Genomic DNA, 71,585 nt, shown 5'->3' with positions numbered 1-71,585 from the left:
ATTTTCTAAATAAACAAGCCCTTTGGAGCCCACTGAACATCCTACTGTTATAAATGATATTTAATTCTGATTCAGCAACATGCTTACAGACAAATGCCTGCCTTAGAGCACATTAGTAGTCCTGTTGACTAGAATGTGACTACTCATCTGCTTAGACATTTGCTACTATCACAGTGCACTCCAGGAAAATTACAATTAACTTTTCAAACTAAGGTTATTCTGGCCAGAAAACTTGTTGTCACTCCTAGTACTAAACTGAATACAGGTTTTTTTGTTTCTCAAATAAAAAATGTATTGCCAAATACAGAACTGAAAGAGCAATGAGTATTCAACTTACAGGGCAGATACATAGTTTCAGCAGCACTTTAATCAAGAAAGGAAGAAACTACTTAATGAGAAAAAAATAACCCCACAACCCAGCTATAAAAGCCAAATAATTTGTGATAAATTCAGCATGACATCTCTAAGACCATGGGTTTTTCTAGTATCCATGGGAGTTAGTTATGCAAATAAATATTAATTAAACTCTAGCAAAGGCAATAACATCTTGTTTTATAGGATTAGTAATTCCAACTCTGAAAAATTCACAAAAGTCTTAGTAAAGCAAAGATTTGAGAAATAGGTTACATTGTTAAAAACTTGGAGACTCGTGCTTAGTATGGGTTCCTTTGTACTAAGTTAGTCAACCAAAAAACTGAATTAAGGATGTAGAAATTAATGAACTTTTATTAAGTACGCAGGACAAAGTAGCAATGTTTCTGTTGATACCATATCACATTCTTCATTCTTAATTCATTTTTTCAGAAGCATTAGTATTGCTGAATTGGGAACAAGTAGTTATGTGAGCGCTGAAACTTAGGAAGACAACTGGGTCCTACACACTTGTGCTTCAGGGCCGCTATCTCGTGTTGCAAGAGGTCCGTGCTGTGGCCAAGGCCCTGCACTGAGAGCACTTAGAGCTTCTCTCCCTCCCATCCCAGCATTTACACACTCTCCTTCTCATACCTGTTTGCGTATTTTCATAAAGTGGGTAGAGAAAATAACTGGGAGGCCTCTGTCTCTCTGTACAGCCCTGTACAAGCGAAACTGGCCAACGAAGTGTTGGGGAGAGGGAAACCAAAGGCAGACACACAGGCATATTACTAGAGCTTAGTTTCCATAGGAAACAGTCTAAAATCTTTGAATTTTTTTATTTCTGCTTTTGTTCACTTTCTGTGAGCTGCTTCTAATGATGTAACAGGAAATATGGCTGAGTTCCTCTGTATTGCACAGAGTAAGACTCACAGCACTCACATCAAAGCAAATAAGAATTTGGGCCAGTCACAAATGCAGAGAGGCTCTGCACTTAAAAACAAATGAGAAGGAATAGATCAAAGAGGTCAGGAACCTCCTTTGCTGGTGACAGTGGGCAAACGTGTCAGGAAGTGACACTGACCTGAAAAACCTCCTGAGTTCTGTTTCATGTGCTGGCTTGTATGTGAACTTATTTTTGCTTTTCACTTCCTCTTTTGCTTCAGGTACTTACGATGGCTCCATAGACAGTTGCAAAGGTGATTCAGGAGGACCCTTGGTCTGTTTTGATGCAGAAAACGTGGCGTATGTCTGGGGTGTTGTGAGTTGGGGTGAGAACTGCGGGGAAGCCGGTCACCCTGGCGTGTATACAAAAGTCGCCAGCTATTATGATTGGATTAGCCATCATGTGACAAGGAATCTCATTTCACGGTTTAATATCTGAAACTCAGAAAATTAAATACTGCCTTCTTATCACCACCCATGCAGAAATGAACACTAGCTGTTCCTTACAATCAGCAGCCATGTAACTCAGCAACAATTAGTACAAATCTTTAAAGAATGTATTTTGAAATATGTTAACCCTCTATAAATACCATAATTTTACAGAAGCCTGTAGGAAGAGAATTTTAGACACATGCATCTGCAGCTAAAGTCTATAAATAAAAGCAAGAAAAATAAAATATCTTCTTGTTGTTACTTTGGGTTTTCTCCACATTTCACCTGGGATTTAATTTGTGGTGGATTATTTATTTGAAAGCAGCGGCTGGGAAAAATGACTGCTCTGGCCACATGTGAATTTCACAGAAAGGACAGCAACCAGAGTACTTTAAAGAACTTTCATCATCTCAAGGTTGAGGTCACTAGAAACCCTCAGGATGGTGCCTTGGTTTAGCAGGTGATTCCTTACACTTACTGTGAAAGCAGACTTCAGACCGTCTATTAACTGATGGATTGATTATGCTCATGAAATTTATTGTGATGCAACAATTACACAAATAACAACTCTGCTTTGTCATAGTTCTTTCAGCTACAGACTCAGACAATTTTTATCTGGTTAATATACATCATCTAGATTGGGGCAATTTTTATTGGTCTAAGTTTTATTAATTTAATCGCAGCTGGTCACAAACAACAAAGGAATTTTAAAACTTGACTCTTTAGCTTAAATTAAAAAAGCATTTTTACTATCTTAAGTTCTCTGTGTATGTATGTATTTCTGTTATCCAACAAATTCTTAACATCAAGTAGGGGTTTTGCCGTGTGTGTATATATATGTATACACACATAAAATTAATATAACAATATAAATATATATATAATAAAAAGTCTGTATATAATACATACAGGCTTCATTCTATAAAACCAAGTTACAGATCTAAAGCTAAAAAATTAATACCCTCAGCCACAACACCCTCCCTGCCGCAAGTTCTCAAGTTAACACAACTTCCTCCTTCCTACACCACAGAAAGTAATTCCAAGAACAGCCAGGGCCTGATCCCGCAATGCGCAGTCAGGGGGAGCTTTGCCACTGCCTTAACTGACCCAGACCTGGACCAACACAAGGGACCATCACTTCAGCAGAGGATCCTTCTGCTTTCACCAGTCCTGAGAAAGTTTCACCAGCATGATGCTCAGGAAGCAGAGCCCAGGGGACCATGCTGTTAACTACACCCTTCTAGACAGCAGTAATGGTGCCTGCTATAATAAAAACATCAGTCTATACATAATAGTCTCACATTTGGACAGGGATATGCACAGAAGATGTGCACAATTTTTTTTTAAAGTAGTAGAATTTGGTTTATGGATTGGTACCCTTGACACAAAACTGTCAAATAGGTTCAGGACCACCTCAGTCAAATTTCAACTGCAGAAACTATTTCACTGCTCTGATACACAAATATTTTAATATCTATTTTACTTCATTCCTCTCAATTATCCTGTACAATAAATGGCATATATTCACCCAACACAGTTCTTGCAGTGGTGTTTTTTCTATAATTCACCATAGTCTGCTTCAGACTACATTTTTCAGTGACTTTTCTTCATCCTTTTATCCTCTAAAACCACATGAGCATGAATTTGTCATGCAAAGACACTGTCAATCACCAGTAGATAAATTAAGGATATGAATTGCTTCGCCTACCCACCCACCTCCACTCCCCCAACAATACTTGCTATTGAGGAAGGCATGTAAGTATATTCCCATGCAGGAATTACTTTGCTGAATCCGGGTCTTTGCAAAGTAATAAAATGGAACAGCTGGCCAGATGTAGGGAGAGCTCCCTCTTTTGTTTGACTTAATTAACTTCTGGAAAGAACTTCCACCTTTTTTTTTTGTTAACTACAAATAATATAAATTGATGAGGGCAAAAAGGAAAAAAACAAAGCCACAGTAGTATATTTACCACGTACCTTTCTGTTCTGCCTGTTGACCTGGAATTCTCTCAGCTTTCCATTTCATGTTCTTTACAGTTAACTTTGTCCAGAAGCCCAGTATTACTGTTCCAAGGGATTCCACACATCTTAAAACAACAGAGCTTTCATTACAAAAGTGAAAATTTGGTTCCACATGGATCCCCTTTAGCTCATCCATGAAGCATCTACAATATAAATATAAAATTCATAAACATTTTATAATTAAAAAACCACCAACCCATACAAACAAAAGAACTAAATAGGCTGCTTAGAAGCAAGCTTGGTCTGATTTCCCTTCTCAGCAAATCGAGACCGGGCTCTTAATGTGCAATATATTCTTTCATTTTGCCCTCTTTTACAACCCTGTCTTGCGTGTTTGATGATGTCACCTGGAACTGAATCACTCACACGTGTAAAGGTCACTGGATCAGTTTCCTTCACATTGACCATCATCACGAAATAAGGTTAGGAATTTTAACGCACTCCCTGCTGCATTGTATTTTTTTGCTTCCAAATAAGCGTGCTAATTCCCTAAAAGGCCGTGTTTTCTGGCTGTGTTAATACCAGCTCTCCTCCTGACGGCACAGTGTGAGCTTGGGCACGCACCTACCGCGGGCAGCCCCTGCCGAGCCACCAGGCACTACACCTGCCCGCCCCTCCCTGCAGCCCCAATCGCCCAGCAGCTGCCTGGAAAACCAGCCTGCCTTTCTCCAGAAACGCCACTGCTGCCTCGTTCGCAGGGAGCAACGCCGAGATTACCACTCGTAACACTGGCCGAATAACAAAAGGCCTGGTGTTTCGCATTATCGGACAGCACCGGTACCTCCAGGGCCCTGCTCAGGCAGCAGCACCCTGCCAGGCAAGCGGACAGCCCACCGCTCGCCCAGTAGGCGTCTGGACAGATTTGGAGATGGCCCCACGGCACGAGTGGCACAGCGACCCAACAGCCCGCACTACGCCAGGACCACGCTTGGCAACGCCTCCTCGGGACGCTTGTGGGCGGGAGCCCTGCCCCGCCTTCCCGCTCAGAGCCACCACGGTTTTTCCCCCGCTACCCCACCCCAGTCCCTCTGGCCGGCGGCTGCCGCAGCAGCACAGGGACAGGTGTCCTGCCCCTGCGGAAGTGACTGGCGGGCCGTTCCAGCCGTACTTTCGCGCAAGCCTGTCCCCTCCTCCGGCTGAGGCCCCCGGAGACGGCCAGGCTCCAGGCAGCGGTCAGTCTGTACCCCTGCCTCCCGGGGTCGCTGGGAGGCGGTGCCTGGAGGCGCGGCGGCAGAAGGCCCCTCCCCTCCGGGCGGGCAGGGGCGGTGCCCGCGGCGACGATGGCGGAGGCGGGTAGGGTTGGTCCGGTGGGCCGCTGCGAGAGCGGGCAGGCGGCGGGGGCTTAGGGGGCGCCCGGTGGGGCGCCGCTCGGCATGGCCCGCGCCTTGCTGCTGCTGCTACTGCTGGCGGCCTGCGCCTGGCTGGGCCCGCGGCCGGCGCGGTGCCAGGAGGCGCCGCAGACCCCCGACTGGCGGATGACGCTGAAGACCATCCGCAACGGCGTGCACAAGATCGACGTGTACCTCAACGCGGCCCTCGACCTCCTGGGCGGCGAGGACGGCCTCTGCCGGTACAAGTGCAGCGACGGTGAGGCGGGTGGCGGGGCGGGGGTCCGGCAGCGGGGCCGAGACCCCGCCGGCCCGCGGCGACCCTTGCCCTCCCGCCGGCCGGCTCGCTTCAGGCGGCCCAGCCCGGTCAGACCGGCCGGGGCTGCGAGGGCGGGCGGCTGGCAGCAGCGCTCCTGCCGGCCCCGGGGTCCGCACCCAGGGAAGCGGGGCGCGGCCGCAGCGAAGACCTCAGTACCTACGTGGGGATGGCTCCCCTGTCGCCCCCGGCTGCCGCAGAGGGGTGCCGGGCCGGCGGTACCCCAGAAAAGGGGCTTCTTGTCCGGCTTCCCAGCGGCGCTCAGCAGCGCCCCGAGCCGGGAGGTTCACGTAGGTCCTCCTGGTCTCTCGGCTGAATCCTTACCCGGGTGACTGGGCTGGGTTATTTGTTCAGCCGGGGAACGAGCTGCTGGTGGCACCCGCCCGGCTCTGCCAGAGCGGCCAGGACACCGTGACATTTCGGCTCTGTGCTAGCATACGCACTTTCCAGAGGCGTTTGTTCTTTTCCATTACTTTCGTGGCCTCAGTTTGTTTCCGATACCGAAACAAGGTGAAGGGTCAGTTTTCAAATGAACTCCGCGGCCTTCCTTGACTCGGGATGCAGAATGCCCTGTCACTGTGTCAGCCAGCGTTCAGGGACACGTGGCTTCAGCAGTCTCTACTGATTTAAATCTTACTAATGTTACAGCTGTAGGAATAAAAAAAGAGATTTTAAAGTTTGGGCTAAAATAATTACAGCATTACTGTTGCTTGCATATTGAGTATGGAAGTATTAATGATCTTCAAGTACTCTGTTCTTTAATCCTACGTATTGCATGTTTAGCTGATGCACCCGTTTCAGCAACGCAAGCTCTTTTTTTCTTTAACTTGGAAAGCTACCATTAACACTTAAGCAGGCATCTCGCCCCCCTTTTAAAAAATGTTTAGTACCCCTAAGTTGTAATTTGGAAGGACGTGTTGATAGTCAGGTGTCTGAATGTATGTTTAGGTTAAAAATCTAAGTGATACTGTCTTACGCCCTAGTGAGTTTTGACAGTACTGAAATTCTGTGCAGAAAAAATATTTGAAGCATTATAATCACAGAATGGTCTGGGTTGGAAGGAACCCCAAGGATCACAGAGTTCTACCCTCCTGCCACAGGCAGGGCCACCAGCCTCCAGGCCTGCATCTAGGCAAGGCTGCCCAGGGCCCCATCCAGCCTGGCCTTGAACACCTCCAGGGATGGGGCATGCACCACCTCTCTGGGTAGCCCGTTCCAGCACCTTACTGCTCACTCTGTAAAGAACTTCCCCCTAACATCTAATCTAAACCTTCCCTCCTTTAGTTTCAATTAGAAATTATCTTTTTCAGGATCAACGCCACTCCCTCGCTATGGATATAAGCCTTCACCACCAAATGGCTGTGGATCTCCTTTATTTGGAGTTCAGGTAAGTATGTCTGTTTTGGGGCTTCTTTGCATGGCTTTAATACTTAAGCTTTCCTTGATGTGGGTGGTTTTTTCCCTACCCCATTCTAAGGATGACACAGCATCCATGTACAACATCCCTGCTTTTATCAGGTCCAGCACATGGAAAATGGTGGTATTACAAGTGAACATAGCATAAACATTTTCATCGTTGACATCAAACAGAACTATGATGGGTTTCTATTTCTTTAACCATGTTTAATTCTGACAACCTTGAAAGCATTCAGTAGCCCCAGTTTGTAGCCATGTGAGAGTGGGGGGTTTGGCTCTGCCTCTTGCTGTCCGCACTGACACTAACCCATTTTCCTTAATGCTAGAAGGAAAATATGGGCTAGCTCATCTACTGGCTGTGGCTGTGGTGGGACTGAGCTTTCCCATAGTGGGCTGCATGGCGCTGTGTTTGGGATTTTGGGATGAAACTATTGACCATTTTGGCTATTGCTGAACAGCGATCACAAACTTTGGGACTTCTGCTTTCTTCCCCACTCTGTCCATACGCCACCCCAGAACGTAGGTTGGGGCAGGGCCAGAGGCTGAGAGGGGACACAGCCAGGGACAGCTGATGTGAATTGGCCAGAGGGATGCTCTGTACTACAGAGAGTCATGCTCAGCAATAAACATGGGAGTAGTGGAAGAAGGGAGGGGCGTGGTAGTGGTGGGGTGTGTGTTTGGCTTCTAAGCTAGCTGTTACTGGGCATCTGCTTTATTGGTTGTGGTGAACGATAGCTTTAGCACTGCTTGTTTTGGGGCATTTTTTCCCTTTCATTTATCTATTAAACTGTCCTTGTCTTGACCCACGAGTTTACTGCGGCTTCTCCTGTTCTCCATTCCCTGGAGGGGAGCAGGGGGTAAGCAAGCAACTGGGTGGGTGCTTGGCTTCTGGCTGGGAGTCAAACCACCACATCTTATTAGAGGTGAACAGCAAAATACAGAGATAAGTGAATGACAGCTGGACTGACTGCATTAGCATTTAATTCCTAACTGTTACAGTCTATTCATAGTCTACATCTTTCTTAACTGGAATACCAATGGAGTGTGTGTGTGGGTTCTTCACAGTTTGACATCGGTATCCCTTCGATGACAAAGTGCTGCAATCACCATGACAGATGCTATGATACTTGTGGCAATAAAAAAAATGATTGTGATGAGCAGTTTCAGTCCTGCCTCTCCAAAATTTGCAGAGATGTGCAGAAAACACTGGGAATCTCAGAGAGTGTCCAGGGTAAGTATGAAAATACCTTTCTTTTTTTCAAGCTTAACAGGTTAGTTGGCAAAGAATCTCTGTGCAGCACAGCAATGACATGTTTTCCTAAGCTGATGCTGTTGCTGAAAGATTCCTTGTTCTGTCCTTTTGTTGTGCAGCCCAGACACTTGTACAGCAGAGAAATGACACAGCATAAGAAAATGGTCAGGGTTAAAACTAACCTTGCAGGGAAAAAGGAATGCTTCCTCTTTAGGAGTATGAATATGGGAATACAACTTGATCAAAACGCATGTATAATTCTTGCATTTACTGTAGTACAGCTGCACATTGACAGTTCTGCTGGGTGAGTTCTAAGAGTCTACTATACATGATTGTAGGAAAATACTGAATTGTTTCCTTTTATGAAGTAAGATATTAGAATAATACCTTGTTACCATGGGAGCAATTAATGCTGCCCCTTAGTGAATAAATTGTAGGTTTTTCAGTAACAGGACATATGATACTCCTCCTGGTTGTTGGCCTTCATCTGATCAGTACATGACATAACCACACTTTTTAACTTAAGACAATGTCACTTTTATAGTCTGTAGTTCCACTGAGAGCAGACAGGTTTTAGAATAAGCCACTATTCGCCCAAATTCTTTTAATTGCAAAGAAGTCATCGTGTTAGTGTTAAATCTAATCAATATTTGCTCAATTTTGTTGAGCTGCTGCTAAAGAGAACAACCCCTGAATAAATCAGGATGCAAAAAGTGGGGGGGTAAAACAGCTCTTTCATCTTTCCAAGACTTAAGTGATGTTTTTAACACGGATAAAATTCCACATGCAATGAATTTTCTCTGCTTTTGGTTGGCATATGAAAAGTCTTTCCTCACAACTTAAATCATTCTGTATTGGTTCAGTTTTTCATTTGACAATGTATTTGCTATGCCCAAAGAAGATTGCTTGTTTCTTAAAATCATTCTCAGTTTGCCAAAGTAATTTGTTAGTTTCATATTCCATTCACTTTTAACTGAACTCTTTTTTACTTGCAGCTTGTGAATCAACTGTTCAGCTGTTGTTTGATGCAGTTATACATTTAGGATGTAAACCATACCTGGATAGCCAGAGAGCTGCATGTATGTGTCGTTACGAGGATAAGACGGATCTCTGAAAGAAGATACTGAGAAGTCACAGTGTGGAATGAATGAGACAATAATACATTAAACACTGACATGAATACACTGGTTTAAGTCACTATGATACTTTTCCTAATGTAAAAAGGAAACAAGTCTTCCTTCTGTTCCCCCTTAAGCTCAGAAAATGAAATTAGTTTCCTTTGGTGTATGTCAGCTCAGGGTATGCTAACACTAATGCCATTTTAAAGTTTTGAAGAAAACTCCATAATGGGGAAATCAGGCACAGAAGAGTTATGTTAAATTATCAGATGATTTTTTTTTTTTTAATACAGGTCAAATTTTATGTTTACTAGCAGTCAATACATCTGATAGATTCAAAAGGAAGGAGTGTTTTGTGTGTGTTAATATGGCATCTTAAATTGCCTGTACTTCTATCCTTTTGGTACAGTTGCCTTTAGTTCTGTCTCATGCATGCTCTCTCGTGGGTTCCATTTTAAAAGAAACAAGACAAAAACCCCCAAACCCTTAGCAAGGGTATACATCTGCATTATGTATTTCTACCACTATCAACCTTACTTCTGCAGCACTTTCCAGATCAAATTATGTCAATCCTGTTAAGGCTTGTCCACTAAAATGAACAGCTTGCGAAGGACAGGCTTTTGATTTGACAAAAGGGTGGAATGTAGTTGCTATGTTATTTTAAACATTAATCAAATGTTTATTTTTCAAATAAAACTGTTTTTGTTGTGTATTATATGCATAGAAATTATATATTGTTCTACAAACTTGATTTATATTTGTCCTGTGGTGTGACTTGGTTTCTGCATTCATTTTTGCTTTCATTTAGTCTGTCCTGATGAAAAGTAAAAGTAAGTTCCCAGACAGGGTCAGTATGCCCAACAAACCTCCCTTGAAAATACTGTTTCTGGGGCTGCCTGATATTTGAGGCTGTATTGCCTTCATTTGTTTCCTCTGTCACGTCTCTAGCTGAAGTCACCTGATGTCTGAATTACTTGGGATTTGTTCTCTGTACTGATCTTTCCTTACTGAGCTACAGCTGCCAGACCTTAGTTAGCTTTTGCATTAGGTCCTCCGTTGGAAATTCTGATCTCTTCTGGTGACCTGATTCTGCCTTACAAATCCACAGGAGGAGAGAACTGAAAATTAAAATACTGTATCACAGAGAGTGGAAACAATGCTAAAAGCCTAGAATTTACCAGACTCACGGACTAAAATGTGATTTCTCCCCTGAAAGTACTTTTATATGTTTTTTCTTTACTGGTTGTTTGTGGTGGTTTTGTTTTTCAATAGAGCTTAACTGTACATGACACTGAACATAAGTGCCTCATAGAATAAAGTTCCTGCTGAAGGTCTTTGGCCATGCTTCTTTTAGCCCCAAAGCAGGGAACGGTAAGGGAACTGCTTGTTTAGGAAGTACCACAATGAGTCCAGACCACTATAATTCAACAGGCTGGCTGTCAGATTGCATAAAAACAAGCTTAAAATAGATGTTTAAATAAACACAGAAAACATTTAACTGTTGGAAAGAGCTGGGTTTTATTCCCTTCTGTATTGACCTGTAATTATGCCATGAAAGCCTTTGAGAGTTTCCTTCCAACTATTCATACACTACAAAGAACTTTAACACTGCTGGAGAGCGTGACTGACACATTGATAGTTCTGCTTGCCAACCACAGGAAGAATTTGACTTCTTCCAGGGAGCCTTTACTTTGTGCAAGCTTTTCCTGTAGCAGAAATCCTTTATTACAGTTAGCTGCAAACTACAAAATACATTTTTGAAGACACAGCTCCAAAATAAAGGCTAGCAGTCATCCCAGGATTAATCATACCATTTAACAACTTAGATATTTGTATATAAATATGTAAAAAATTTAATACTATGGATAGGAGCTTGGGGTGTTTAACTCACTACTACATGCTATTATGTAATCAGTAATACTCTCTAAATATTGCAGTGAATTTTTTTTTTTTACAGGTTAATTCTAAATGCTCCCTCAGGCTATTTTGCTCTTCTGGATGACCTGCGTAACAGCAGTGTGTCCATAATCAAACTCCCTTCTTCAAACACCCATGTTTTTTCAAAAAAAATCCCACTTAGGGTGGAGCTACTGCAACAGCCCGAAACTTCCAAAGCATGTACATGCATGTGTAACAAAAACTTCCATTTATTACAGTAGGTTGAAATGCAGACAAGTCAAATAAGCATTAGACTTTGTATAATCAAGTTACTGGTGACTCATCTGTTGACTGAGTGTGCTCTTAGCTTCCAGCAAAACAAAGTGGAAAAGTGTCTGTCCTAAGATCTAAGCTAACTGTAGGTCTGAGAGACATAGGATCCAAGTTCAAACTGCTGTTGGCAGAGCAGAAAGCTGTTACAGAGCTCTGGGTTTAGGTTCTACAGCTGCTGCTTCACACAGGATTCTTGCAGCCAGCGAGTTTAGCTGCAGCTCTAGCGTGAGGTGAGAGATCTGGGATGTGCAGTTTGCAAAAAACAAACCTCCTGGGTAAGAGCCTAAATGTTTCATAGTGGAAGATGCTAAACTCTTACAACAGTATCATGTTCTAACTAAAGACAATTCAAAGAACAGTTTTACCTTGATGTAGCTGCCTACTCGCAGCCTGAGCATGAGTGTAAATAAGGGGAAAACAAGCGAAAGAGATTAGAAATATCCATAGGTCGTTTAACCAAAATCTAAAAGATTTCATTGCACAAGAAGCCTGTATAAAAACAGGCCAAGCAAATTGGGTAAGAATACCCAAAATCCCACTGTTAATTCACCTCCTTTTGTACTGGTAGCAATGCATTTGCATTTGAGTTTATCCTAAGGCCTACCTAGAAATAGACAGGACAGGACATTCAGATCCATCCACAGTACAAATCTGCCAGTCTTACACAGAAGGATTTTTTTTCATCACTGGCTTTGGTTTAGAAACTTCTTTCTTGTGCAATCAATCAGCGAACAGTAAGTGCTCTATAATGGAAAGTTTGAGGGTTACCAATGCCATGTACTGTACCATGCCACTCTCTTCAACACCTTGGTGCTTGCCTCACAGTTCCAAGACCATCAAAGACAGCTGATGCAAGAACAGGGCAAAGCTGTGGAACTGTTTACATCCAAACCTCCCGAGGGTTTATACATGTGTGCCCAGGCAGGAAAGCATTTTGCTAACAGTCTTGCGGCAAAGGAAACAGAGTATATATGCCTTTAAGGGGACTTCAACAAAGTTTTGCAAGATCTCTAGCGAGCGCACCAGCTTCTCACCGCGTTTCAGGGCCGATGCCTGTGAACGTGAGAGTGCAGCTCCTGAAGCACGGTGGGTGAAGCACCCTTCACGGGAATACGGGCACTGCATGATGAACTTAGAAAAGTAACAGAAGACACTGTAACGCATCACCCTTCTGTTCTCCCGGCTGAGTTTGGACCTACGGCAACCGGCCCTGGCAAACTCCAGCGGACGGCTCGCCTCGCCTCGCCTCGCCGCGCCGCGGGCATTACAGGTTTACCTTCGGAGCGCGGCCGCCTGCCCGCAGCCCCGGGAGGGCCGGTCCCCAGCCGGAGGCGGCTGCTTCTCCGCTGAGGAGTAGTAGTGCTGCCGCTGCCACCACCGCCCCGCCTTCCGCCCGAGGCACTTTCCCCTTCTCCCGCCCAGTTTCTTTCGAGAGGAGGCGGCCGCTGACGGGTGGGTGGGATGCCCTACCCCCGAGGGCAGGCCCAGAAGGCGGGCCGTCTTCGTTAAAGGGAGGGCGCTCACAGCACCGCGCGGGAGTACCTTTGCAGTCATGTCGGGCTCGGAGCTGTCGCCGGCAGGTAGGTGGGCGCGGGTGAAACCCGAGGTGGGTAACGGCGGCTGCGCCCGCCGCTGTGGGGAGAGACGGCGGCGGTTGTTCGGTGTGTGCCGGAGCTAACGGCGCGGCACCCGCCTCCCGTTAAACTGTCCCGGCGGGTCCCGGGCCGCACTCGAGCCCTGGCGCCAGAGCGGAGAGCGGGAGCGGGGCCTCTTTGCGAGGACGGTGCGGGGCAAGGGGCTGCCCCCAGGGGACACAGCCGGAGCGCTGCCGGCGTTCGGGGGGAGCGTGGCCTTTGGTTCCTTCGGAGAAGGAAGGGGAGCGGCGAAAAGTGCCGGGACGAGGGCACGGCAGTGGGGGCAACCAACAAGGAAGTAGATTTGCGCTGAAGACAAAGTCTCTCGTCCTCCTCCCGCCACAGCTACGGGAAATGGGGGGGGATGATAAGGTCGGGTAGCCAATCGCCGTGCCCCCGCCGTCCCAGAGAGGTGAGAGGGGAAGAAAACCAGCTAGCGTTATAAAAAGAGGGGGAAACGCCGTGGATAGCCGGGGCTCAGGTGCCCAGAAGGCAGGTGATGGACTAACAGGAGGGTAAGAGAAGCAGCAATCCTGCTTGGATTTGGTTGCCAAAGTCGCTGCTTGGCATTTTCTAAATACTGTGCTGTGGTGGGGTGACCCTGGCTGGAGGCCAGGTGCCCACCAGAGCTGCTCTGTCACTGCCCTCCTCAGCTGGGCAGGTAACAAAAGGTCACGCACCGATTACCGTCACAGGTCAACCTGACTTGATTCGGGGAAATTAGTTTATTACCAGTCAAATCAGTGTTGGATAATGAGCAATAAAACCAAATCTTAAAAGCACCTTCTGCCTTGGCTTCTTCCCAGGCTTGATTTCACTCCCAATTTCTCTCCTTCCTCCTGAGCTGCACAAGAGGATGGGGAATTGGGGTTGTGGTCAGTTCATCACGTGTTGTCTTGGCCGATGCTTCCTCCTCATGGGGAGGACTCCTCACACTCTCCCCCTGCTGCAGCGTGGGATCCCCTCCCACAGGAGACAATCCTTCACAAACTTTTCCAACGGGAGTCCTTCCCACCGGCTGCAGTTCTTCGTAAACTGCTGCTGCATGGGTCCCTTCCATGGAGTGAAGACCTTCAGGAACAGACTCCTCCAGCATAGGTCCCCTGCAGAGTCACAAGTCCTGAAGGACACCTGCTCCAATGTGGGCTTCAGGTCCTGACAGGAGCTTTCCATGGGGTCAGAGGCACCTTCAGGTCCGTCCACCTGCTGCAACATGGGGTCCTCCATGGTCTGCAGGTGGAATCTCTGCTCCACCATCATTCTCCATGGGCTGCAAGGGGATAGCCTGCTCCTCCATGGTCTTATCGAGGGACTGCATGGAAATCTGCTCCAGCACCTGGGGTGCCTCCTCCCCTCTCCTTCTTCACTGACTTTGGTGTCTGTAGAGTTGTTCCTCTCCCATATTTTCACAGCTCTCTATGGATGCAATTGCTGCTGGGTTGGGGTTGTTTTTTGTTTTGTTTTTCCCCTCCTTAACTCTGTTATCACAGAGGCACTGCTGCTGTCGCTGATGGACTCAGCCTTGGCCATCCATGGTGGGTCTTTCTTGGAGCTGGCTGGTATTGGCTCTGTCAGGCCTAGGGGAAGCTTCTAGCAGCTTCTTGCAGAAGCCACCCCTGCAGCTCTTCCTCCTCACCCCCATGACCAAAACCTGGCCATGCAAATCCAGTACATGTGCCCTTTGGGCCAAATGATAGCTCTATTGAGATTAACGTGTATCCAGGGCAACATGTGATGAGATCCCAGTGTAACCCAGTGCACACCTGACCTTTGATTCCTTTGAAACAGTACATCTTTGTGAGATTTAATACAAGCAAGTAGTCCCATTGAGTGCAATCGGTTTACAGAACAAGCCTCAGTAAGACAAGAAGAAAGCTTTTTCATAAATGTAAAGACTGGGAACTGACTAAACAGCATTAAAATAACAGGAAATCCATCTTTCCCTAGATTGGCCTGAGGATCCTGTTCTTCCTGTGTCTACGTGACACCATTTTCTGTCAGAAAGTTTGATGACTGTAACATTTCTATGGTCTCTTGGTTTTTTTGGAGGGTGGATTACCCCCCTCCTAGTTGAGGCAAAAGCATCAGCCAGATCTCAGGTACACAAGTGAAGAGAGTGTAAATGTAAACATACAGATGCACTCTTACAGATCTCTGTCTTCCTATTATCAACAGAGCCACAGGCATAGGTGTTGTTGCCGTGTTCTATCTACACTCTTTCTTCAGCACTTCTCTCATTAGTCTGATCTTTATCTTAAGTTCCAGGGAAACAGAAACAGCTCTTTCTGTGCGTCCAGCCTATTAGTGACACTTGTAACACCCAACACCTGCATACAGGTTGATATTTGCCAGTGGGGAGTTTCCATGTAAATAGTAACGGAAGCACGTGACTTTCTTGGAGCTGCTCCCTCCTGTGCTGTGGTGCTAACAGAAAGCCTTCTACAGCCAATTCTAGACTGCTGCAGGTTTGTTCTAGTTTCTTTAGGAACCATTCTACTCCGTTGATACAAAGTTTTGTTAGTTTGTATTGTGAGAGCCTTTAATCAGATGTGAAAAACAGCTGTAAAAGGGCAGTACTATATATACAAAATAGATTGTAAAATATATGTATATGTGACCCATCTTCTCTTCTCACTGCAGGCCATGTCCAGGTGGATAGCAGACCTGCATTAAGCAGCACAGGTACAGTACGCTACCTAGTTTTCATGTTGTGGCTGTCAGTCTCCATTGGTAGTACTAGGAGCTGTGATTTTGTAGCCTGTGAGCTGTTTAAGCAAAAGGAATAAATATTGTGGCCTAACCATCCACAAGTCTTCAGTTCCGCTGCTCCCAAGATACGCGTGTTCCCTGTTCCCACCACGTCACCTTTATGTACATTCTGTCACTGGAGCTCCTTATGACAATACAGTTTAGCAGAAGAAAAGGTACAAATTTGCATCTTCTCAGTAGTCATCAGCTATGTGTAGTGCTGTGCCACCTGCTCTGACTCTCATGCTGCATGGAGCCTGAAAGAGAATGCTCAGCTTTGGGTGAGCAGCGTTACTGAAATAAACCACATCCCGGGGCATTTGCAGACTGTAACATCCTACCTGTCATGTTACAGACTGTTTAAGTAAGTACAGCCAGCCGGTCAGTTACATGGGATCACGGTCTCTGAATATGCCCATATTGATGCCTCATCATCATAGATCATTGAATCCATATAGATACAGATATACAGACAGACATAAACCACGTGTGGAATTCAGACTGTCGGAGTCACAGCTTTAAGAACAGCCTGAAAAAACTGTGGGTGGGGACAAACACTAATGAAGCTGTTTAACTGCATGCTTACTTACTTGAGGTGTGAAGGAGCTTTTGGTTCACACCAACAGCGAAACTTTGAGCTGGATGCACAAAGTCTAATTGTTTCTTTTTAATGAACGATGTAGTGGTTGAAACGCTTGTTGGTCTCTCTCACAGATGGAAATCAGAACATCACAGAAGTAGATGCGCTTGATATAAGGTAAAGCTCTGATGGCAGAGATGGCCCCGTGGCACTGGGGTCAGTACCGGGTTTTCTGATTTTTGTTTAGAGTGTGAGTGGATTAATCAGCTCAACTCCACCCACTTACAGAACACACTTCTAGTTTTAGCTACACCAGATGTAGAACCACCCTTCTTATCATGAAGGCACGCGGAAGGGACTCTTAGGAGCGGACTCCCTTTACATTAGGGAGGTAAAATACCATTACAATCTAAGGAACCATTCGGCTGGTTAAGCTATCCATAAAGTGTTGCATGGGCATATACCCCTAGAATGAGGGTAAAGGGACCACAGGATAGTGATTCCAAGAGTTTTTCAGGTAAACTACCTGCCTGATAACTCTGTCTCACCCATTCATTGAATACAGTCAAGCAGAGGAAGAAGTATTTAGGGGACCATCCTTTAATGGTCATTCACAGGATCCAGGGACTTAACTATCCAATACCCCTACTAGCCCTGTGTCTTGCAGAATCCTGTGGAAGATAAATTGCCAAAATCCAAATAAACTCTGGTACTGGTACAGGTGAGAGATCATTCTTAATTTCAGGGCTAAAGTTTATCACCTGCATTTTATGTTAAGAGTACTCAAATTGGGGTATGATAAAGCACCCTGCTGGACTTTTCTTATTGGTTATCCAGACAACATTGCAGAAACCCTCAGACTTGGAACAGTCATCCAGAATTCCTGTTCCCTGTTTGAATTCTTAGGCAGATGTTACAAAAAGATGTTTTGTTAAAGGGGCTGTTCATAATAAAGTGGAGAAGCAGAAATAGCGTATGGATAGCTTTGCTCATGTTCTAGTAAAACAAAAGCATTTTGCTGATGAAACTGGGATCTCTAAGTAACATCTGCAGGCAAATATTCTAAGCAACCTCTCCCACTGGCTGCACCAAAACTGAGTGTTCCATAGCAGGAAAAAAACACTAACATGTCAAAACCGACAGCTCTGACTAGAGCCAGTCCTTGGGCAGCATGGCAGCATGACCTGATCTTTCTGTACATGTGTAGCACCACCAGCCCTGTCTGTTGCCAGGGCTATTTCCAGAACCATTTCAGTTTTTGCCCCCCACACTGGTACACCTGTAAGTGTGCCTGTTTGTCTCTCGAAATACAGCCATGCCAAGATTTGGAAACAACCTTTTGGGTCCGAGTGTACAGCCCGTAGCATGCCAACACAAACTTCTATGTTGGGTTTTCCTCTTAAAACAGTAATATTGCTGAGTGCTACTCTAAACACACAGGTGATCCATATGTTTGTTGCCACAATAGTTCGAAGTCCTCTACTTAGAAGCTGAGTCATTTGTTCTGTCCCTCAGAACACTGTCCTTCAGCTTTAGGATTTTTCTGCCTGGTTGCTAAAAACGTAGATGAAAAGTTGTATTGTAATAGCTGTCTTTTTATTAGGGTAAATAATACAAATTTGCTCTCCTTTGGCAGGATACACTATGCATATCACCTCATCACCAGTTCAGATTGTTGGTTATGATGCAGCGCTCTGCTTAGTTAGAACTTGAAGCAAATCTCTATTCAAAATAGGTATATATGCACTATTCAGTTATGTTAAAATACTATTTAGCTAAACACGTGGAGAATTGGAGCCGAGTCTGAAGTGCACTAACTTAGGCCTTACTAACAAGTCAGCCTCCTAACAAGGGAAAAATACACTGTACAGAACCGTTTGATTTACCTGACAGAGCCTAGCACGTACCCAGCACTTGTTTTTACTGAATTGCTTAACATGCCCAAGCTTTTCAGAAAGACCTAAAGATTCAAGCTCTTGCTAAAATATTGCAGTTTGTGGTCCTGTTGTCTTAAACTGGATTCTCAAAGTCTCTAGTCAATTAAAGTCCAGGATTAGTTTTTTAGTAGGAACACAGGAACAAAATTCAATTGGCCATTAACTCATCAAGAATGTTTTCTGTCTCTGGCAACAGACAAGCCCTTGATCCTGCATTGCAGTACACAATGAACCATGAAAGAAGGGGAGTTGCGTTAGTCTTCAATCACGAGCACTTTTCTTGGAAGCTGAAGATGCCAGACAGACGTGGGACCTTTGCAGATAGGAACAACCTGGAACGCAGGTAAGAAACTTGGCTTCTCTACTCAAGCCTAAAAATCTCCACTTCAGAAATTATAAGTCAAATAAGCAGTTAAGACCTTAAAGTGTAGAACAAAAGATTTTGCAGACATCAGCACCTATGCACCCCTAATAAATAAGCTTCAAGGCACAGTTCTTTGGAGTCAGAGAAGCTGCTAGTGCAAGTTCCATGATTTCATTTCTCTTAGGGCAAACTCCTTGAAGTAACTTTAGGTATTACACCCACACCTGACACCAGATTGAGTTGAAAGGCAAGCTTAGTAGGGGTTTTTTCCATAAATAATGCTAAACCACAAATATTCATTCTCTCAAAGGGAACCCAATTGAGTTGGTAGCAACTGATAAGTCATTTGAGTAAGATTTTTACTGATACTGATGTGTTTTAACAATAGTTTGACAGACCTTGGATTTGAAGTCAGACTTTTTGATGATCTGAGAGCAAATGATGTGGAGCGGAAACTTACTGAAGGTAGGAAACTATATATTGGTTATGTCTCACTCTCTGTAGTAAGATTTCCAGATATCTCTTCTTCCCTTCTCTAACTTAAAGTAACTCACGTGAACAAGGGAGTTGTTTAACATCAGAAGGACTTCAGGGATAGACATCAGATTATTTCTCTTTCTGGAGAGAAATAATGAAGTTGCTGGAAGAATGTACCTGAAACTGGGATAAATTAATAACATTGTTCTTTTTACTCGTGGCCTTCATGCTCAGCTGTGTTGAATCACTGCACCTTCCAATCCCTGCAGTGTCATGCTATCTGAAAAGTGGGTTCATTTGAAAAAGAACTGATAGATTTGTATGTGATACAAACATACAGTGTTTTTTAAACCTGAAGACTGCTGTTTAGTCATCTGAATGCTGCTTGACTATTTCAGCCTGTAAGGAGGACCACAGCAACGCTGACTGCTTTGTTTGTGTGTTCCTAAGTCATGGTAAGGACGATCACATTTATGCATTCGATGAGCCAATTCAAATTGAGGCAATCACAGACATGTTCAAAGGAGACCGGTGCCCGAGCCTGGCAGGAAAACCAAAGATATTTATCATTCAGGTAAGATGTCTGTTTCTGAATTCAGTGGAGTCCACACTGACCTGTGTTGTCGTGTAATACAGAACTCAGTTTCCCCCATACAGTCTTCCCACAAAGGAAAGTTTTGCATCTCTAGGAAACAAGGTATGGAAAGCTGTTCCTTAAAGGCATTTGAGACAGGGATGATTTTTTTTTTTTAAAAACAAAACCAACCACAAAACCCCAAGCAACAAAACACACCTTTACATACACAGGTGTTGATGTTTCTAGCTGTATTTCATAAGTCATTTTATGAAGAGTAACTCAAATGAAGCCCACGTGGGACTGGCTGTCAGTGTATATTTAATGACAGAGAAAACAGTTACAATTTTTTGAGAAATCTGTGTGCAACCTCAGTGCGGTTCCTACTGTTCATACCTCTCAGCCCTGTCCGGGTGTTTATTTTTTTTCTTTTCTGTCCCTAACCAACACTTGGCATCTTTGTAGAATTTAAGAATCAATTTCAGGTTTTACTGTCTGAGCACAAGCAGTATTTCTAAGCTGTCAAATGAAGCCCTCATGTAACCTCCTATTTTCCTCCTTGGTTCCCAGGACAGTGTGAGTTGGAGGAACCTTCACGAGGTCTCTGATCCAGCCCCTGTTCAAAGCAGAGTCAGTTATGGGACAAACCAGGTTATACAGGGCTTTATCCCATCTTTATCCACATTACAATTAGCAAACTCAAATGAGAACCTGGCCTTCAGCAGATTGTAATTCTACTAAGAATGACCTTTATTTTTTCAAGTGAAAGCTTCCTTATAAGTAAAAGCAGAAATAGATACTTGGAAGCATTTAGAATATATTCTCATCAAAAAGCAAACAAACTTAATTTAGTTCATTAAGTAATTATTTTATAGCACAATTAGCATAACATTTACCTTTGGAAATCAGAGGAAAGAGTGAGGATGGAACTTGATCACTGGAAATAAGATTTTCATGTTTTTGTCTCGCGATAGTTCCTAAGTAATGCTCCTTACCTCCTTTGTACCTCTTGAAGGTGTTCTTACCTACTTATCCTCCATTTACAGCCTTTCTGACAGTACTGGGCTCACTTGCTGGTTTCTCACAAAAAAAACCCAAACCCTCCCTACATTTGGGACTGAACTGAGAGCAGAAGCAGAACAGCACATGATGATGGTTGTGCTTCAGAGCAGTTATTCATTCAGCACTGTCTTGTCAACAGGTCTGAGCGAGGTGATTTTTTTTCCTCTCTACTCAGTACTGGTGAGGCTGCATCTGAAGTACTGTGTCCAGTTCTGGGTTCCCCAGTACAAGAGAGAGACAGACTTACTGGAGGGAGTCCTGCAAAGCTTGGAGGAGGTGGCTCAGGGGAATCTTTGCAACATTATAAATGCCTGGTGGGAGGGAATAAAGAAGGAATCCGATTCTTTTCAGTGGTGCCCAGTGACAGGACAAGAGGCAGTTGGCACAAATTAAAACGTGTGAAATTCTACCTCAAGAAGGAAAACACATTTTTACTTTGAGGATGATGAAACACTGAAAGTTATTACCCAGAAAGGTTGCAGAGTCTCCATCTATGAGGATACTTGAAAGCTGACTGGACATAGTCCTGTACAACCTGCTCTAGCTAACCTTGCTTGAATTAAGGGTGTTGGACTAGGTGATTTCAAGAGGTCCCTTCCAATCTCAGCAATTCTGTGATCATCTTAGAGCTCTGACAGGACTTGTCACCAGTACTTTAATTGACAAAGTAGTAAAAGGGTCTTTATGAATCCAGATTCATGGTAGTATGGAACACTTAACTGAACAGAGGTCGTCTGTGGTTGGTGTCAGAAGGTGAGCTTGGCAGAAATGAAAGCATAACAATACTTCTCACCAACAGGCATGTCGAGGTGATAAGCATGACGATGCAATTCTTGTTCATGATGCAATAGACAGCAGAGACGAGTCCTCCAACAAGGAGACTGAAGTGGATGCAGCTGGCATCTATACCCTGCCTGCTGGTGCAGACTTTCTCATGTGCTACTCTGTGGCACAAGGTAAGTTCTGGAATTTTGCAGCTGATGCCTTGATATTGGGCTATAACAAGCTTGAACACTTCTTCATTTTGCAGTCAAAGTAATGAGTACAGTTCCAGGTCATCTGTTTTGCGTGTCTGGTAGGTGACATCTTTTCTGGGAACAAGCCTCAAATGTTAAGGAAAAAGTGAAAATAAATCATCAAGATTGATGTTAACTTGCCAAGCAGAAACATCGGTGTCATCATCTTCCTGCTGCAGCCAGCAAGCACTCCCCTTTTTTCCAGGACTGTAGGATTTTGGTGGCTTCCTTGTGCTACGTGGCTGGCCTCTCCAGTCCTCCGTGTGCCTCGTCCTCAGTCCCATCCACTCTCTTGCAGTGTGCAGATACAATGCTGTAAGCTGCCAGTCCCTGAACCACACTCCCCTTGGCTGAACGCTCTAAGTGATCTCAAAGCCATTTCCCATCTACAGTTTCCAGTGAGATTACAGAATGGGAAAAGCAATGTTTGCACCCCTTAGGGATCCCTTACAGATGTAGCCAGTGAGCAGTAACTCTTATGCCTACTTTTCAAGTGGCATCACTACTTACATTTGGCTGTAACTCCATGTTTCTGTTCTACAACAGGTTACTATTCCCATCGTGACACCTTAAATGGTTCCTGGTACATTCAAGATTTGTGTGAGGCACTTAGGAAGCACGGCTCTACCTTGGAGTTCACAGAACTTCTCACTGTTGTTAACAGGAAAGTATCTTATCGTAGAGTGGATAGGTGCAGAGATATCGGTGCTATAGGGAAAAAACAGATTCCCTGTTTTGCCTCAATGTTAACTAAAAAATTGTATTTTTATCCAAAATCTAAGTAGATTGCTATTTAATAGTGACCACTATTAATTAATATTCACTGCTGTGAAAAACATAACATCTTCATTCAGGAGACCAATCTATAAGATTGTTTGCAAAACCACTGCAATCAAACATTATAGTTTGCACATAACATAGTTTCTGAAATAATCTGGGGAAATTTGGGAAAAGTTGGCTGGTGCTAACCTATTAAGAGGTGCTCAGATTTTATTGAAACTGGTATTCTAGTAGTTTTTTGCTTGATTGCCATCTAACTATGGCATCACACTTTATTATTTGCAAAACAAAAACTGTTGCCTTAGATCAGTTTTCTTGCTCCAAGAGCATGGTTTCAGGGAATATGTTAGCAGGGCATCTTTTTAAGTCTGTGGATTTACAGCTTTTTAGACATTTTTAAAATTTTCTCTCAAGAGTAAAGAGAAGCTTTGTTCCTTTAGTACAATCGTAGCACTAATAAAGGGCTGCTTTTTGCTTGTGCATCATTTATGTTTGGTACATAACTAAAGCTTGCGGGTGCTTTCTAAGCAAGCAATAGTCAAATATGACCAGGTACAGGTTGTACACAGCTCTGAAGCTAAAGTAAATCATCTCAGGGTTCCAGACTCACATACAACTACTGGACATCGCTAGGCAGCTTGGCAGAATACAACTTCTGCAAACGTTCATGCTTCAAGCCTTAGGGCTGGATCAGCCTCTTCCTCCCCTTGGCTCCGGACATCAGCCACACACCGCCACAGCGTGTATGGTTCACCACAGGATTGTTACTACTGCAGCACCAGTACTTCCAATAATGCTTACTAGAAGCAAGTATTTCTTTTACTTTTTTTTACATTTTGGTACATACGCTTAACTCTAGGGGGCGGTGCAGAGCTCAAGTTGAGAAAAGTATCTTAATCCAATTTCCTGGGTCTAGAAGAGTTGATGTATTTGCTCTGCTTTAGTTAAGTCTTTCCATATACTGTTCTCTGCATCACAGATATTAAATCTTACTATGGATACTTTTGAGCTCTGTATAAATGATTAATGTATCAATCTGAATGTTTTGATACCTTTTTTCAGTAAACAAATGATTTTATAGTAAATGAGTTTGATGTATCTTACTTTCCCAGCACTATTTACTAAACAAGCAGACTTGTAATGCAAGTGTAACCTCCAGCAATGGTGTTATATCGGAGTCAAAGCACCGAGTTCAGAGAAGGAAAACAGTAATTTCAGGGGAAAAAATGAGTCCTTAATGCAGAGAATTATTCTATGAGGTACTGCTGTGTTATAGTAATCCAAAAAAGACACCCCTTGTTCTATAAAACATCCCGTCATTTTACCAGCAAGGCAGGATGCCTTCATTTTATCAATGAGATTTCTTCATGATATTTATCAACTTTGCTTTGGCAACTTCTTTGTAGTGTTTAAAAAAAACCAAACAAAACCCCACCCAAACCATCACATGACCAAGTAATTTTTATAGATATTTATTGCAACTTTCAAAACAATAGTGGTCAAAAATATCCAGTTTCTATAGAGTAACTAAATGTTTGTATCACCTTTGAAAAGGGCAAGGCTAATATGTACAAAACCCATGTCAGAAAGTCAGTCCTTGTCATTGATTTCCTGGATCGGAAGCCTCAGGTGCAGAGGTTGGCGCAGTCGTCTCAGGGATTCTTCTGCCTGCCAGGGCAAGAAAGAGTGAGAGTTCATCCTTGGGCAGCCCTCCGTTTCCTCCCCCTCTTCCACACATCCAGTATCTTTCCTTTCTTAGAAGCACTGGTCTTATGCAAGAAACCAGATTAATCACACGGAGGAAGCTGAACACCCAGACCTGCTCAGGTCATTCGGACAGACTCCAGCGTGAAGCACTTGTCCTGCCCGTCCACCCACTCACCCGCTCCCAAGGTGTTATTTTCCTGAAGTTACAATTAGAAAACTCATACTCAAAGGCTGCTGAAAAGCATGGAACTCTAACCTCATGCCAGCCGTGGCTCATGAAGCGATAACCCTGAGCCACAGGTCTTCAGCTAACATCGGGGATAGTTTCCATTTTCTTTTACGAGACACTGCACACAGGGCGGGGGGCTGGAGTGGGGAGTTAGCACTAAGGAGTGGCATCCGCTACATTTTGTCACCAAGGTTACAGACTTTCTCCCAGCCACCAGCACCTTTCACAGAACAGGGGTGACTGGATGGAAATAGACGGTTTTTCCCTGAGGAATAAGATTAAGTTGTCAAATGCTGAGCTGTTTCCTTCCAAGGAAGGGAGAAGACTGTGCTACCTGAGCAGTGCAGCAAACACACTGCCTCTCAAAGCAATACAATGTCCTGTTAAAAAGCAACAGTTTTGAATATCCAAAAATGGCTGTGGAAGGCTGATAAAACCATCTTACTTGTTTTTAATCATATTCATTAAGGTTTCCCTTTCTGATGACTGAAGTATAGTTTACACATCAATGACAAACATTGTATGGTTATTCCAACAGCTCAAACTGTCTGACAAGCAATACGCTGTTTTGAGTACAAGTAACAAACCCCAAGGCAATAGCTGAGAGTTTACTGATACAGTCTTAAACCAGAGGCTACCTCATTACTTAAATACCTCTGCCAGGTCTTCTTTCAGCTTGTTATATCGTTCCACATTAAAATGCTGTCTTTTCGATTTCCGATAGAAGTAGTGGAGGAACTGCCTGTCTTTAGCATCGGGGTAAATGTAGTCCTGGTGAAGAAAGCAGGGGACATAGTGGGGCTTAGCAAGAAAACTGGGTAGAGGTCAGGAATTATCTGCACAGATGAGTTTTCAATAGAAATTCAGCCCGTTTTGGAATGACCTATCTAGTTCAACACATGCACGTGCTCTGTTAAGAGGCTACACATGAAGGCGTGCCCTTGTAGCTCGTGAGGGACTTGTAGACATACAAGTAGAATCGTCTCTATCTTATCTAATGGAATTTACAATCACAATAAAGACATAACGTGATCATGACTGAAGCTGCTCAAGTTGACAGATGCTATTTACAAGGAGTCAGGTCAATTACAATTGCCCAAAGACTTATCTGAAAGTCTCAAGCGATGGCAGTGGCAGCTGTTCAAACATCTCTTTATCGATTGATAGACAAAAGGTAGGAATGCCTTAACCTTTAAACATCAGTCAGAACGACTAAACCTCATGTTCAGAGCCCCTTTTCCCTAAAGGAACCTCCATGTCGCTGGAGGTCTACAGATCCACTGGCATTATGGAAGTGTTGGCTACTCTTCCACATGCCTCCACGACCTCAAGAGTTTTGTGTCTCAGAAAGTTCAATATGGTGATACCCACTTTGGGAGTAAAGCACAGAGTTAAAGCAGGAAAAAGAAACATTCCTCAAAGTCTTACAGGGTTTCAGGACACGCCTGTATTATGCAGCTCAGTCAAGATCTGCTTTTTTGTTACTCATCAGAATTTTTTCTTCTAAATAAAGCCCGTTTCCTGCCGCATTTCAGCTGCCCTAGATTTACCTCTGTTCATTCAAAGTCAAGGAAAAGCAGTCAGGTTGGGAAGAACAAAGCAGTAACACTTCTTCAGGCGCTAAACCGGGTGTGTTTCAATAACGCCGCTGCCAGACTTCCAAGCCCTTTGGCACCCCGCACCGTTTACATGCAAACTCCAGCCAATAGAAGCTACTATTTGGTGATTTGCTTCCTGGCCTGCTGGCAGGCAGCACTCCCACACTGGCACAGCACTGCTGCTGGCTCTCCCTTTACAGCCATGAGCAGGGTGCCGTTTGCTATTCAAAGTGCTGTATAAAAAGTCAGAATAAAAGGAGAGACTTCTTTCTCCACTTTTCATTCCTTAGGTTATGAGATCTCAGACATAGTATTTCTGCTCAACAGCTGATCTGCAGTTGGTGTGAAATAGTAGCTGGCTTGACTTCCCATAATGTAATGTTTCTCTCCAGCCCCATTACGGATCAGGCCAGTCTCTATCTGACAGCAAGTCTACTTAGGTAACAATGTTTTCACCAGAGCCTGAACGCTGTGATTCTCAGAGTCAGTTTTCCTCCTTTGCAATACTCCAGACGTTTACAAATCGGGGACTTACCTGTTTAGTAAGAACGAAGTAGGCATAGAAAGCCATGGCACTCCCGTAAGTGATGAAGTAGGTGACTGGCTCCATGATGTCCCACGAATAGACCCACCACGTGAGCCATGCCAGTGCTCCCCCTTGTGTTGACATCAGAGCTAAGCCAACCCACAGAAGCCTGGAGGTCTTTGCATTTGCACTGTCCATAATTCTAGCTTTCATCTGAGGAAAAGAAACACAGAAAGAAACCTGTTCAGCAAACATGAGTGCAACTGATGAGCAGCTCCTCAACCATGTTTTCTCTTTGCTGATCTAGATACTTTTTCAGTATCTTTTACTGACTCCGCTTACCAACTTCCACTGCTGAGAAGGTGGATGAGAAACTTAACATGAGCCAGCAGCGTGCTCTTGCAGCTCGGAAGGCCAGTGGTATCCTGGGCTCCATCAGAAGAGGGGTGGCCAGCAGGGACAGGGAGGTGATTGTCCCTCTCTACTCTGCCCTCACAAGGCCCCATCTGGAGTACTGTGTCCAGATCTGGGGCCCACAATACAAGAAAGATGTAGAACAGCTGGAGAGGGATCAGAGGAGGGCCACAAAGATTATTAGAGGGCTGGAGCACCTCCTCTATGAAGAGAGGCTGGGGGAGCTGGGCTTGTTCAGCCTGGAAAAGAGAAGGCTGCGGGGTGACCTCATTGCAGCCTTCCAGTACCTGAAGGGAGCACACAAACAGGAGGGGAATCAACTTTTTAAAACGGTAGACAATGTCAGGACAAGGGGGAATGAATTAAAGCTAAAGGAGGGAAGGTTTAGATTAGATGTTAGGGGGAAGTTCTTTACAAAGTGAGTGGTAAGGTGCTGGAACAGGCTGCCCACAGACATGGTGGATGCCCCCTCCCTGGAGGTGTTCAAGGCCAGGTTGGATGGGGCCCTGGGCAACCTTTTCTAGATCCAGGCCTGGAGGTTGGTGGCCCTGCCTGTGGCAGGGGGGTTGGAACTCTATGATCCTTGGGGTCCCTTCCAACCAGGCCATTCTATGATTCTATGAAAGAAAAGGACTGAAATCCAAGGACAACCAGATCTCCTGGCTGTTGTGCACCAAGAAACACTGGTTTTAATCTCTCCTTCCGACCACTACCAGGCTTTTATGTCTATTGCAAGGCAGCTCTGGTTAATGCTGAGGCTGGTCCTCACAAAGCAGGTCTTTAAGCCAAGGAAAAGTTTGTCAGGGTCCTTCTGACTTCACACCCATCATGCTGGGTTATCATAGCCCGCCCTAGACCAATATTCATACCTTCCCTTCTGGGATTATGGTAACCATCAGTCCAGTTTTCCTTGCTACTTGGTGACACAGAAAACCCCAGCCTAAGCCACAGATAGCTCACTATTGTTTTTTCTGTAATGAGTATGATGGCTAAGATGACTTTCAATCCCAATGCTAGCCATGCTTAGGCTTGTTCATGAGTTTCCTCCAGATGTTGTGGTTTCTTCACTACATGTGCATAACAGGTGGGAAAAGAAACAAAATGAAAATAAGCTGAATTGTATTTGAATTGATGCTTGTTTGCATAACAAACAGCACAGACACACCCTGGCCATCCATGCCGATTTTTTTTCTATTGCAGGGGTTTACTCTTGATGAAAAAAAATGGGTTTGAGGTGGTTTTTTGGTTTTTTTTTTTATAAAAAAGCAGTCCCACTTTCCAACCTGTTCAAGAGGCAGCAGCTCTTCTTTCAGATTGTCCAGTTTCTGTAGCAATTCTCTCTCTTTCCTGATCTGGTGATCTTCTAAATGTAGAGCCACAAACAGTCTGTGAACCAAGGATTTGATATCTTCCATTTCAGTAGCATGCTCACTACTCAGCTTATCTGAAAAGAAAATTTTTGTCATATAAAATGTTTCAAGAACCTACATTTCTGTTTTCTCTCCCCACCTCCAACCCCCAAAATCTCATCCAATGGTGAGCAACAGAGAGATTCCTTTCTCCAGACAGGTTTCAGTTTTCTGAGACTTCCCATGCCTTTCACTAGATGAAGTGAGATAGTAAGTTATTAAGCATCACTCTTACCTTTTACAGGAGGTGACACATTGTATGCTGTATTGTTGATAACAAGTTTAAAGTCATTCATCAGTAAGACCTCCATCAAGGTTGCATCAGAGACTTTGGTACCATCTGCAGAAGAAAGATTTAAGTTCTGCATCATTTATCATAAGGATCCTTAAACGTTAGCCTATATCCCTTTGGAAAAGTGCTGGAGTTTTTTATTAAGGATGTTTGGAAGGGAACTGTACTCTAGTAGAAGAGGTAACTGATACTAAATAGAAAGGGGGAACACAGCAAAGCAGTGTTTGTGCCTGAATGCTTTTGGTGGCAGCATCATTCAGACTCCTGTTACTATAAGCAGACTTACATCTTGCTTTACAAGCTTGACCAGTACTGACCCATTGGGAAGGGGAGGGCAGAGGAAAAACAAGCCTTGCATAAACCAGCAACACATGGCAATGTAAAGGTCTGCTTTTCTGCAGGTTTGCATCTTCGCTGGGACAAAAGGGGTTTAGGACACTAAAAGACCTTCAAAGATGTCGTCTTCAGCTATAGATTTATGTCTTTGTTTAACAAGCTCTTGTAGGCCAAGGGAGCGATTTTGTCAGTAGCAATGTTCAGATTCTCATTCACAGCCCTCACAGTCCCTGTGTTTCACTCTCAGCTGTAACTGGGCACTAAGCAATAGGTAGCTAGACTGTCCAGTACTAGGCAGGCCCGAAGCCAGAGAGGCATTACCCTAAAAGGTTCTGAAGAAGCCTTTTCTTTGTTTTAATGCAAAAATTTACCATAATACTACTCCATCAGCAACATACAGAACAGGCTAAGGAAAGAAAAATATCCTATCATCTGTTCTCAGCGCCTTAGAGACAAGGGAGCACCTGTGACATCTGATCAGGAGAGCTGGTTGTTGAAGGTTTTAACCTGCTGTTGTATTTGTTCCTTCCTTTCATTCCCTCTGTACCATTCTTTGCCAAAGGCCCTTTCAGGCAAAGGGCGGTATCTGTGTCTGCCCAGGGCTCAGAAAAGATCTGCCACCAGTAGATGGACCACAACGCCAATATATGAAAAGCTCTCACCCCCAGCTTGGACATGCCGCAGCCCATCCCAGGTCATGCTCAGCGCAGCTGATCTGGCAAGATTAGTACTCTGGCAACACTTCCCATTCTTTGAACAACAGGAAAGGAGGAAAAACAGCTACATCCAAACGAGAAATGGATCCCTCCCTATTTTACATTCAACATACAAAGGCAGATGTAATTCAAAACCTCTGCTGAAATGTAATAGATTTGTTTTGTCCCATCTCTGCTTTTTGTTTCCCTGGGGCATGAAGTTTGCAAAAAACCTGTTTTCTTTAGTGTATTAGCCACTCTTCCTGCCTGCCAGCTTTCACAGCTTCATTTCACCAACCACTGCACCTCACCACAGCCAAGACACAATGGAACACATCACATCCCACAAGGAGCTGAAGATACTGAAAAGGAGCTCACAGAGCTCCAACACATAATGGTGGATACCCAGAGCCCTCACTGGCCCAAGTCCAGCAGATCTCAAAGGCGCACAGCAAAACCAGTCCCCACAGGGGTTCAGGTGACCCAGGAACCCTGGAGCTGAACATCATTGCTGCTGGACACATAGGGAGCTTGGGAGGTTCAAAAGCCACACAGCAGCTTCTCCATGGTAATTGTCTGACCTGGTTTTCATTTCCTTTTCTAAAAAAGGGCATCTTCCCCTGCCCCTGCCAAGGGGCAGCCAGTGGCAGAAGACAGAGCTTTAGTCCTGAGATGAATAATGATCAGACTACAAAATATGTATATAAATATTTGTCACAGACCTACTGCCCCAGCTTCTCCATCTGTCCCCACATGCCCACTACAAAAGCTATGGCAGATAACCCCACACCTTCCATTATTTATTCACTGGAACCCTGCTGTCACGCCTCATCTGCTGAGGCTGAGACTGCTGAAGTCCCTGAGCTCACAGGCCAGCTGGCTCCCTGAGCCGCTCTGAGGCTGGCTGGGCAGACCAGGAAGGCTATCACTTTCAATCCACAGTCAGAAGTTTTGATGTGCCCATCCACTCTTTTTTTATTTTTAAGCAATGTAATAGAACATCAGGGCTCATTTGCATGTAAATTATTAAGGTGACATTTATCAAGTGACATTTAAGCAAAAAAATGCTTTTCAAAAGAAGTGCCAGGCAGGCTCTTTGTTCTGGATGTGATACACCACCGATTTATTAACCTGTCCAACCTTTCATTAACTGAAAAGCAGAAAAGTCTGGGGGGAAGGGAGGTGTTCTCTTTTAGAAAATTCCCCACCAGCTTTCAGCAAAAGGCTCCATTCCTTCTTATACCGAACCACAACCCTTCAAATGTGGATCAAGGGCCAATTTTTTTGCCTACAGAAGTTTTACGGGACCAAAATCAAATCCACATAAAATGAAAGTGAGTCATCATACACAGCACTAATGCTTTCAATTAAGGCTGCATTTCATTTAATGGCTAGATGACACAAAAGTGTCTACAGTAAATCAAGGTTTCATCATTTTTCTTTAATAATAGATGTTTAAATTCAACTCTCGATACCTGGCCAATAGTTTCTCTTTACAGTATCGGTTTCCTAATAAATTAAACATCTAAGCTGTTCTCTAACATTACAGTTGCCCAGCAATTGAAAAATGCAGAGCAGAGAACCCTCTGACAGTCGTTGTTCTAATCAAAGCCAGCAGTATTTCCAGTTCAAGCGCTGGAAGCAGTGGTGTTGAACAGATGAAAACAGCCCATATTCCTTTCCAGGCTGGAACCCGCTGCTCCTCCATGCCAGAAATGCCACAGTCTGCTTACAGAAACTGTGCCTCACAAGGGACAGATATTTGCACTGGGGCAGAACGCGCAGTCAGGTTTTGCTGACATACCACAGAAGAATGGGATCCAGCAGTGACTCACAAATACCTCTGGCACTGTGTCTCTGCAGAGATCACAGTACTCAAGGGTTAGCTGCTGGCTGACACAGGTCCTTGGCTGGCTCTGCCTCACCCCAGTAAGAAACCCTTTTGAGTGAAAATCTCCCTGTTAAGGGGAAGGCAACCTGCTGGCAATCACCTTTTTTTGTTACTGTGGCTCCCGAAGAGACAAAAGCCTGTTATGAAATTCTGTTTTTCAAAAGGATTTTCTACCTTTGCTGCCCAGCATACATGGCATTAACAAACTCCCCAAAAATCAACAGTCTCGAAGTTCCCATGCACTCAAAGCTGACACACACACGCACTGGGATCCACACAGGTCACAGCTCTGTTGCTCTAGAGGATATAAACACATCGCTCTCCGGGGTAGTTTCCTGTTCTACTGAACGTGCTCTCAAGGGCAACTAGAGCAGCTTCTCCTGGACCTGTGGCTTCCTGATCTTCCAGGAGCATCAATCTATTTCCAGTTCCTTTAAAAGTCCCTGCAGCCCTCTGCAATAGCAGCTTGGATGAAAGGGGGCCTTTCAAATGGGATATAGGGAAGGCTACAGTAGTATGTCCAATTTTGCATTTTTAATCATCCTTTCCAAGAGTAGTCAGGTGTTAAACTTGCAACAACAGAAACATTCAAGAATTATCCTGACAGCATCAATGTTGAACTTGATGGAGGACTAAACTCATGCTTCAGGAAAGAAGTACAGAAAAAAAATGTATTCATTTTGAGGAATGACAGAAATGTAAGATACCTGTTGCAAAGACTTCCATCCTCTCAATTCCTTTATCTTCTCTCTGCACATCCTGCAGGAATGCCCCAACAGTGGTCATCATGGGCTTCACAGTGAACTGACAGCGTTCACTTCTGGTGGGCAGCATAAGAGTTATCACAGGAAGACCGTGCCTGTAATTAACTGTTACTTCTGGTGCAAAGGGAAAAGAAGATTAAGTGAAAAACTCATGTTGTTAAGTTGTAGTTTAATATAAAGTATGTCTTTAAAATACAGGATGAGTTAAGAAAACCCCACAAAACATTCCAGATTTCTGTCATGAATATAGTACTTCTATTTCTGGGAGACAGGTAGGAGGTAGGTAGATAGATATAACATTGGTATTGGAGCGAGTCCAGAGGAGGGCCATAAAGATGATCAGAGGGCTGGAGCACCTCTCCTGTGAAGACAGGCTGGGCTTTTTCAGTCTGGAGAAGAGAAGGCTCCAGGGAGACCTTACTGCAGCCTTCCAGTACCTGAAGGGGGTGTACAGGAGACTGGAGAAGGACTGTTTGTAAGGGCAAGGAGTGATAGGACAAGGGTAAATGGCTTTAAATTAAAAAAGGATAGACTGAGATTAGATATTAGGAAAAAACTCTTCCCTGTGAGAGTGGTGAGTCCCTGCCACAGGTTTCCCAGAGCAGCTGTGGCTGCCCCCTCCCTGGCAGTGCTCAAGGCCAGGCTGGATGGGGCTTTGGGCAGCCTGGTCTAGTGAAAGGTATCCCTGCACATGGCAGAGGACATGGAACTAGATGGTCTTTGAGGTCCCTTCCAACCCAAACCAGTCTGTGATTCTATGATAACATTCAACTAATTTCATCTCACCCTACTCCCACAGAATAAATTAAAAGCTTGTTGGTACTGATGGGAAGGGGAAAACCTGCAGGGCAAGCTTACCGTCAGATGGCACCAGCACGTTGTAAGGTGTTCCCTCCTGGCCACTCCAAGCTGTGGTGTGCTTCCATAGCCATACCTACAGCAGAGACATTAGCTTCCTTTAGAAATGTTAGGATATAAGATTAGTCTGGTCAAAGGCAGCACCCAGCCTGTCATAGTGATCTGCTTCTGCATGATCTGACAGCAGAGGTGTCTGAAGAAAATCCCCTATCTTACTGATTTCTGTTTAAAAGATGGAACCATCTTTATAGAAAGCATAAATGTTGCCAAAGATATTAAGGTATTGCCCATATTTCAACTTTTTGTCTAGCTGTGTTTAAATAACTGAAGGAAAAAGGGCAAGAGAACGGAAGGAAGGAAAGAAAGGAAAAGAATTGCTGTTTCTTAACCACTTCATGCAGCTCTTACAATAGGTCCTCTCCTCTACACCAAAAATAGCCACTTGGAAGACCTTTACATCGTGGTGCCTGAAGGCAGGAGTGTTCTGCAGCTGTTCAGAGTCTCCAGCGTAACTTAAAACAGTGTGCATGCTTTCAATTAAGTCTTTCACTGCTGAACCATAAGCAGAATGGTGCTCCTTGCAACCTCAAATAAAATAAACACCAATGAAGACAGAGGGCACTTGTCTTTGCTTCTTAATTATATATCATATACCAAAAGTTAACTATTAACATTCATGATGTTAAAAGACAGTAACAACAGTGTGGCTTGCACAAGTATAGAATATATTTTATCTTTAGTTTTTAAATCTGAATGGCTGTTTCAGCTGCAGCTGAGATGCTGCTGCAAGTAACAGCACCACCAGCCTGGGTGGGTACCACACTGAAGGAGGCACATCCAGATGCAGCAAGTATCCCCTGACAGCAGGATTCCAAACCCGCGCAGTTGCACACCCAAATCCATCCCTTCCAGGGACATTGGTGAGAGCCATCAAGACGAGTCCTGGTTTTCAGCTGGGATAGAGTTAATTTTCACAAGAAGATGGGACGGGACACAGCCAGGACAGCTGACCCAAACTAGCCAAAGCAATATTGCATACTGGATGATGTCATGCTTAGTATATAAAGGGGGGACTGGCCAGGGTGGAGGAGTCATCACATGGGGGTGAGCTGGGCATCAGGTTCCCAGTGGTAACCAAACAGCATTGTGTATCACCCACTTTATATATCATTGTATTAGTATTGCTGTTATTTCTGTTTCCCTTTGCTGTCCTGTTAAACTGTCCTTGTCCCAGTTGTACCTTTTTCTCCCAATTCTCCTCCCCACCCCACTGTGGAGGGAGGAGTGAGCGAGTGGCTGTGCGGTGCTCAGCTGCTGGCTGGGACTGAACCATGACGAGATGCTTCAACACGGCCATGCCAAAACTGAGAAGACAAACTGCTCTGCTTAGACCCATGTTGCTAAAGCAGTCCAGCCAGGCTGTGGAAGATGCAACTACTTTGACACAGAAGTACTCTGCTCCTACAGCTAGTCCCCCTGCACAAGGAAAGGAACAATATTAACGCAGTGATTCCCGGAAAGCAGGAATTACTGCGATAAACTATGTGTAACAGGCAGAAGTAGGAAGAAACTCACATCCCTGTCTACATTGGTTACAAAAATTGTGTGTTGGTTGGACCAAGTCATGGGGTTTGAGATACGGTAACTGGAGGAAGTGGAAAACAATATGGGGAGAGACGACAAGATGTGATTCTCTCTCTGGGTAGCTTTATAGCTGATCTTTCTGAAGGCCACAACATTTCATAATTGGCAAGCAAATCTCCTTCGGTAAGGACAGGAAAGGTACAAATGCAAGAGGGCTCTGCCTGTTCAGTGTGCCAAGCACTGCTCACCATTCATGTGATTTACTTGTTTTTAAAGAATCACAAGCTTCACTGTCTGGATAGAAATATCCTATTAGGTTACATAAAGAATTCGGGCATGGAACTGCTTCATGCTTGTGTTGGAAAGTTCCTTGATTTGCCTTTTTTTAATCATAGAATCACAGACTGTTTTGGGCTGGAAGAGACCTCAAAGCCCATCTAGTTCCAACCCCCTGTCATGGGCACAGGCACCCTTCAGTACACCAGGTTGCCCAAAGCCCTGTTTTGGTGAATTTCTGAATCTACTTTGCTTATGGAGGAAATGATGCATTAAAAATTAATATATATTAATGTATTAAAATATTTAGATATATTAAATAGTTTAAAATATTTATTATATTAAACTCCATTTATTGAAATAAAATCTTTAAGGTATTTGTGTCTATTATTATTTTGACTTTGAAATTCACCATTCAACACCCACACTGAAGCACTTTTTTTCTGTTTTAGAATGCTTGTTAATGCAACCTGCCCATTACAATCACCTGCAAAGAATACATGAAGTACAGTAAAGCAAAACTAAGCCATGGAGTTGAACTGAGATCCAAATAATGAGCTCTTTCTATACAAACTCTAGGTTGATTAGCTGGAAAACATGAAGGGTTGAGTATCTTTCTCCCTATGTTTCCAAATTTAGATCTCCAGTTTCAGTAAAGTTATGAAACCATTACCTTGTGCCTTACAACCAAATTGCTACACCTCTTTCAAGGTGCTTGGAATGACCTCTACCCTGAATTCAGCAACCACTACAGCTAAAAATAGAACTTGAACTATGGGACCAAATGAGCGAGACCACCCTCATAGTAACACCAGAGACCTGTAGAAAAAGGAATGTATCCAGAATTAACTCTATCGTGACTTTTAACTTTGAGATACTGTAAGGAGCACAGCATATTACTAACTCTTTTGTATGCCAGTACACATACCACTTGGGTAATCTGTCTTACCAGACAAGGACTAAACAAAGGTAGTCTACATCTTTCTGCAACTTTAACACACACATGGCAGGATATCTGGCTAAAACACTTCTAATGCAATTAACCATGTCCTGGGATCAGGCCAATGGCTTGTGAACAGCATTTAGATGTGAAACACCCTTTCTTCTTCAGCTATATTTGTTATCTAACACAAAATACCTGGGAGCAGATGTCAGCCACCGTGACCTACATCTCTTGACTCAGTTCAAGGCATGGACTCTGGGAGTGAAAACTCCTGAGAATTTAAGGCACAAAATGATCACTGTGATAAAAATAACCCAATACATTCTGTTAAAATATACCAATTGGTATAAAATAGAAAGTATCTATCAGTGTAATGAAATACTTCCTCTCCTTAGGGTACCTCCTGTCTCCAGTAGCAGAGATGTTGCTACTGTTAAGGTCGGAGTGAAAATTTCAGCTTTAGGCACTAACGTAGGAGCACGACTGAGCTGGAAAACGAAGCAGCCAGATATGGGGGGTGGGAGAGACAGGAATAGCAATACCACATTCTTCATCTTTGAGAGTGGCAAACCACTGAACATTCCATATTGCATTCTCTGGAGTTAGCTGTTCCAGATAAGCAATCTCTTAGGATGTTGAGTGGCCGTTGCTGCAAACTTAAGCTCAAATTTATGTGTGACCAGTTATGTGTAAGGAATTGGTATCGTCAGTATATGAGGTGGCATAAAAGCCTCTGATCTTCCTCAGCACTGCACATGCAAGCAGAAACCTCATCAGGAAGCATAACTTCTGCCCTGTGGAAAATTGCCAGGTGGGCAAGAAAGGAAAGAGCAAAAAGTAGAAGTATTTTTCTCATTAAAAAGTGACCTTGGAAAAGGAATTCTACAAAAAGATGTCACTAGGAGACTTCCCAAGAGCACAGAATTATTATCTTTGACAGCTGATCGGACATGTCACACCAATATAATGTGAAAAAATCTAAATCAAAACGCATCTATCCAACAGTCACATATCTGAAACTGCTTTGACTTTGTTTATATAAATCGCAGAAGATTCAGTAGTTTTGGTTTGCTACTTCAAGAGCAAAAATAATGTAATGCTCCTTCAGTCCACTGATTTGCATCTTCTTGAAGTGCCATGCAGTACTGCAACTCAAATATTATATTCCTCTAGCGTGAGATGCTGTCAATAATGCTTCAAGTCAGACTCACAAGCAGCCTTCACAAGAAGTTACGACCACAGACTGTTACTATAAATGTTATGGTCTCCCATATTCTCACTTCCCTCTCTCTAAGGCATCGATAAGAATCTGAAATAGAAAAGCACAGTGATAAAACACACTACCCCACTGAGCTTACCCTTTTTACGCCTCTTTTAATTACACTGCAGCAAAATACACTGTAATTAAAATGTATTTCACAGTGTGCTTTTCAACAGTAACATCATGTTAGGGTGATCCCCCAGTCCTGCTTTAGCACCCAGCTCCCCTCACTGGGGGAAGGGAACAGAAGGGAGAAAACAATGTGGGAAACAAGTAGTTGCCGTGCCTAAGACTGAATTTTGGGGCCTCTCTTTCCAAGCAACATTAGATGATCCAACACCCCTGGTAAGCATCACTCTCTCCACGCACTGATCTGGCCCAGCCTGTGAAGGAGATGGCAAGACAAGCCACCTCTTGAGATGCAGCTTGCTTGCCTGGAGCGGGAAGAACTTGAGGGCAAGCATGTGTTAGGTCCTGTTCAGTGAGGGCACATACTGTAAATAGCTATTATTATTTTCAATACTGACTTATGTGTTTCTCTATCTAAAATAAACACACCTAGAAGTTCTCTGCATACAAATCCGAGCAATTAATTATGGAGTAACAATTTGCAATTTCAGAATACAGCATCTACAGACCTGTCAGAAAGGTTTAAAAACAAGGGAAATGAGGAAAAAAAAAAAAAAAAAAAAAGAAGCAGGTGCTGTCTCACTCTAGGGAGTTTGCAGTCCTTGCACAACCAAGATTACCAAAAATGAATCAGTGTTCAGGCAAGTTTACAATAACCACACATAAGGTACTTCCCTTTTTAAAATAAGTCACCAAGGGCATTTCAGAGATGATCTGCTGTTACAGTTCTGTGCTGGTTTTGTAAGCAATCCTACCTGAGAAGGGAAATATGACATCAGGAACCTCAACAACCACCTACAATCGTCTTACAAATACTCACTGGAACCTCAGAAACACTCTCTCACTTCTCAGTAATTTGTCTTTGCTTACTCTGAAAGGATTTTCATTGTTTCTCCACTGGTCTTAGAACCGATTTAGACAATCATGTGGCAACGGTCTCAATGCAAAGAGCAGCTTCAAGGCACACTGCTCAGACTTAGCAACATCCTCTGGAAGCCCCGCTGAAATTCAAAAAACAACCCTCCACAACAGACACATGACTCATTCTGACATCATCACCCTACACCTTTGGACAGTTTCAGCCAGGGAAGATACACTTGGGTGCATGCAGGATATATTTATCTTAGGGGAAAAAAAAAATAGATTTTTTTATTTTCCTGAGACACAGCTTTCCTGTCTCAATACAGACCATGCATCGAATGCCTTCTCACAGCTGCTCCACAGGGCACTACTAGAACTGCACTGCAACTTTTACATTTCAAGCTTGCAGTTTATCAAAAATCTCCAGTATTTTTAACCCCTTCCTCAGTGCAAATCAACGTTTAGAAAAGTAACCAAGAGGTGCCTTGCAGTAAAGTAGCAGTTTTGACATGACTAAACATGTTCTGGTGATCTTGAAGAAGAAAGAGCAATACAGGATTTATGTGGCTTTCCTTCAGAACTCATTTTTCTTACAACACTGGGGAAAAAAAAAAAAGTTTGATTTCATGAGCCTGTTGTTCTTTGTGACTGTATCATCCCTCATGATCTTTCATTTCCTGCCTCTGCTCAGCTTGCAAGAACAGCTGATGCTAGATGCAAACAGCCAGACAAACACAACCAACGACCAAAGTGACAGGCGATGTGAAGCGCATCAAGATGACCAGCCACCAAAAAACCCTTTTATGAAGGTCCAGCTGGTCAAATCCACCACTGTGGCAGGGATTTGGCAGGGAGACCTTCCACTCAGCCTCTGCTAAGCAAGTGCAAATCCTCCGCTTGACTTCTGCTCATGATTCCTTCATGCTTGTCCTGTTTTCGGTCAGGATGGAGTTAACTTCATTTGTAGCAGCGGATGGAATGCTGTGTTTGAGAGTTAAAATGAAAGCAGTGCTGATAACACCCTGATGTTTCTAGTTGCTGTCAGACAGTCAAGGACTTTCTCAGCTCTTCATATTTCTCTATTCATGAGAAAGGAGGGGCGAAGCCAGGACAGGTGACCCAAACTGGCCAAAGAGAGTATTCCATGCCAATTATGTCATGCTCAGTATAAAGGGGGGGCTGATGGGAAGAGGAGCCGGGCAGCTCCAGGACGCGCGGTTCTTGGGGGACGGTCGGGTTCCGGGACGGCTCTGGGTGGCACGGCCTGAGTTGTGGGTTCAGTGAGAAACTGCACTGTGTATCAACAGTTTTATATATTTTTTGCTCTAAAGTCCTGTTAGCATTGTTATATTTTGTCTTTCTGCTATTCTAGTAAACTATCCTTATCCAAACACACGGGCTTTTGGTTTCCTAATTTTGGGGTTGTTATTTGCCCCTTCCTTTTCCCTTCCTTTGCCTCACCTCCCCAGCTGCCCCCCACCTTCCCCTGCTCTTTTCCTTTAAAGAGCAGGCAGCTGCGTGGATCTCGGCTCTCAGCAGGGGTAAAACCACGACAATGCTCTCACTCTATCCTTGCCCAAACCCTTCCTTCACCCACCCACCTCCACACACACACACTGCTCGCTCCACCCCGCATGTGCAGGCAGGGGAGAGAAGCCATTATGCAGACCCTGCAAGTCATAGGTCACCTCAGGAGGCAAAGTCCTCCTTCTCACATTGTATGTCACCAAGGTCCTTTGACTCTCCATGGGGCAGCTAGGGATGCAGAGCTCCAGGTATCAAGGGAAGCACCTGTATTTGCATCTGTATTGGTTTTGGGTCCCATAAAAATAAATGGTGAAAACACTGACATTTAAAGCAGGCTGAAATTAAGCCTCACCCTCCCCTGGCCAAAAGCATGATTTCAGTAACAGTGACCCCTCACTGCAAAGTAACACCAGGAAGTGCTGAGGAGATAGGGATGAACACCAGCTGACATCATCTGTCTGCAGTGTCATCTGGGCACTATTCTGAAGGTACAGATAATCCTCACTTTTCAAAGCAAGCAGACTTCCAAGTAAGCCTAAGGACAGGCCTAAAACCCAAGACCAAGTACATAGAAGATACGATGCAAAACCTAGAAGGAAGTTCGCAAGTCAAAGAGGGGTAAGACTTTGAGAGGGAGGGGTTCTAGTGTGAAAATGTATTTGTGCTTTTCATAAAGCAAGAACTTACATTCAAGAACTGTGCCATCTGTTCCGCAACAACAGTCTTGGTCAAAAGATTGATTTGTCAGCACAGATAAGATTTTAATTTGTCCCACAGAATGGATCTTTGCTGTTGTGCCATGCCTTCCTGGACAGGCATCCTCACCTGGGAAATGTTGTGCAATCTTACTTTAAGAGTAACAAGAGTGACTTTGCTTTCAAAAATATGATTATAGTATATCTCATTAGATAAGAAAATGTGCTTGCTGTATCTTTTCCTACAAAGGTCTTAGAACAAACCTATCTTAATGCACACAGCTGCTTCTGTGTCTCTCAAAAAAACCCTCTTAGATGCACCTCTAGGAATAACACTAATTCTTCAAATTGCCACCCACAGGAAAGATTGTTTAAATTTCAGCTAAAATGAGATAACAGAAGAGAGATAAGGATGTAAAGTCTGAGGAATGCACTTCCAGGTTTACAAAAGTTACAGCCAACTCTCGCTTTTCTCTTACAGAGCTTTTCAGGTTGAAAGCACTGGGCACACACAAAAAAGATGATGTAACACAGAAAATGGAACAGCTTGACAATGTTTTCATTGAGAACAGACACTTCTTTTTGCAATATAAATAACCGCACCCCCAACACAAAAAACCCCTGAGCAGTTTTATGTACACTAACAAGGATGCACTGCTGTTAATTTTCATGACTATTCTTTTCCTAGGCTTTTCTTTACTCAACTGTGCAGATTTACAAAACAATTAAAGATTTCCTGTAGAGGTTTCTACTGGCTTTTTCTGAAGTTTATTATACTGAGAAACACAATTAAAAACAGCACAACAAGATGAAAGGCTCTGTGTGCCCTGGATGGCATAGCCCCTTTGTTCCGGTGCAACCAGCATGCCTCACAGGTGGGGTGGCAAATCTGCATTTTAGCTGCTCACTTTTCACTCCAAAGCCTTTCAACTCCAGGCAAGTCAGAGCTGATCTATTTCCCCTTTCTCTATTAATTCATTTAGGACATGTATGTGAAAGACTGATGCAACATCCATGGAAGTCTGGTTTATACTGACAAGTTTTCTCTCGGCTCTCTCCAATAAATCCTCTCACCTTGTTAATCAAACAAGTGAAGTTGCAGTTAAAGCACAGTTATATCCCCAGACTTGCTCTTAACTGAGTGGAAGCATATCATCTGGGGAAAGAACTACAGAAAGAAAACTCTAAAATAAATAAATCCTGCAGAGTGTTTGCGCCATGTCAGGCTGCTGTGTACTCCACAATGAGCCACAACACCGAAAAAAACACCTAGAAAACAAGTAGTCTGTGGTCATTCTATTCACTGAACCCCCATCATGCACCCAAATTCATACAGAAATTTTATGTAAAGTCAAATTTTTAATAACTTATTATGATGGGTTTGACATACTGGTGGTTAATGCTTTACTATACAGAGCAAGTAGTGGAACACGGGAAACTTGTATTCAAAGGGCCTGAAAACTATTTAGTTCTTAGTCTTGGAATTTTTAGACAGGATCACCAAAAAATTAAAATTATTCCTTCTCTGTTATGTAAATGTGCATATGCAAAGAGATTTCCCACCAGGAAAATACCTTGCCACTGCGTTTTCATATTAAAAATCAAGGGGTATCAAGTTTGTCTTATTTCGTAAAGTATTATGTATAAGAAGTTTGTGCAGAAAAAAAACCAACAAAGCAGGCCAGGGGGTATTCTAATATGTTGCATTCAATTTCTCTTGAAAACAGCAAAGAAATTAATCCTTAAAGCACTAACCCAGTGGATGGGCTACATTTTTGATACACCAATGAAGCCCTTTACTGGGAAGCTATTAATTGTAAGGTAAAAAAAAAATAAATTGAATTTAAAAATTACACTTGACCCATAAAGCTATGGATCTTGTTTCTCACTTTTACCAGATTTGATCTGAAGGAGGATGTAGACTACAGGTTATACCAGCAACTGCAAAAACTCCAAATCTGAAGTGTCTTCCTGCACTTCTATCTTCATAAACTGATTAGCCAGGCAGCTTCATATTATCTATCTCATTAATTAGCACATTTCAATTTCCAAATGACCTAGTATTTTCCAGGTGTTTTCTCAGGTCATCAGGAGCAATTCAAAGCCTTAACTCTGCCAACAGAAGACGAGGGGAAACCCCCCATCATTAACATCCCTGTTCAGGTTAGGACAATTGTGCAGAGTTACAGATGACCTGGAATTTTTCTTTTGTTTTTGTAGCGTGGTTTCCCGTAGGAACAAAACCCAAAATCATGCTGGATGTCTGTCTACCAAAGTCAGTTTCCACTAAGATTGAAGATTATTCAAATACACAGTTACCAGCTACTCAGAGTCATTAACAGTTAACAAATGCTCAAAGATCCATTCCCTCTACTGGGATGCATAAAACATTAGAGATGTTAATTTTAAATTAAATATGATTACAGAGAGGTTACTGAAAACTGGTATCTAACATCTGCTCATTCCTGGCAGCAAGTTTGCCACTCCATAGTACAAAGACAACCGTTAAGGAGCACAGGTGAGCTGTTCCAACTCAGCATGTTTACCCAGCACCTTTCTAACAACCATTGATATGTACCTCAAACAATTTTAACATGTTTTTCTGTGCATATGGACAAAAGCATCCCCCACCAACTAAAGAAACCATGTTCTGCCTCTTCACCTCTAGCAATGTAGAATTACTGTCACCTTCCATAAAGGTCACCAGTAGCTTTACATTCACCCTCTATAGAGGTCACCAGTAGCTCTACAGCCAGAGCTATCACTGGAGCATTGCAAATATTGCTGTTCAGAGCCTGTGGTCACTCATGAAGCCTCGATGCTGGCAAGGTAAGGGCACTGCAAGCCCCATATTCAAAGACAGGTTATTTAATGCCTGTCTTGGAACAGTCAAGTCATAACAAAGGTGTTAGAAGCATGGAAAGATGTGTGCAATCTATGGTGAGAAACTGCTGTTCTGTAGGAAAATGGCTTTATGAAGTGTTTAATGCATATGCAGGTACTTCATCTCTGATGCACTTTTCAGTCATTTTTCTTGCAGGCTCTTCCCAATTCAGTCTGCCCTCAGCCAGGGACAGCACAGACTGTTCCCAGAATCTATTACAGGAGCGTATGTTTCTTATCTTAGTAAAGGTACCAATTTTAACATCCTTAAAAGCAAAAGAACCACGCTAACATATTCTCTGCCATTTTAGAGTGCTGCAGTTTTCTTCTTGCTGGCAATGTGAGGTGACCTGAAGGCAGACCAGGCAGTAATTCTGGTTCTGACTCACCATGCAGACTTGGCAAAGTCACTCACATCCAAGTTTTCAGGTAGGACACTAAACTCAAGGTGTTGCACACTTGAGGTATTTAAGCCTACCATTGAGCACCTGAAAGTTACATCAGGTACACCCACCCCCCAACCAACCACCCCAAATCCATGTGCAGGTCATAAAACGTGGGGTTACTCTGCCTCTAAACTTCAGCGTTACAGCAGAAATATACTCTAAGACTTTTATCAGTCTTTCAGAGTTGGCCCATGAAGCCAAACATAACTCACCATAATCTAGACTATTAGAGGTTAACACAGATCCACTTCCCTATGAGGATGAGATTTAAGGAGCCCGGCCTCATGGATTTCTGTCTAGCACAGAGCAAGCTGTAGTAATCAGAACTGGAGATTTCCATAAGGACAACCAGAGGGATTTGTTATATGTTCATCACTTTCAATGTTTATTGTAATTGGAATGAAGAATTACCGTTGAAAGCATACATTTGTGTATCATGCTTTTATATTGGTGAGGTGGAACAGTGTAATATCTTCCTTCAAGTTGTAGTGGTGTCCTCTTCTGAAACCTTTCCTTAAATCTCAAAATGCATGGATACGGAAAAAATTGCTAACCTCAATGTTTAAGATATTTTAAGAACTTTATCCAGAAAACAAAACCAATTTTATTTTGTGCTACAGGTCATTACAGTTGTCCAGATTCACATCTCCATTAATGGATACTGTCACTGAAACTATTTGCAGGAAAGTATAACTCGTTTGTGTGTATGTGGGAAAATGCATAGAAAACAGGCAAGATTACATTTGTAATCAGCCATCCTCATGCTTTTGGTAATAATATTCTTCAAACTGCAAATATTCATGTTCAAGATTTGCCTTTTCAAAAGGATAAAGTGGATAATGTACTTAATATGCTAATGACTAGCTGAGAGGAAATGCAAAACAGTGAAAGGTCTAGTCATAAATGCCTATCACAAACAGAACATTGGTGAATTTAGAGGAGAAACCAGTGAGCAGAGAAGGAATGCCACACAGATCCACTGGTACTCCTCAGGGTAGTAGAGAGGGACAGAACACCACTAACAATACCTGTGTCTGATTTATTATTTTTTATCCCCCTACATTTAAAATGCCCTGAATGAAACTTACTTTTTCAGTTAAGGTTGAAAGCTCATCAGCCAACAGGTACACAAATTAATTTGTTCTGGTAGTGCACAAATATGATATCCTATATGTAAGGAAAGTTCATGTAAACAACCACACAAAAATCAATCTATGTCTCTGCAGTAACAAAAACACTGTAATCAAACATCTAGTGCAATCAGATAAACATCATATGTGGATAGCAAATAATTGCTTGTTGTTAGCTTTTATCTTCCCACATTTTTATTAGAAAGAGAGCTGCATAAGAATTGTCACAATGCATGAGTACTATTTATGTACTTCCAATATAGGTGTAGCCAAGACTGTAACCTTATTTAACTACCTCAGTGCTATTTCTGGTCAGCAACCTCACAAGCAATCGAGCAGAGGATGGGGACCCTTACTTCCACAAAACCAGACTTGTTTGGGGGAGGCAGAACAGAGAAACCTGTGAGTAAGGCTGCAAATCAGAAAGGAGCCGAGCAGCACCCGATCATCAGAACTAGGGCTTTTTTTCCAGGTCTCTGCAGCGGACACACGCTGGGCTGTCACGTTGCAGAGTCCAGGTCTTCTGCACAAGTAGGCAACCTGCCGGTCTCACCAGAAAATACACCTCTGCCATCTAAACACAAGCCTAGATTCCAGGGAGAAGTCTTCTTTGTGCTGGCTGTCAAACAAGACAAACTCCCTCATTTTTTTCTGTGTTTTAGCCCTGTATATATTTTGACATGGAGCATTTCCACACGTCGCTGCTTACTGGACGTTTATATTGGTAAGAGCATCATATGGAAAGCGGTTGTTTGGTTTGTTTTGGTGTTGTTTGTATTTTGTTTCTTTCCCCATCAAGTTCAGTTATTAAAAACAGCTAGACAATCAAACCAGCACCAGTACAGATCAGAAAACACACCCAGAGATATTAAGGAGGGAATGGGTAAGTGGGATCAGTCCTATCTGGTGTGCTGCATAATACATCACGGCAACTTCTGCACAAAACTCAGCATAAACTGAAATACATTTTTTTCAGAAAAAGTTTCTGCCTTGATTTAATAGATGGATGTTGTAGATTTTCCATAAATCAGAGATGACAATTACAAACTAGCACAGTAAAAGAAAAACCCAAACAAACCAACAACCCAAACAACCAGGCACTATGTTTCCATTTAATGGATTGAGCAAGTTATTTCTCTAGAGTTTTATCTGCTCATATTAACAGCTATTTTGCCTCAGAAATGTCTCTCCTTTGTAGGTACCCAAAGACCATAGGAAGCTACTTAGATTTAAAGCCTTCAGTTTTTTCTCCTAGAGTATTTTTCTGCTCTGGAAACAGTCCTTGTAACTTTGTTAAAGGAAACTCCAGCTTTCCAACATTCAAAATTCCAGACTCACTCATGTTATATGGGAAAATAATGCTCCTACCTCACAGTTCCCTCCTCAAACTCACCTGTCCAAAAATCTTTTGACTATAACCTCAAAATGAGATTCCAATCCAGCTGTCACAACCTCCATGCCCTTTTCAGAATGGCTGCTTTAGAGAACATAACCTGCCGTTTACGATCTTTGTTTCCACATGGAGGATCTTACTTGTTATGTCCTGTAGTTTTATTTTCATTATTTTTAAACCTATTCAAATGACACCACTGGGTGAAAGCAAGCTATACAAGATACTGGAAAAACCTCTGACCTGAATTCCTTGTATCTTGAAATAGGGGTATCTTAAGATAGAAATAATGACCCTTACCCTAACTTCTCTCAGCCTTTACATGTTGTAAGGGATGAAAAGAAATCCATCTCAGCAAGCGTGCAGTTACCTACCACTGACATCTCTGTAAATCAGCCAAACAACTGGTAAACTGTATCGTTTAGGTAATCTGCACATATTACCAGTAACTGTATTTTGGTTTAGATGTTTAGGATACTCAAATAGGAACCGGTAAGAGCTCATAAACAGCCCCCCAAAACATGTGACAGCACAGTTAATTTTGTGCTCTCACTTTAACAACATCTTATTTATGAATCAACGACAAGTATATTTTAGTAGGTATTACTAATCGGCATGTTGGTACCTCAGTCAGGTCTTACTTGGTCCTACCTCTGGTTTGTCAAACTAAGATTTGAAACGGATGACTGTACCTTTCACACTGCCAGACTGACTCCTCGTACAAAAAGGAGGAAGACAAGTTTGCAGGTGAATTTTACAAGGACAACTGGCTTCGAGAATATAAATTAAAGATGAAATGCAATAGAGACAACAGCAAAAGGTTTCATAGAGCACGAGCATGATCAGTGCTTATGGATTCCCTGCAATCAGAAGAAACTTGACTTTTTTTGTCTCTCTTCATGGTCAAGCTAGCCTGCCTGCCATCTCATACCTCTATTACATTATATGCCATTACCTGTTTCCTTACAGAATTACACAGCAGCCAGGGCCCAGCCTCTGTCAAATTGTGAGTAGCTGAATCCCTTTCTGTTTTAAAATCCTAAGCTGTCAGCCACAGGCAATTTTGAGGCAATCAGTAAAAAGTCTTTGGCATCATCATTTAAAAAAATTACTAACTTTTTTCAGAATTAATGTCCTATAAGTAAGATCACAGCATTCACATGTAAGTGATATGGAGTCAGGATTTTCTAAGAAAACCACTGACCCTCTTTAAGGTACTTAGAGACTCATTTTTTTTTTTCCCAAGGAAAGGGAGACTATGTCAAATGCTAAACATTACCTCTAGAAGATTAAAGCAACAAATCAAGGAATACTTACTAGCCAGTTTCACGTTAACTGGCAAAAGTAAATGATAGGCCACTCTGTAGATACTCATACTCCTATTCTACCTAGAGTAAGTATCCCAAGCTCTGAGCTATGCGAAAATGACATCAGAGGCAGCATCATGAACTTCAGTTGGCTGTTTGGTAGATATATCCTTCCTGCCCTTGCCCTAAATTAGAAAAGCCTGAAAACTAGGTGGATGTGGGTAGTGAACTCCCCAGTTAATTTAAAAATTCTCTTCTGGTAAGGAACAGCATTATTATTTTGTGTTGATCCAACTTGACTCTATTTCTGTTTTGCTGCCTAAGAGCACTCATTTACTTGCAGAACCTTAAAATCTGCATTCCAGCCTTGCTATGTGGAATCACATCCTGAAGCCCACAGCAAGGAGAAAATCCCACGTATTGTTTCAGGTCCACTGAGAGCAAGGCAACTAGGGCAGAGCCACCCACATAGCCACACAGAGCTGCTGATCTTCACCAGCCAGGAAGAGCTGCTGCCTCCCGAGCAAGTCTTCCTGAATTTCCAGTAGAGTCACACAGGAGTTTGTTAGATCAGAATAAAATTCAGCAGTATCAAGAGGGACTTGTAAGCAAGACAAGAGCTTAGGAGTGTGGGTTTTTTTTTTAACCAGCTGAACACCCATTTTGGTAGCTTTCCCCCCCTTAGCCTTCCAGGTTTCCAAGGTGGTCTTCCCATGCCTGTCACACCTGCAGCAGATCCTCACTTTCCTATCACCTGTGTTATCTCCACAACGTTCTGAAACAAATAGGCTTTTATTTTGGTGTTGATAAATTGTATGTTACACTGCATTATCATTAAACTTTCTGTAATACATGGCACTCCATTCTTAAAAACTAAGACAATATTTATTCATACCAACCAGGAATACAAACACAGGCAGTGAGACCACTTTCATGGAGCTGAAAAAGGGCTTTACTCATCTAAAGAGATTTATTTTTCTTTAAAGGAATTCTCTTACACTCTTATCAGCATGCTGAACAGCTGCATTTGGGAAAGGATCCACCACATTTCCCAGCACTCACCCAAATCCACCTGACCAATGTGGTCAAAATAGTAACAAATAAGTTTACAAAAAGAAGAAAACAATCTAAACATAGAACTACAAAGATTTCCACTTGCCATCTGTTCTGTTCCTCCAGCACACTGCTGCACTGAGCAAAAGATTGTGCCCCTCACTACTTATGAGATTGAAAACAAACAAAAGAAACCTCTGGCTAATGAAATCTTATTCTAAAATCAACAGCACAGTTTTACCTCCATGTAAAGAGACACTGGAAGACAGGCTTGAACCCATGCCTTTCAGGGCCCAGAACTGCCTGCCCCTAGCCAGAAATGAGCATCTGAGGCACGCACACATGCTGAGGCGGTGCTCTTCCTCCACCCATCTAAGACCACCAAGAGTCAAATGTGCTCCTGTAGTATTTCCTAAGATAAAATTAATCCATTTGTCTGCTCATTGCCCTGTACCTATGCACCATGATCACAGCACAGGTCTGCAAGGAAGCTCCTGTAAGAGTTGCATGTTCCCCTGATTTTAAGAGCTTCTGAACTTCACAGCAAATTTCAGCTCAATCTTGAGAGGCGGTGAAGATCACAAGGTTACTATGCTCTTGCACATTGCATAGAAAAACTGGAGACTGAATGGAAGTGAGAGATGCAAATGAATACCCCCAGAGAGGGAAAGACAATGGCTTACCCACTGCCAGAGGCAGGCACACAGACAGCCCCCTCATTACCAGCCAGGGACCTGCCAACACTTCCCACTCCCTGCCTCACAACACAAGTCCTGTGGCTGAGGACATGACCAGTGTCATCTTTGTCACACATCTGCAGAAAAGCATGCTCATTAGGCCTACGAGCCAGCTACCCTTGACAGCTTGTTCTACACAACCTATAATCACATCGCTAAAGGCTACCGGAATATAAACATCAAGAAAAGCTGGGATGGGATCTTTACCTTTGTGTCAACTTTGCATGTACCTCAAAATGACACAGAACAGAGTGTCCCACAAGGCAACACTCATGTTTCCTGGTGTTCCCAGGCAATTCAGCCTAAGACAAAGCCAGTAATAGAATCACAGAATGTACTGGGTTGGAAGGGACCTTTGAAGATCAGCTAGTCCCACCCCCATCACAGATACACACACACACAAAAGCTACAATATCTTAAGACAGGAAAAAAAAAAAAAAAAGTCTTCCTGTTGTTCTTGAAGCTCTTCTTAACTCTTTCTTCTCCTTTGCCAGCTGAAGTCCTCAGTAATCAATGTCTGCCAGATCTTGGTGGCAGCTTCACATTAGAAAGCTTGACTGTTTCCTGCTTAGGGGCAGGTGGGGAAGGCTCATCGTGACATCCAACCATCAGGTGATAGACCATCACTCCTGCAGTGGCCCCAAGGAAAGGAGCAACAACTGGAACCCACCACCACTGTTTACCAGTCTCTTAGAGTTTACCATTTATAGTTATTTCAGAGAAAAAGTAATAACCGACTACCTCTCCCATATTGGTTTAAAGAAGGAAAATCCCACTTCCTCGTATTCCAAAGAATGAATCCAAACCACTGGCAGGTTTGACAAAACATTCTGCAAAACCAAGCAGACAGGGGAGGGAAGTGGGCTGCTACACTATAAAAGCTTTCACAGTATGTTGCAGGCCTAAAGGTACGAAATGGAAGTACATTAGCTGTAAAGCTGTTCTCAGCAGCAGTGTTTGTATTTCTGTGCTGTTTAATTCTATCAGAGGGGAGCTCAGTAGGGCAGGCGTGATCAGCATCACAACACCAAAGTATGGCATTAGAGACTCATTGCTTTTTTATCCACAACTCCTTACCTACCTTAATTTTGCTTCCCACACTGGTGCCACCATTCCTATAGTGACACCTCCCTCTTATTCAATTTGCATTTTAATAATCCCTACCATCTCACCTGTATTTTGCTATTACCACCTCAGTTTTACAGGTATTACAGCCTGTGTTTTCCCTAAGAGAGCCTGAGATATCATAAAAAATAAGCTGCAAATTAAGGGTTTAATTTCTGTTACTAGACTTAATATCTGACCATTGAGAGCAATCCAGAGTGGGCAGACCCTCTATAATAGGAATAAAGAACCTTCCTGCCCTGCAGAGCTCCAGACAGACAACGGTGATGGAAAAGAAAGGCTTGAAGGAATCTCTGTTGTGAGCACTGCTCTTAACCTCCAATAATCCTGACAACTCCCTCCGCTAGCCTGAAGGTGCTTGCAAACATTATTTCCTTAGCTGAGCATTCAGGAACACCAGGACAATTTTATGATCATCTTAAGGAGATAAGGAGTTCAGGTCACAGCAAAATGCCATGTCCCAGCTTCATCACTACAAACAGCTGATCAACCAGAACAGGAAACTGAGCCAACTGAAAACCAGCCCAGTGAGAGGAAAAACAGTAAAAGGATAGAGGAGGGAAAGGAGAGGCAGGAGAGTTTCAAGTGGATTCTGTCTGTAACCTGAGCACAAAAGAACAAGCAGGAAAAAAGTAACCAGGTTAGGAGCTTTTTAACCTGTGTTAATCCAGAAGAAGGTACCTATAGGAAACTGTGTATCTTGAACTGGATGAGAAAGCAAACCAACCACAACAACCAAGTAGGAAGTCAGTTGTCCTCTGTATGGAAAAAAAACCCAACACTGTGTCCAAGAAGGAAAGCCACAAGAACAAGTGAATTCTGCTGCAGTGGTAACTATGTTGTATTTGAAATACATTATATGGAAAGCACTGACTTTTGTCTGAAGCACCGATGCACAGAGTGGTTTAGTGGCTGCTGGGAACGTACCAGCAAAGCTGTGGAACAGGAGCTCACCAAAGGAGGGACTGAGATGCCCACACAGCTCATGCAGAGAGTGGAAGGCGGCCAGGGAACGACAAAGCGCAGAGCTTGGACATTTAGCTCTGCTCCATCCTTCTCTGTGTGAAATCCTCCTCTGCCACTGGAAAAGATGTCCCCAATGACTCAAGTAAGCCACCAGCTGACCAGATACCAGTTCCCCAAACAGTCAGGCCAAATACCAGTGAGCCAAATGAAGATTAGCAGATATGGATCTAAAGGACTGGGATGTGCACAGATACAGGAACTTGAATAATATTCCAGGGCAGTGGAGCCAACAACAATCTGGATGCTGCAGGGAACACAGACTGCATACTGCGTTCTCACCTGATGCATCTACTTCCTCAGAAACTGGGCTTTCTCCCTCATGTCTTTGTGCCTTGCTCCTCTTTTTATGGCTTTCATTTGAAGCTAGAGAGAAAAAGAACAGCATGGAAAGCAAAGGAAATTACAACTACTGTAATGGGACAAAAAAAGCAGCCAGGAGCAATTTCTGAGGTGACCACTGCATAGTGGCAAAGACACAATATCCTCATCCCTCCTACACAGAAGTGTGATGTTCTGTTTGCCACTCCAGCATGTTGCTTTGAGATGCCCTCAGTCTGCACGTCCTTTAGAAATATGCCCTTGCTTGGATCCCATTTCCATATTCCATTACTATTTTCCTCAGAGCATGAAAATAAAGACCTTCCACACAGAGCCAAGCAACCCAGTTCAACAGCTTTTACTTTCCCCATCTGACAAGTAAACCCGTGCTTAAGAAATCAGATGGGAAAATAGTGGGCCTCAGCTGCTGCCTATTTGCAGGTTCCTAACCCACTGTACTATTAATGAGACAGTCTTTTTTGAGAACTCATAAACAATGAGCTGCAACCACTTGCCTGCAGACAATGCAGTCGGGCAGATAAGCTGTATAAATTCATCCATCACTATATTTTTACAGTGTTGTATTACTACAACCCATGTAGTAAATCCTTAATCTATTTCCTCTTTCTTTCTTTCTTCCTTTGAAAGAAAAAAATAGTCAAAACCCACTAAAAACAGTAGCCAGATGACAAGTTTGGATGTTTCAAAATCTTTAAAAAAACAACCCACAAATGAGAAAGAATTTTTTCCTTATGCATTTCTCAGAAATTATACAAGAAGCAAATGGTGCTGAAATTTCTGGAGAACACTCCAGCCCAGAAGCTGCCTGCCTCTTCTCTGATAGCTGTTTCTTTATCATTATCAAGCCAGTTGTTTTGACAGCTTTACTTCTAAGCTGACTATAAATCAGAATATTTAACTGATGACTGAATTGGAACAATTACCAACAAAACCCATCATCTTGGAGTGTAAAGATTTATCCAGACACCAGTGCCCAAAACATACCTGCATATGAGTTGAGGTGCTGAAAACCAGTATTTACTTTTCAGTGTGTAATTCACTGGGGTTTTATAAAGCAATTGTTAACTATCTGACTATATTAACATGCTTCATGAGTTCAACCCTTCAAGGGACAGATGTTTTTAAACAGTACCAAAACAGCTCAAGTTCATTTTCAGAAAGCTCTTGTTCCTTCCTGAAACTGCAAACAGCAAAATGTTTATAGGGCTGCAGGATTCCTGGGTCTTTGTAGGGTGCTGCTTTTTTACACACATCATTAGCTTTAGTTCACATTCCTGTTTAGTACCTGATGTGGCAAGAAAGTCACGCTCCTTCCTATCTCACTAGAGTCAATGCCCAAGAAGAAACTGCTCTGATATATCCTGCACTTTCAGCCTGTGACAGTCAGGAGCTGACTGACACCTGCCAAGAAAAGAGAAGGTGGTTCCCCAAGTCAGCCCTTCGCAGCTCCTTGCTTCACATTCTCTGAATGATGTCTCCACTTCAACAGCCCGACCATACACAGTTGGCATCCTAACTACAGCTGCCTGCCTGTATATGAAACAAAATGAACACTTGGCACCTTAAGACTTTCCAGTGTTTTATTTTCAACTGCTGGGTGCTCAGGCACAGATAATAACGAGCACCTCATCCCAGAACACAGCAGCTGTCAGTATTTGCTGCTCAACAACAAAGCAGTGAGCCTGCCAAAAGTTTTTGGGTTTTTTTTAATAATTGCTTTGGAAAAGAGGGAGAGGCTGGAAGCAGAAAACATGTTCTTATCTTTTAGAGCTCTTAGAGATAATTTGACTGTAAGTGTCTTCTTCACCACACAATTGAGCATCTCAGCCTCTGATCCGCAGACAAGTGCTGCAGGCAAGGAAGTACAATTACTTCTTTATCCATACTGAAAAAACATAGTTTAAGTGACTTGCCAAAGGTAACACACAAAGCTTGTGGTGGAGCAAAGAACAAAATCTGAATATCAAAGTATCATCTCTGCATCACGTCTGAAAGAGTACCATGTGCTCCCCCGTTCTGGGGCTCAGCAGGAAAAAGCCCTACCAGGATAAACATCACATTGTAAACTAGTCACCTACAACTTTTTAGTTTAAAATCTACAATATCTAAATTCTACTTTCTTAAATAACTGCGTATTTTTGTTGATTTAACTATTTTTTGATCAAAGGGCCTTGGATTTTTTGGGGTGCTAGCCTGTACTTTGAGGGCATAGCAGATCAGGTATCAAGAAGGAACCACACAAACTAAGAAATTATCTCAGACCTTACAAATGGCCATCACAGTCCAAACAATACCATCCTCACCCAAAGTACAGTATTGAATAGCTCAGACCATTTCACTCTCAGGAAGTCACACACAGGACACTCAAAGTTTCCATTTCAGCCTCTTCCCTGACTACAGACTTCTTTTCCTTTTTCTGTGCTTGCACCTCTCAGGCTTGTTAGATTTATAAACCCCTGTAGTGGCTGCCCAGGCAAGTTATACATATTTAACTCTTCGTTTTTTCCTCATAAATTAATCTCTACAGTTTTGACCCATCTACACTGCTTTTGAGTTCCCTTCATTGATCAGTATCTTTATGGCAACAGGAACACTGAAGCCTAATACAGTATTTCAGGTAGTGTCATACACAGTGCTCTAATTCTCCTGTCCCCTGAAACAATTCCTCACACACACACATCACAAAAGTACACTGGTCTTTCCTACCACCCTAGCATATTCACATGGTTCCCTCATTATTAATTTTTTTTTTTCAGGAGTGCTAAAATTTAGTGGATTTCCTCCCAAGGAGATGGGGGGAGCACAAACAATTTTTCATCTCGCACTGAGATAGTGCCTAGTAAAACGGAGTATCAAGTGACTTCAAGCTTACTTTACTGCAACAAAAAATACACAGCAAGTATTACACTGACCCCCCCTAAAGCCTGTCACTTTTAGGTTCCTCTTCAGATGCCTTTCAACATCTACACAAGATGCCTCAACATCTACACAACTGGATTTTGCTGGGACATCTCTCAACAAATGGCTCTATCTTTTCACAGCACCAGTGAGACAGCAAGGCCTGGAAAAAATACCCTGGCCACTTCAGAACTTCATCTTGTATTCTGCATGTGCAAGGCAAGGTACAGGTAAGGACAGTCTCTCTGTTCAGCAGCAGCAGCTGCAGGGGGATGTCAGCAGCTGTAGTAAGCCACAGCAGGTGCTGCCATACTGCTGCTGCTCTTCCCTGTAATACAGATTCTGGACCTCTGCAGGGACATTAAGGATTTCAGACGAGAGGGAGAAACCAGGGTGGGCATGAAAGGAGCTGTGAAGGAGGACACCTGGTCAGGCTGGCAAACTCATGACCATGCCTGCAAAAGTGATTTATGATAAGAGAGAGGCCTTGTGCAATTGCTGCACCCACTGACACAACATTAACACAAATTACCATTGGGATCATGGGCTCAAAAACTCCTTCCTTTACAAACAGGCAGCTAAAGAGAGACAAGATTGGCTACTGAACTTGGAGCTGATAAACAGCCAAACGTGACCTTATCAAATCACTAAATTCATGTCCACTTTAACAGCCAGGCTATTACAGCCAGCATCTACCCTGATAGGTGCCAAAATCAACTCCAAGGCAGATATCCCCTTACACTGATGCTACACCAATTCTACAGATAAGTAGAAACTTCCAGTGACTCTCAACAAACACTCAACACATTCTAGTCTGTTTTTTTAAAGGAACTGGACATCAGTTGTCCTTGCTCCGGAAGCAGGACCCTTTGCAGCCGTTTCCCCAGAGAACTATGATCTATGTGATCTATGCAAAGTTTATTACTTTATGATACTGATGGCTGCAGAATAAGGAGACTCAGAGCAGTCTCCTCCTGGTAAATATGTAACTACCAGAATCACCCCAACATACTTTTCAGCTTGATTCTCCTAAACTTTATTTCAGCATCATGCTTTCATCTTCCCCTATGGTCTGAAGCTGACAGCATAATATATTTAGCAACTTAAGTGTACCCCTTCTCTGGGATGTGAATGGATCCTACTAATAGATTACAACAGCGTTTAATCCAAGATGAACTTCAGTCACTCCTCTTATCTCTTCAAATAAGGAATTATCTGAATGTTTGTTCAACATTTCTTGGTTTATGAGCTGCAACTTCACAAATTAGAAAAAACTTGCCCTTTCCTCAAGTGTTAGCCAAGGGGCAGAATGATTACCAGCCTCTAGAATTATTTGGAGACAGAGGGGTGTCATTTCACAGCTGTGGATCAACTGTTCTCCAGCTGGGTATAGCCCAGAATGGTGAAGGGCAGGCGTGGAAAAAAACATTGGCCAATTCCAGGCCTCAGCAGCTACTGGGATAAGTAGCAAATGTAGAGCAGCCCCAGCTTATTGCAGCTTTCTGAGGGTGCAAGATGAGTCCTGGCCACTGTGTGTTGCAGAGTGAGTGTCCACAGCTCCACACCGCAAGGACTACAGCACCCCCGCGTTTCCTTCCCTGGCAAGTTTGAAGGATGGAGAGGTTGGAGTTACAAATATCACTTCTCCCTCTTTTCCTCTTTCCTTACATCTTGAGCCTGTTGCATCCAGCATGTTCAGATCTCCCCAGGAAAAAGAGTCAACAGAACCTCTGGCTTCCACTGAGTACCTATCAGAATGCTTAACCTCCACTTAAGGAAAGAAAAAGACAATTTGACATGTTATTCTTGACAAACCACTCACCTTGATTCACAGCATCACTAAAATGATGTGATTAGTATCCAGCTGGCTCAACACCGGATTTACCTCTTGCCTTCCTATAATTAAGATCTTAAAGATGGAGTTATGTATTTTAAATTTTTTCACATTAGCTCTGCTACAGCATTATCAGCATTAGAGCAAGCTTATTGATACAGCTATCATCAGGAGACAGCTCAACTAAGAAACAGGAGATATATATATCTATGGGAGTCCTTCAGCTGCTACTACCGTCTCTGAAGCACCTAAAAAAACAGTCCTCTCCACTTTTCTTCCCCATTAATTATCAAAGCTATCAGCTGCAATATAGAACACAATAAATCAACAGCAAAATCTAGAGGCAATTACACAGATATTGAGACTTCCCTGTACATTTATCAGAGCATCAGTCCTCACATTATTTCATATTTCTTATTTTAAATACCCTACTCTGAATTAAATGTATAAATTGAAATTATGACAAAATGCTATTCTAAGTATTTACTTGCAAAGTAAACAGAAAACAGCTGATTAGTAACGGTTGTAAATTAAACTGGAAAACTGTGGTTACAAATATTATGTCTCGTGTTTGTCAAAGGGTCCACAAAAGACATTTGTAACATAGCTGTACCAACAAAGCCTCTCAGTATAAAAATACCCTGTATATGCAAAGCAGGTAAATAACTACACTGATTCTTCTTCCTTCTGAGATCTTAAACTAGGATTAACACTGCTTCCTTGTCTTTCACCAGCTCGAGGACTTTGGCTGGGAAAATCCAGCAGAATTCCTACTGCAGATGGAGCTACACCAGCACAGGTAGTGCTCTGACTGGTACATCTTTCTGAATTTGAGCCATTTATAAATTCTACTAACAAAAACCTGCCTGCTCAAGCTATGTTGTTTTAAATCCTGCTAATAGAGATAAACTGACTCTTGTTGTGTAGGAGAGGCTGAACAGTCAAAAACTAGCAGTTATAATTTTAATGAGACAAAAAAACCCAAAACGTTTGACAGAAGATACCCAAAACATTATCAAGGTAATAATCAGACTTCCTTTGTTTGGAAAATCAATTTAACAGTGAAACTCCTTCCCTTCTGAAAAAACACCTGTCACATTCTATCAAGTCAATCTTTAACTTAGGTCAATACAGCTGACCAACTTAAAAAAAACCCAAATAACAAAAATCCAATCCCAGACAACAAAACATATCCATCAGCTACTCATAGACATGCATATGCTCCAAATCCTTGTGCTTTTTTTCTGATCTTCTATAATTGCTTGTCTACAGGAAAGAATCTCAGCTTTTAGAAAAGAATGTATTAACTCTTGACTATGAAAAAGCTTGGGAAAAAACACTCAAATCCATCTCAAAGGCTCAAATCCTAATGGAAGACAAGAACACAGAGCTATAATACTTTGTTCAGAAAATAAGTGCCTAATGTTTTTGGGACGTTATGATACTAAAAAAAACCAAACCTACACAAAATATTCAAAGACTGCTTGCTGTCAAGTGACTGAGGTGGACACAGAGGATATTTACTGATAGAAATACAGAGGGGAAAAAGTCTTCCGTACCCTATAACCTACTTTTGTTAAGGAGTATTTTTGGTTTGTGTTTATGAATTTGACACTCAGACAAAAAGCTGCCTCCTGAAACAAAGTCTGGCACCACTGCTCTCTTCCCGACCCGGTGAGAAGGTACAGACGAGCTCTTCTGTACTGTGCAGTATGTTTCTGGTCCAGGTACACCAACACAGTGAGCAACTACATGCAGCTTCCAGGATCCCAGCTCGTCTCTCCATATGGACAGTGTTTTCTGGATATAGCAGCCCACTCAGAATGAGCCACAGTGGAAAGCATACTCATGCCCACAGAGCCCAATCTGTATCCAAGACCATCTGCAATATGAAATGCAGAGACCCAGGACTATCAACTCACCATCCTCCCTACCGAAATGAAGAAAACAGGATCCACCATCCTCACAGACTGTCTGTTGCTTTGTGGTGAGAAAGATAGGCAGTGGGAGTTGAGCTGAGCTTCCCCCAAATACACAGTAAAAGGAATCCTGTAAATCTTTCGCATGTTATAAAACTTCCATCTTCTTGAGAAAAACTGCAGTTTGGAGAAGCAGCAGTAGCTTCTAACAAACACTGCCAGGACTCAGGAAGAATCTTCCTGGAGTGCAAAACAGTGGCTTAATTTTTTCAGTGATGGCTTATTAGAAGTACAGCAAATCAGAAAAAAATCCCTTATTAACAACAATTGAGCAACAGACTCATAACCACATTTTCAACCTGTCATCTTGGAAGAAAGGAAAATACAGTCACGGTCTCTTTGGCAGCACCCTGTTTTGCTGCAATATCCTTTTCCAGTGCGCCAGCTCCAAGAGCAAGGATTTGTATGGATTCATAAACGTACCCAGAAACCTCTTTCCTCACCTGTTTTGCGGCTGCACAGAGTATAAAGAGACAGGGACAGGGCATGAAAGCTGGGAACAAAACAAGTTCCTCCAACTACAGCTTCCTGCTGAGGTGGGTCTCCTGAGAGCACCGAGCACCACACCGTGCCCCAGTCCTGGCTGCGAGAGCGGCACTGCAGCAGCGCGACCCGCACCGCTCTGCAGGGCTTCGGGCTGCACCGTGTGGTGACCTCCGAGTGAAAGAGCAGGAAGGTGCCCGGAGCAGGAGCTACGGACGGACTGAGGGCCCACTGCTTTGGGCTGGGCTACCTGGGGTGTCAGCAACGCCAAGAGCCATAAACTGGGTTGGGTTTGTTTTTTTCATTTTAAAATGACACATGCACCAGTGAATTTCGGAGAGCAGCAAGCGAGCCTCCCTGACACCAGCAACCACCTCATTTGAATGTAACGTCTGACCTGCCCTCCTGAGTGTGACTACAAGCTAAACAAAAAAGCAGTAGAGCAGGTATGGTTCCTGTCAGCTCCAGGCCTAGAAATAGTGCTGCTTCACTAGTTTTTCATGATGGCCACTCTGAGAACTTTGTACTGGTTGTACACATGGAGTATTTCAGATGTTGTGTCATGAAAATACATTGTTTTTCTCTGGCACACTTGCAGATAAAATGAGCCTGTGCCATAGGAGCATGCACTGACCTGTGAACCAGCACACTGCTGCTGGCTGCTTCTGGTGGATCTCACTGGTCTGACTGCTGGCATAAGGTGTGTACTTTTCTTAAAGCTCAAATCCTTCACTCATGGGATTACACAACAGGCTGAGCCACCACGGCAGAGCCTCATCCAAAATCTAGAAACTCTTAGGAACATCCAAAAGGCCAACAGAGGGTGGGGGTTTGAATTCTAAACATTATATGGCATCCAAAATTATTAGCAGAATATGAATCATCAGCATTTGGTTTAAGCCTGTTAATAACTTTTGATAGCATGTACTTTATTATGTAATTTTATGCAGTTACTTCTTGCATTAGTTATGAATATTCATAACTTGCACAAAAGCTTTTCTAATATGTCAAAAAATATTAACTACTGATAATGCCAAGTAAGATAAGATGTGCTACAATCGTTAGCGTTAAAGGGCACAATTACAAGATCTTATTTCCCAACAGCCCAAAGCTGTATTTATATTTGAATGCCAGGGAGAGTAGAGCTTTCATCCGCTGGCTCAGGGGAATCCCTGAAGAAAGTTACAGCCCTGTTCCCCTGAAAGGTAACAAGGCTACTGCAGAAGGAATGGTAACCAGCTCACAAGGAAACAAGCTGCAGTATGTGCAGCATTATGAAATGCTGAAGAACTGCACCACTACAATGGTTCGCCCTAAGTCATACCAGGCTCTCATCTATAGCAAAATACATTTTACACCTCCACTGCCATGAACCGCTTGGTGCTGGTACTCCAAGGAGCGTGTGATGTTTAACAGGTAGAATTCAGCCCATTTGATGTCTCTTTAAATTACTCCAGCTCAGTGACACTTCCAGTGCACTTACAGCTACAGAGCATTGCAAGACCAAGCCTGAAACTTCCAACTGCAATCTTCTGAGCATGCCTGATTTTATTACACCAGAAAGGCTATGAACCCTGAATGCACACCTTTGGCTTCTGACTAAAGCTCACGGACCTAAACATGAACTGTAGTTTCATATCACACAGCACATCAAACTTTATGGCTTCAGATAACGTTATTTAAAATTACTGCCATAAATCATACTGGAGCACGCTCTCACAACTTGCAAATGAAAATGAGAAAGAAGTGACAGAAGACTCGGTGCAGAAATTTCTGTGTCTGCACACTGAATTGGGGCTACCTCCAGATCTGCAAAAGACAGCATTACCTGCCTGACAAGACACTGCTTTTGACTGCAGCTAGCTGAGAAACTGCACCAGTCAGAACTGACAGCAAGATAGAAGATACTGCCCTGGTACCAATGCCCAGGAATACATTCTTCTATCAGGAATCCTGTCTCAAGAATTTTTTGGTTTAAATGAATTGCAACTGAGGAAAAAAACCCTCCCAGTAATCTTCTCATTCTGAACCTTCAGAGTCTCCTTGTGTTACACCTTCAGCAAGGCTTATGCTTTGGGATATTACAGGGAACACACTATGGCTTCAAAACTTATTCCACATCAATGAGCAAAGTGCCAAAAGGTGTGCCACAAACACAAAGAACGTGACGCCCACATAGTTCAGGACTCATTTAAAAGCAGCCTTTGCAAAGGTGAATAGGAAACCAGGAAATTACCAGCAACATGTCAGATTAAAAGGGAACATGTAAACTAAAAGCAAAGTCCTGCCTAACGCAGACACAGTGAAGGGTTGAATCATGGCATTTGGTTACTGAGCACAAAAACTTCTCACAAAAAGCCCCAAAGACTTGATTCAGTTTTCCTGTTTAAACATACATCTGGGGCCATGCAGCAGTCAAATCAAAACAGAGGAAGGCAGAACAGACACACTCACCCTCATGCCTCTGGCAGCAGCAGAAAACATTGCTCAAGATCACCAATTGCTGTGTCCACCCCCCCTGCCAAGTTTAAGAGACTTCCTCCCTTTAGTTAAAAATACTAGAATGAGTAGTGCTCTAAAAACTCAGTATTGCTTAGAGAGCTGGGGAAGTCATCTGCCTTGATCCTGTCAATTCATGAGTTCAGTCAACTTTAAAAAAATATTACTGTCTTTCAAGAAGCTGGTGAGTTGTTAACAATTTCCTGGTAGTTTCATCTGGAATTTAAAATTCTCAAATGCTGGGGTGGGCGACAGGGAGGCAGGGGAGAAGGCTGCTGGTAAATTAAAGCTGACCCACTGAGAAGCCAATTCACAGGCATCCATTCTACTTAAAACATGTAAGTTACACAAATCAGATACACAGCCCTTGTTATGACATTGTTGTCAAAGATTACTATCTTTAAACTTCAATTATTTTATGTTAACAGCATCAAGTATTTACCTGAGCCACTGATAAAGATCCTTGACTTCCAATGCTCAGCTGAATCAGGCTTGCCAGCCTTGGGTACAGCTTTCAAGACAGCAAGACCATTAACTTCAACTTCTCATATAGCCTGTATTTTATTACAGGTGTATTTCTGCCACTGGGCTTATATTTTTTAATTGTTTTCATTTTACTGTTTGCAACCCTTCTCTGCTTTTTTCCTTGTCTAGGGCAAGGCAAAGACAGAGCATCTGCAGAAAAGGAAGTTGAACTACCTTGTGGTTATACAGTAGGTTTGCCATCTTCTCAAATGCTTTTAGATAGTTTAATCCATCTTAATTTATTGCAATTAACTTAAAATGTGATTATTTGCCAACACACTTATTCAACTGCACACCCCCAGCTAGCCACAATCTCTGCCCTCCTCCCAGCTGAACCACTACCCCAGCACCCAGCCTCCATCTAACTCAGGCTGGTGACAAGCTCATTACTGCACCAACCCTCTCACCACACCCTTCAGGATGCCCCAACTGCAAAGCCCTGCCTGTACTAGGGCTGCTCCTTAGACCAGGAACCCTGCAGTGACCGTGTGAGGGGCTCCAGTCTGGAGAGGCTGGAGGAGCAGCAGCTGGGGCCACAGAGGTCCTTGGGAGTGCAGATGCAGCTGCATCCCAGGGGACTGGCACCTTTGTATTTCTATTTTGAACAAACACTTCGGTTGGATTTTAGGAAAAATTTCTTTACTGATACTGGAACAGGCTGCCCATGAAGGTGGTGGAGTCACCACCCCTGTAGGTGTTTAACAGAAGAGTAGATAGTGTTGAACCTGGTAGGGCTGGATAGATGGTTGGACTCGATATTGAAGGTCTTTGCCAACCAAAACCATTCTGTGATTTTAAAGGTAAAGGATATATTTTATGAAAAAAAGTCTCCTTCCACAGAGAACACCACAGAATATGTTCACAGCTGTGCTCTCACAGGCAGAGAGGCTAGTTCAAAAAGTACAGACTATCAAATAGTGAACAGTTTGCATGAGAAGGTACAGAGAAGGTCAGGTCAGGTCAGGTCCTCAAAGAAAAGAAACCTCAAACAAGACCACAGGAACATTCTTCTGTGACCAGTACAGCAGAAGTACTCCCGGTAAAACAGGTGACTGCGCAGTATGTGGAGCACGCTCTTGTCCCCATCACAGTACTCTGACCAAAGTCATGTCCTCATGATATATTAGATTTGATTTGCAAGGCAGAAGAGAAATGTGATTTCTCCTCCGCTCTGGCAAACATAAAAGACATTTAAAGATGCTTTTGTGATCTCTAAATCAACTTCGTGATCTCGTACTGTATTTCCAAGTACTAATGGGGAAGTACTAGGAAGCTGAAATCACTGCCTGCTTTGCAGATAAACAAAACATTTCTTAAGGCAATTTTTTTCTCTCCATCTGACTTGAATGCGAACACTGAAGTAATTTTGATCTAAAATGACCAGACAGAGAATGTGAAGATAATGGCTTCAAAACTGTTTATCTGAAGGAAAAAAAAAAAGGTAAATTGTATCTTGCCTGTGTGTGATGTGCTCATTTTTTCTCTCCTTTTGAAGATGCACTGCCTGTGCTCATCATGATAAATGCAGCTTTTAAAAGGTATAAATCTCCCATTTTTACAGTAAGCACCCTTTTTCCATTTCTGCCTGAGTACTGAATGTTTCCACACCGGTAAGGGGAGGTTATGCTTGCCAGTCATCACCAGACAAGTACAAAGCTTGTTTTATTTGTTCATCCACGTAGTGACTGCTGACACCTGACTCCACCACAGAGAGAGTAGTGGGCTGCTTACCCCAGCCACCCCCTTTAGATGAAGAATTAGCTTACGGACTACCACACTTACCATCTTTAGTAGGCAGACAATTGACCAGTGTTCGTTTTTAACTTCCATCTGTTACCTGCTTTAACTTCTATCTTCAGCTGTTGCGTTAGGGTAAAAAGAGTCATTCTAACACAAGGGATTTATTTTACTAGTGATGGACCTGACCTTCAGAGTCTAGATCTGTACTTGGGGATCAAGCATGTTGGGTCAGGCATTCCCCGTAAACCATCTATCCTCACCATGACTGCACCCCAGATTCCTCGTATGCTGTATCAGTTGCAAAGGGCTGTGCAGCAGCACTTTATTATAGACCAAGCTACTCTCCACATATCGCAGGAATTAGAGAACAGCCGGCCTGGCAAGCCCAAAGTATAGTGGGGACAGCATGTAAGAATACCTGCACTGGATGCAATTTCAAAATGATCCAGGACTCAAGGGTCAGCTGAGGATGGAAAAGGTCACAGCAAATAACTTGTAGGCCTGAAAACTCTCCTCCTGGCCTCCCTGCAAAAGTTCACAGAACAGCTTAATTTCATTGTTCATTGGGCTCCTCAGATTAGCTTGGGATACCAGAAACGACAGTGAGAAGTCATGACTGGCAGAAGTGATCTTATAAAAAGCCACCTCTTCCCCACATAACCTGATCACCAAGTTATTGCTCAATATCTTGACAGTAAACCAGAGGACAAGGCAGCAACACAGAGAACTCCTCTCTCCCTTTCACCTTTCTGGAAAAGAGCAAAAGAGAAGAAAAACCAACCTGGAATGAAAGCTGGTATTACATGCCCTTAACAGACAATTAACATCATATCCTAAAAAGGCCCAGAAGTGACTGTGGAACACCTCCAAGCTCACCAGAGCTTACTGCCTTCTCATCTGGCTGCAGGAACACCCATTCCCCACCAATAAGCAATCCAAAGATAAATTCACTTTTGCTGTTGACTTGCAAGTATGCATCAAGGGTGAAGATGGTCCTAGAGAAAGCATGCCCCGCTCATGCCCAGCTCCATTTGTTTTCCATCAGCTCATTTCCTCTCAAAGAAAAGTGAGAAATCAAGATTTTAATGTTTTAACCACATGTTGAGAACAAATACACTGCTTGGTGCCTCTCTGGTGTCAGAAATCTTTTTGTGTAAGAAGGCCTTGAGAAGGTGAAGAAAGCCCAAGAAACAAAACCCAACCAAACAAGGAAATCTGTATTTCCCCTTCCTTCCTCTCCCACCCCTTCAGAAATTATAATATTATAAGGTCTGGGATAGGGTCTAAATTTTTGCCCTCTAAGCTTTAAAACATGATTTTAAAACATAAACATGTAAAAAGGAAAAAAACCAACAAACCCCCACATCATCAGAAGAGGCTCATAAGTCTTTAAAAATGCACTAGGTTTGTAAACAGCAAAAGTACTCGGCACTCCGGTGGTTTGTGGTAAATATTCAGAGCACCAAAGGCATTTGCAAAGCAATTTAACTCAGACATCCTCTAGAGGTACAATATCAGTCTCTTTACACAAAAACTGAGAGTAAGAGCCTTGCCTGGAGTGCCAGAAAGAACAGTGCCAGACTTAGAGCTCCTCACCCCATGAGCAACAACAAAAAATAAAATTCCTTTACAGCACTGTTAAGATAACCACAGAATCTCCTTCAAATGAAATCACAGCATCATTTGGCATCATCTATGAAGTTAGCACTTCATGGTATGACTATTCCTATCCTCATTCTAAATTAAAAACATATATGAAATGAATAAACAATGTTGCTATGGTTATCAACAGGAAGTTACATACATTTTTATTTTCCCTTACATAAACCTTCTGCATTAATTTGGAGTAATTTACTTCCCAACCTTCAGAAAGCACAGCCTGTTACTCCTATGATGCACAGGAGGAAGCACTTCCGGAAGTTTGCTGAAATATTACACATGGCATAATAGTACATGCACAGTCATGTTAGGCCAGAATTTCAGTTGCCTTTACATTTTCTGCAGTACCACAGAGCCTCTACCTACCACACCAAAGCTCCAACTTCTTTAAGCCTGTGATCCGGAAGATCACGACTACGTTCTCTCCAATCTTGTAGGAGCTATTTTTCATTTCCTTTCTTAGGAAATTACCATAGTCACACAAATGCCAAAGACATACACCTACTCACACATATTCAGAATAAGCAAAATAAAATATCCAATATTCTACGAAAAGAGAGCTGATTTGATCTACATATCCCAATTCATCTCTTCTCTCATATGCCCTGTTGGAACAAAAAAGAGACATCAACAATTTTGGCAAGTCCCACCGTTGATTCCAATTTCAAACACTGAGTGAAGCTGGTTATTAGAAGTTTCCTGAACTCCCAAAGGAAATGAGTGTTTTGCAGGTAATTATATAAGCACATACAAGAATATCTCACAAGCCACCGAGTTATTGTACAGAAACTGTACTGGAGAGGAGAGATGCAGAAGAGTGGTACAGCAGACCACTTGTACAAATACAAAGGATGGTGAATTTCTGTGCTATATATCCTATCTCTCCCCAAAAGTGTGGGAGAAGATAGGGAGAAGGGTCAACAGCAAATGGCTGGCAGCCGTTCCCAGCGCCGCCCGGTTATTCTGGCACGGGCACAGTGTCCAAGGCAAATACAGGAACTTGCTGACACAGGCACATTTCCTGCAGCAAGTGCTGGGTATTTTCTCAACAGCCTCTTTAGGGCTTTGATAAACAAGCCTTTCTAAGAGTGAAGAGTACTTCCATAAACAAATTTAGTGGGTTGCATGTTTTTGTTGATACATACCAGTGTAAGCACAAGGTTTCTGTTTAGAAAACAAGATTTGGATCAACAAGCTCACTCGTTGTGCAAGGTTTTCAAAGGGAAGGAAAGACGGGAAAACAGGCCCAGCGGCCACAGATTACTCCCAGTTCTTGCCTTCAGTTGGATTGCGATTTCCAAAGGGCCTGAGTAGGCTGAAAATACACAGCAAGAACTTAAACCACATCTAGGTGGAACACTGCACTACACAAGACACTCAGAGATAATTGAGTTCCCTGTAGCTGCCTGGGATGTCCCAGGGTTGCTGCTGGGACAGCGTACCTTAGAAATCCCAACAGCAGAGCATGTGCAAAGGAAAAAGGGGAGAAAGGGGCAAAAGTCAAAATCCAAATGAAAAAACACATTTCACATTATTCTGGAGCTATCTGGACCCATTTAGATCGATCCTCAACTGTAAGACTACTTAAAACTAGAGGACAAAGTAGATAGGTATGATGCTGGGAGCATTATAGCAATTTGGGAGTAAGAAGAATAACTATAAAAGAAACCAAACAGGAAGACCAGGAAAAAAGTTCAAGCCCATCTGAGGAGCTGGGTAGTCAACAACTTATCAGCTGAAAGCATTAAAAGAAACATTTTGACAGATACGGATGACACTGGGAACTGACAAAAAAAAAAAACAACCACCTAAAATAAACCCTTCTCCACTCTGCTTTCTGCAGATAAACAAAACCAATGACTCTCCTTCTGGCTGCAGTCTGTAACTAGGAAGAAAATTCCCCTCAGCAACAAGAATATGTGATCTCCTAATCAAGGAAGAAAACAAATCTGTAATGTTTTTCACAGAAGTCTTTGCAGTTTGATCTTGCCAGCTTACACACAATCTTTCCCTTTGCCAATGTATTCCAGAGGCACAGTTTTGAGAGCTACAATTTTGAGAGCGCTCTGCACACAAAATTGGAACGCATTCTGAATTAATGATGGGGTTTTTTTCAAAATACGAATTTATTTAAGTTTTCCCATTTTAGTTCCCCCACTCACACTCATTCAAAGCAAGCTTTGTCTCTTGCAGGAGGCAATGTCACCACACCAGCATCTTCGCGCAGGACAGATCGTTTTAGCAAGGACAGGGCTACACAGCCACAAAGAAACCTGATTTTAAGCTAAGAAAAAAATCCAGGCTTCATTTTTTCACAGTTGCCACCCATCCCCAGTGCTGTAGGCATGCTGGTGCAGATCTCCACAGCATGGACTAAACCGGGAATCTCACGTACATGAACGGCCATAAAAAGCAACACAGTTTGGGATCAGTCAGATTCAGCTAACAGAGAAACTAACTAGGATGGCCTAAAAAAAGTAAATTAAATTCAGCCCCTTCGATGTTTTCTGACTGAAAAGGTTTATGAATATTAAGAAAAACCAACACCCAACCCAGCAATTTTCAGCTCTGACTCTGCGTTAACACATCTGTTCTCCACTGGGATACGGGGAGGGAAGCTTTTCCTGCCCGAGCGCAGTGCAGGCTGAGCGTTTCTCTCAGTAACAGCTGCAGGAGTTAAAATGTGCAAGGGGAGAGGAAGCGAAAGTGCTGGCAACCTTAATGTTTCGCCACATGCAAAATAACTGCAGCATTACAAATCCAGGGCTCTAATAAAATGAACTACACCCTTTCGGGAACAAATTTATGGGCAGTAAGAATATTGTATCCTGAGAACACAACACAACACGTTTCACTTGGTTTGAAAATCTGAAGTGTCTGCCTAAGCAGTAAAAAAATAAAAAGCCTCACATAACAGAAAGTTCAACTTTAAAGAGATGCTTATACAAATTTTTGTAAAGGCAAGGCACCTATGCACAGCTATTAAAGAGCTGTCATTTTGTCTAAAAGCGGACCTGAGAAGGTAATAATGAAGAATAAAGCTCTTTAGGTCAGCAATCTGTTTTTACAGAGAAATTACAGCAAATTAACCTTTGCAAAGTGGTTGCTTTGTTCCCAGAGCAGTATATTTATTAGTCCAAAATACAGCACACAAATCCACCTCATATGCACACATAGTTACTATCCCCATCCATATTTGAATATCTGGCAGGATGCGATAAGGACACGTACTACAACCCTGCATGGCCATTGAATTATCACCTCCCACTTTCCAAAGTCAATGCTCAAAGGCATTTGGCCAAAGCAACCCCCATCACTGAACACAGCATGAAAGAAGCTGAAGAACACGGCCCGTGACAGCACCCAGCTGCACCAAACACAAAGGCAACAAGCTACCGAGCGTGCTCTCCTCAGCACTGCACAGGCACTTCCAACCTTTCCTTCCAGAGCTAGAGGCAAAACACTCTTTCACCCAAACGGCAAGCAGCAGAGCTAGCAACACACAACAGCAACAATAACAGCAACAAAAGCTAAACCAAAAAATATTGCTGAAGACAAAGTAAGTAACTACAACAGCGTTTGCATTGGACAAGATGTACATAGTCTGATGTTCTGCATTACATCGAAATCTAAAGAGCTAAACAACTGCAAGAACAATTGGGACAGTTTTATTTTCACTCGCTTGAAATTAGAGCTACAGGCCATTCGTTTAATGTTTACAAGAACAAATACCTTAACTGCCTGAGCTGTTCTGCAGACACACAGTCAGAAAATTGAAAGACACTCAAAGATGGAAACAGGAAGGGAGAAATCTGTATGTTTCATTATCTGTCACACTAGAAACTGTAGAAAAACTAGAACTGTGGAATGCTTCTATAAAAAGCATTTTCTATTAATGTATTCCAAAATTTTCCACCTAATAAATAAAATTTTGCATTAAACACTTTTCCCAATTAGAATTTTCCTTAACCTAATTGGTGCAAGAATTTAATTCCCAAGCCACACCACTGCTCTGCTCCATCCCACAAAACTGGAAGGCCGATAGGTTTTCTAATGGCACCACTGCCAAAGCAAGAGCTTTTCCTCATCATCATCCTCTTCTTCTTTTTGGCATCCCTTCTTGAAGCTTTATCAGCTGTTGGTCTCATTTTAGAGCCTTAGAAAAGCACAAAGCTTGTCTTCACAGCAGTACCCGGGGAGAAGTCGAGAGGTGAGAAACTGAGCGTGTAATACAAGCGTGTGCTGGATGACAGCAGCCTAAAAGCTCCCAGTGGGGTGCAAGATGGTCTCAGCACACTGTGGTTGAGCATTTGAACTTCACGAGATTAAGGAGGCTAAATCAATATTTCTCTTAAACTCCCTTCTTAAACATCCTCGTATACACAGGTGACAAAGCAGAGGAGGGCTGTTCACATTAACAGGTGGGGGAAATCAATACTGTGGTATCTTGTAAAAGGCTCGTTGAACAGCTTGCACAACAACCCCCAGCAGGAAGTACCAGGTTCGCCCAGCACAACCCCTCGACTCCAACTGCCACGGCAGGTTTAGAGACCCCAGCTGCGGAAGCCGCTCACTGATGCACTGCAGAGCTCTGGATGTCACCGTGTGCCCCAGGGACATCCTTGCCACAGACAGGGCCCAGCCGCAGGGACAGGTTCTGTTGTTTCTTCTCAGCAGCTCCTGCAAGCACACATAGCCTGTCTTCTACAAACCGTGACCAAGGATTACACTGTCTCCTCTCCCTGCAGACCGTCCTTTGCTACAGCCGCGCTGTCCTATGTCCCAGTGGATCCTTAAAGTCGCTGTCCTGTTTTCCTTCATCCTTCCTACTTACAGGATCCCTGGGACTCCTTAAAGCCAAGGGACGCTCAGAGACTGATAGATGGACGTTGCTACTTCTATACGTATGAGGCAGTTCCATGAGAGCACGTAAGGAAAACTTCCCTTGTTACCTCTCGCATTTTTCAACAGCAGCCTGAGCCGCCTGTTACCTACTCTCCGGCCACCTCGGAGCGGGAAAAAACAACGCAACACCTGAGACACGACTTCCGAGGCTGTGAGGACGGAAGCCAAGTGAGGCCCCGGCCCCGCAGCCCGCCCTGGCTGTCCCCAAACCGCCGCCGTTACCGGGGCTCCTCCCCGCCCGTGACTCACCGCGCCTCTCGGCCCGGGGGCCCCAGCGGCAGCCGCCCCGCTGCCCGGGCCGCAGGAACGCGAGGCGGCAGCGGGGCTGCCCCGCGGCGGATGGGGGGCTCCAGCCCGGGAGGGGTAACGCCGCGCCGGGGCTGAACTTCCCGCAAGTTTTGTCCCTCCGCGCCCCAGGGCGGCCCCGGGGAGCTGCGCCGCGGGGGGAAGGCAGGCGAGGCGCCGGCAGCCGCGAGAGGGAGTTCCGCTTCTGCCCGACGCCGTCCCGCGGAAACCCTCGCCCGCTCCCCGTCTTACCTGAGGCGCGCAAGGCGGCGGGCAGTCATCCCGCCTGCTCCGCGCTGCCCGGCCGCCCAGCAGCACCGCGGGCTGCCGCTTGCCCAGCGGCCAGCCGCTCCGCACCGCCCGCCCCAGCCCTGCCAGCATCGCCTTGGACCTCCTCCTCCTCCGGCGGCGGGGACCGGGCCGCCTCCGGGCGCGCTCGGCTCGGGGCGGGCGGCGCTGGCTGCCACGCCGGGCGTGGGCGAGCCTGAGCGGAGGGCGTCTCCTCCGGCGGCCGGGCGGCTTTGTATGCTTTTCCTCTCCTCCTCCCCTCCAGGCACCGAGGAGGGGCTGGGCTGGGCAGCTCCCTCCGTCCCGCCCGGCGGGGCGATCCCCGGTGTGCGCGGCAGCGGATGCGTGGGGGGTCTGTGGGTTCCAACTGTCTGTCCGTCTGTCCGCTCAGTGCCGGTCCAGCCATGCAGCGACGGTGAGCTGCGGATCAGGAGGCGGCTCTGCTCGGTCCTCTCCCCGGCTCGGCTGGGCGCAGCCCACCGCCCCAGCATACGGG

General features: G+C 43.5%; 4 protein-coding genes across 4 annotated transcripts in view; 3 read left to right on the top strand and 1 right to left on the bottom strand.

Annotated features, from left to right (window-relative positions):
• The window catches only part of CFI (complement factor I), a 15,361-nt gene extending 13,384 nt beyond the window's left edge, over window positions 1-1,977 (top strand). The window contains exon 12 of the mRNA XM_084263067.1: window positions 1,518-1,977. Within this exon, the coding sequence (XP_084119193.1) occupies window positions 1,518-1,735 (218 nt within the window). The 3' untranslated portion in view covers window positions 1,736-1,977. The remainder of the gene's footprint in view (window positions 1-1,517) is intronic.
• A 3,053-nt stretch (window positions 1,978-5,030) lies between these two features.
• On the top strand, window positions 5,031-10,514 carry PLA2G12A (phospholipase A2 group XIIA). The gene is made up of 4 exons (XM_084263540.1): window positions 5,031-5,337; window positions 6,705-6,781; window positions 7,876-8,041; window positions 9,058-10,514. The coding sequence occupies exons 1-4, from the start codon at window positions 5,124-5,126 to the stop codon at window positions 9,174-9,176; spliced, it is 576 nt and encodes a 191-aa protein (XP_084119666.1). The 5' UTR covers window positions 5,031-5,123; the 3' UTR covers window positions 9,177-10,514.
• A 4,021-nt stretch (window positions 10,515-14,535) lies between these two features.
• On the top strand, window positions 14,536-22,716 carry CASP6 (caspase 6; the record flags this gene model as incomplete). Its single annotated transcript, XM_084263260.1, has 8 exons — window positions 14,536-14,584; window positions 15,666-15,707; window positions 16,488-16,530; window positions 18,487-18,633; window positions 19,043-19,119; window positions 19,530-19,705; window positions 21,567-21,723; window positions 22,330-22,716. The coding sequence occupies 8 exons, from the start codon at window positions 14,536-14,538 to the stop codon at window positions 22,566-22,568; spliced, it is 930 nt and encodes a 309-aa protein (XP_084119386.1). The 3' UTR covers window positions 22,569-22,716.
• A 1,401-nt stretch (window positions 22,717-24,117) lies between these two features.
• MCUB (mitochondrial calcium uniporter dominant negative subunit beta) lies at window positions 24,118-71,197 on the bottom strand. The gene is made up of 8 exons (XM_084263918.1): window positions 71,054-71,197; window positions 33,283-33,358; window positions 32,368-32,538; window positions 28,682-28,786; window positions 28,321-28,481; window positions 26,633-26,836; window positions 25,154-25,270; window positions 24,118-24,231 (listed from the first exon to the last, which is right to left on the bottom strand). The coding sequence occupies exons 1-8, from the start codon at window positions 71,180-71,182 to the stop codon at window positions 24,154-24,156; spliced, it is 1,041 nt and encodes a 346-aa protein (XP_084120044.1). The 5' UTR covers window positions 71,183-71,197; the 3' UTR covers window positions 24,118-24,153.
• Window positions 71,198-71,585: the final 388 nt, after the last annotated feature.

The sequence above is a fragment of the Gallinula chloropus genome, assembly GCF_964237585.1.
Source record: "Gallinula chloropus genome assembly, chromosome: 4".
Taxonomy (NCBI): domain Eukaryota; kingdom Metazoa; phylum Chordata; class Aves; order Gruiformes; family Rallidae; genus Gallinula; species Gallinula chloropus.
The sequence above is the reverse complement of the archived record's forward strand: the minus strand, read 5'-3'. Positions and strand labels throughout refer to the sequence as shown.

Coding starts and splice junctions, on each gene's coding strand:
- MCUB (XM_084263918.1), bottom strand. CDS start 71,182: ATGCTGGCAGGGCTGGGGCGGGCGGTGCGGAGCGGCTGGCCGCTGGGC. Junction 28,787..32,367: donor GATGGAAGTCTTTGCAACAG/GTATCTTACATT, acceptor TTTCTTCTGCAG/ATGGTACCAAAGTCTCTGAT. Junction 25,271..26,632: donor ACTTCGTTCTTACTAAACAG/GTAAGTCCCCGA, acceptor TTTCTTCACCAG/GACTACATTTACCCCGATGC.
- PLA2G12A (XM_084263540.1), top strand. CDS start 5,124: ATGGCCCGCGCCTTGCTGCTGCTGCTACTGCTGGCGGCCTGCGCCTGG. Junction 5,338..6,704: donor CCGGTACAAGTGCAGCGACG/GTGAGGCGGGTG, acceptor TATCTTTTTCAG/GATCAACGCCACTCCCTCGC. Junction 6,782..7,875: donor CTCCTTTATTTGGAGTTCAG/GTAAGTATGTCT, acceptor GGTTCTTCACAG/TTTGACATCGGTATCCCTTC.